The sequence below is a fragment of the Calliphora vicina genome, chromosome 4 (assembly GCF_958450345.1).
Source record: "Calliphora vicina chromosome 4, idCalVici1.1, whole genome shotgun sequence".
Lineage (NCBI taxonomy): Eukaryota > Metazoa > Arthropoda > Insecta > Diptera > Calliphoridae > Calliphora > Calliphora vicina.
In genome coordinates this window covers 49,605,096-49,677,184 of record NC_088783.1, presented here as the reverse complement: position 1 = coordinate 49,677,184, position 72,089 = coordinate 49,605,096, and the positions used below count along the sequence as shown (strand labels likewise).

General features: G+C 30.2%; 1 protein-coding gene across 1 annotated transcript; it reads left to right on the top strand.

Moving 5' to 3' along the window:
* Nucleotides 1-13,857: 13,857 nt before the first annotated feature.
* Nucleotides 13,858-54,153, top strand: fz3 (frizzled 3). Its single transcript, XM_065507727.1, has 2 exons — nucleotides 13,858-14,256; nucleotides 51,920-54,153. Exons 1-2 carry the CDS (start codon nucleotides 14,032-14,034, stop codon nucleotides 53,519-53,521), a joined length of 1,827 nt encoding a protein of 608 aa, XP_065363799.1. The 5' UTR covers nucleotides 13,858-14,031; the 3' UTR covers nucleotides 53,522-54,153.
* The last annotated feature ends 17,936 nt before the right edge of the window (nucleotides 54,154-72,089 follow it).

The window sequence follows — 72,089 nt, the reverse complement described above, 5'->3', positions numbered from 1 at the left end:
TAGTAAAACAAAATTTGCCTATTAGCTAACTTATTTGATCAAAAATAGGTTGAATCGTTAAAAAGTTTTGGATCAAAATCAATTGTCTTCGTAAATTGACTTAGATTCTTAGTCAATTGGCACACATTAAGGATTTTTACTTTTAAGCTTTACAAATTTCAAAACTAAGGATTAAGCCAATTTCCATTTAACTTTAACAATTCTATATACCCAGGCAAATGGTGTAATAACACACTTTTTTATTTTATTTATGTTTTTTTTTTCATTTTGCAAATCAACGGTTCAGCGATCAAATTTCCCAACGGTATGTACGATCACAGTGAGTTAAAGTCAGATTTAACAGATATAACAGAACTTTTTTTTCGTACTTTTTTAATGTTTTTATTTCGTATGATGTGTTTTTTTTTGTTTCTTCATACGTACGTTGTGTACCTTTTTTTGTTGTTGAAGTTTTGGTTTTAAATGCGGCGGTTTTTTCACTTTGAAAATCATACATTCATCTACCATCCAACCAACCGTCCATCCATCCATCTACCAGACGTCAGCCGTTGTTTGTTAAAGGAATTTTATAGTCTCTAGAGTTTTTAAAATGTTTGTTCATGGTTTAAGGCAATTGCATGTTGTTTACTTTTTTGATTTGTTGTGCGAGTGCAAACTCTATACTCCACTCCACTCTACACTAAAACACCACTTCAAAAGCAATACACCACACTAAACTGCATACGAGCGAGTACTTATTACCCCAAACACTGCAGTGAACAAACACTGTGTGTAAGTAAGTACACATGTGTCGACTGGATTTGGAATGAAATGGATGGTAGGTTGGTTGGCTTTTTGGTTTTGTTCCCTGGATATGTCAAGGTATACAATTTGTTTAATTCTCTCGTCGTACTCCATTCGTACAGCGAAATGAGCACTTTGTTTAGATTATATATTATTTTGCGTTTAATAATTACTATAATGTGTAATTAGTTAAAGACTATAGTTAAATTGTTATTATTTGTTGTTGCTGTCGTGGTATGTGGCATTTTATTTTTTGTTTGTACTTGTTGTTTTAGTAAAAGAACTCTCAAAAATTCAACCAAAAGTTAATGATCGCAATTTAAATATTTCTCTCAAATTTAAAATTTTGTTATTCATTTGTAATTTAGGGGTTTGAGGAAAATAATAATAAAATAATATTTAGGAGCAATAATTTTTATAAAATGTTTTCAAGGCATCCATGTCAAAAAGTCAGAGCGAAACTTACAGAAACTTATTTTCAAAGATTTGTCTGGATGTAGATCTCCTATTTATTAAACATTAATTATATCTTATTTTACTCATAAAAGATGGGAGTTATACTGATTTTGTCATTCCGTTTGTAGCACATCAAAATATTTGTCGCGGACTCACATAAGACAGAGCATTTGTGGAAAATTTCAGCCAGCTAGCTCTATTCGTATTTTCAACAGACATTCGGACGTATATAGCTAGATCGTCTTAAAATCTCAATACTCTGGGACCGTCCATCCGCCTGACTGTCTGCTGAAAACGCGATAGAGCCCAAACGAAAGGAACTAGCCGCCTTTCCACAAATAAGATTTGTATGATATTGAAAATGGGCAATATCGGTCAATACAAATGTCCCCACGGAACAGTGTTTGAGCAGTCATAAATATATAACTATGCGGCAATTCTGATTTCCCGATACCTACGATGAAGTCGCTAGAAGAATTCGAGAATTAAATATCGGGAACTCGACCATTGGTATCTACACATACAGCATTAGGGAGAATCCATATCAAAACGGACAGAAAACTGCTATTTTCGGATTTTACATCTTCGATTTTAATGAATTTTACCATACATATTATGGTTCCAAAGGGTTCCTCAAATCAATGACTATTTCATCGGAGAACCTTTCCATTTCAAGACAAGTAAGAAAGTATGATCGGTCAAGCCGGACCATATAATACCCTACACTAAGTAAAAGAGCAAAAACATTTTTCTTTTAAAATTTCAATAATTTATATTTTTGAGTGATTTTCGGAAGTGGGCCTTATATGGGGGATATGACCAATTATGGACCGATCACCATGAAATTAGGTCGTGTGATTTATGTCTATATTAAAGTTAACTATGTTGAATTTTGTGAGTATACCAAAATTTTTAAGCGATTTATGCACGTTAAAGTGATTTTCGGAAGCGGGTCTATATGGGAGCTAGGACTATTTGGTGACATGAATTTTGTGTATACAAAACTTATTTGGAGCGGAATTTCTGGAGATACATTTATAAATTAAACATTTATGACCGATAAAGTCCATTTTCGGGTGGACATTTGTATGGGGGCTAGGTGAAATAATGGACCGATTTCAACCAGTTTCAATAGGCTTGGTCCTTGAGCCGAAAAAATAATATGTACCAAATTTCATCGAAATATCTTCAAAATTGCGACCTGTACTCTGCGCACAAGGTTTACATGGACAGCCAGCCAGCCGACCAGACGGACGGACGGACATCGTTTAATCGACTCAGAAAGTGATTCTAAGTCGATCGGTATACTTTAAGGTGGGTGTTAGACTAATATTTTTGGGCGTTACAAACATCTGCACAAACGCATTATACCCTCCCCACTATGGTGGTGTAGGGTATAAATATCGCGATGTGAGATCGCGGTGTTATAAATTCAAAAAGAAAATGGTATGAGGACACCTACACTTTCTACTATATTCGTGCAAAAAAAAATTCGATGGAGATTCGATTAGTTCAGGAGTTATAAAGAAAAACGTTATTAAAAGTACGTTTCATATAAATTCTTATAAAAATGTATGCTTTGAAATTTGACCTTTAACCTTTTGGAAGTAAACAATTTTATTCACGACATTTTAAGGACAATATCTGTACCTTTAAAATGGAATCAAAAATTATGTTGGACTTTGAGTAGCTTCGATGTTATGGGCAATTATGTGTATATAATTTTAGAGAATTTAAACAAATTTTTAAGTTTTCAAATCGCGATATTTTTACATCGGTATGAGTTTCCATTGAAAAAGTCACTGATATGAGAATCATATTGGATATATTCAATTTCATTAAAATCTTCCCATTATGTAAATCAAGGCTCTTAACTCCAACGTAATAATGCTTTCGCAATTGCATTGATTCCCTGGCCAAGCTTGGCCAGCAATATCCACTTTTTTGAATCTGGCCCCTTTAGCACGGCAAAGAATCAGGACTTTTTAGACTTAACAACAACTAATTCAGAAATTGCCTGGAGGAAGACAAGCTCATACTAAGGTATCTTGATACATGATTTTTGTGTGATCTTTAATATTTGCTACTGACTGATCAACTAAAATTTGGCAGAAGTGCTATTTGGTTTTCGCAGGTTCTACCATGTGTCCAAAGTCGGCCGGATTAAGAGCCTTCTAGTGCACTTTCTAATCGTACGCGACCTATGTAACCTAACATAGATCACGGCTACACCGTAAAATATCTTAGAATTCCAAAAACACGAGACAGAATCCAATGCATTCTATACAGAGAAAACTGATTCGTAGTAGCACTGAATTTGTTGCTACAAAATATTAGAAGGTGTAACAAAAGTTTAGTTGCTTCAACCGAAATTCTTCTTTATCAACTGACTTTCTGTTTATAGAACCGAAAAATTCTATGTGTGCAACGAAATCATTTCATTTGCAACAAATCATTCGGTTGCTACTAGGAATCTGTTTTCTCTGTGTAGTTATTATGAATTCATTAAGTTTTTGAGGAATGAAAAAAAGTCCAGAAAATTAAAAACTCTAATATTCATAATGCTCTATACTTATATGTATTAAATTATCTGAGATAGACTCATTGCTAAATTTGATGTGTTTGAACTGTGGAAATGAGAATAAAGTATATTTTCCATGACTCTGTCTTACATTATATAGACAAAAAGGGAGGTAATCATCATTCCTACATAATCTTTCGATTTATTAGATGCAAGTGTGGAACATATTGAAATCTACTTATATTATGAGCTCAATTTTCTTTCCATTCTTCTACTTCCATTTATTTGTATTCATTAACATGGGCCCATGAGTGTAAGTCTCTCCGATTCCTTTTCGTTTTATTCGAGTACTAGTTTGGCAGAAATGAAACAGAATTCTTCATGTTGAACGTCGTTGAATTTTAACCGATTGCTCACCGAAGCTTATGGTAAATGTGTTCCATCGGTTTCAACGTGCGAGAGATGATTTGCGCGGTTCAGAAGTGTTGATTTTGACACGGAAGACAAATATCGCCCTTTCCAGCCAAAAAGAGAGACACTTTGAAAGACGATTTTGCATGTCGGAAATCCTACGAATTGAAGCCGAGAGACCTTGAAAGAATTTATGTTTGAACGCTAAAAAAGAAAATCAATTTTGCACCGAATCAAAGAGTAAGAGAATGTATGTAAAGGCCGGCCAACAAGCTGAATCGACACCAAAGCCAAATATACATTGCTGTTAGATAATTCTCTGGTGGGACAAAAGGGTCATAACTATTATGAGCTGCTGAAATCTGACCAGACATGAAACCGTAATAATCCACCATGATAACGTTCTACATATTGCGATACCTGTTAAAATGTATTTAGAATGAAGTGGTTAGGACGTTTTGCTTCATTCGCTTTATAGTCCAGACCGTGGCCCATCCGACTGCTTTTTATTACGATCGCGGAACGCTGGGATACGCATCACTTTGGCTTCAAAAGATGATATTTTGGCTCGGAATCCATCGGAATCGAGATATACCGTTATTTCGAAAATGGAGAGGTTGCGCAACATATATTCGCGTAACTCAAAAACGGTTTATTTTATTGAACAAACTGAAAAAACCGAAATTCCGCAACAAAATTACCTTTAAGCTAATCTTGACATGTTTTTAATCTTCGCAGTTATTTTACATTTTTAAATTTTTGGTTTTTAAAACGGCATTAAAAATTGGAAAATGCGTATACGCTCTTAATTTTTAAATTCAAATGCATATAACTTTGGAGTCAGTGACGATTTGTAAACAATTCTTTTTTTGTTCGACATATACATTTGTAGTTAGTCCAATAAAAGAAAAAAGGAGCAAATCGGGAAATATTCTGTATCCGCTGTTATCAAAAAACTGGAGTATGGTGGGTAAAAATGTTGATAATTTAATTTTCAAAAGCGAATATCTCCTAAGCTGTAAGAGATAGTTGATATCCACAACGAGGTTTTTTGTAGTGCTCGGAACACAAACGAAGAAATAGGATCGTTTTAAAAATTTTTGATAAAATATTAGTGGATATTTGTATAATTTTTTGTGTATAAAATTAAAAGTTGTGGACAGATTTTATTTATTTAGAGCTTGTTTTATTTTATAAATGTGTAAAAAAAAATTAAGAGCGTATATGCATTTTTAAATTTTTAATGCCGTTTTAAAAACCAAAAATTCTAAATTTTTCTAAAAAATTATTTTTTTTGACCAAAATTATATTTCTAAAACGACTGCGAATATTATAAACATGTTAAGATTAGCTTGAAGGTCATTTCGTTGGGGAATTTCGGTTTTTTCAGTTTATTCAATAAACTAAACCGTTTTTGAGTTACGCGAATATATGTTGTGCAACCTCCTCCATTTTCGAAATAACGGTATATCTCGAAAATACGAGCTAACCTAAAAAAACGGTTAGCACCACTGAATTCAGCCCCTCTTGACAGAAAAAAAAGTGTCAAATTCGTGCATAGTGTAATTTTTTAAAGTAAAAATACATATTTTCTATATTAATGATCTATAATCCAGATATATGTAGATAAAAAATAGGTCAAAAATTTCAGCCATTCGTGGGACGATTTTCTCGATTTTAAATAGCAACCGTACCGGGACTTAGGGGATATATTTATGAACTACGTACGTAAGTTATTTGGGGGTTACGGAAAGTTGATTTCAACATACATGGTTATATCGACTCCCCTATCAATAACGATCCAGTATATATATATATATGTATAATCTTTATGGGGTCGCAAATGGAAAATGTAGACATTACAAACTTATATATAACTTTGCCACTCATGGTGAAGGGTATAAAAATTCGATTTAAATTATACTTCACACATCATCATTTCTCCCATGATGAATTGTAAAAATCCATTTTAATGAAACCAAAAAATATTTAAAGAAAAAATCTTATAATAAACTTTTTGAATAACATTTTAATTTCCTGCTGTTTCTAAATGTTATTAAAGCAAGTTTTTGTTTGTAACGAAACATCATTTAATTAATGATTTTAATCCCACAATTGTGCTGGCTATATAAAAAATACCATTTTATATATGAAAGTACCTACATACACAATATAAATTTTCAATTAATGAACAATTTACTTAATATCAAAAGGAGATGCAATACATTTTTATAGCTAATTTTCATAATACAACATAAAGCGTGTAAGTCATCATCATCATCAGCTGCAGCAGCAGCATCGATACACTGGTACTTACAACATGAGAGCGCGTACTGAAAAAAAGTACACAAAAACACACTTAAATACAAATGTACAACAAAACGATCGGAATAGTAGGACCTAAATAAACTAAAGCAACAAATACATCAGATCCCTGCATAACTATATCCATACATACTTACGTACACCTTTAAGATGCAAAAGCTGGCCAACAAAAAATGAACACACATAAGATTACAAATGAAGAGAAAAAAAGAAAAACATTTAAAACGTAGCGCCAATGATGTTTCACATCGATGATGTTAAAGATGATCTTAAGCGTTGAGGAAAAAACAAATCGAAATAAAAACGAACAAGAAAAAAATATATAAGGTGACTGCCTGCCTCATCACATCATACAGCCAGAGAAGCAACCAAAACATTCAAAGAAGACAACCAAGACGTTGGCTTTTTGTTGTTGTTTACTGTTGATGCAACTTAAACGACAGCCCTTCCTTACTACTGTTGTTTGGTTGCATTGAATTGCTGCATTTGCCGCATTTCAACATTTGCTTGATCCAATGCATGCAATACGAAAATTAAACGAATGTAAAAAAATATTACGGCAAAAAAAAAAAATAAAGAAACTCCATAACAGCCACAAGGGACCCTCAAACTAAAAACAAAACACAGCAACTTTGGCAAAAAAAAGTATTCAGTCATCATCGATTGGCTATAGAGCAGATGTTTTAATCAATTGATTCAATTGGTAAATTATATTTGCTATCATAAACAAATTTTAAGAACTACCCTCAATCTTAGAAGGTAGCAGATTGCATTTACGAAGCCTTTGTGATTTTGATTTTTTAACATCACTTATATTTTTTACCCACTTTCTTCGAATCCTTCTTTAACAATGGCTTAATTATATACCATGGTGATTCCGTCATGGATGTACAAATTTTTGATTGGGTCCTCTATTAAAGATCAATATTGGTAAAGTAGCTTGTTCCCTACAATTGGATTCCACATTGGTATCAAAATGGTTTTCTACTGGATGAATTCATAGTCGTGGATTAATTGGTCAATAATTGACTAGTGAAAGTTAAAGGATTTTAGCTTCATGTTGGTTTTTATATGAAGACGCCAAGTAAGTCCTCTATCTGAATAAATACCAAGGTGTGTGACATAATCGGATTGCGGTATATTTTAACATTATTGAGTGTGACGATTTTCAACTTATTAATTTTAGTACTCCAGTTTTCAATAACCTGTAATAGGACTGAACGCAAGACCGACGAAAACTCAAATTTGTCTATGCCCAAGGAAGTAAAAATATCCAATTACGTTGAACCCTGTTTCTTGGGTGAGACTAAAGTGGTAACAGACCGGGTGTAATCCGATGTTGGGAACTATGTAGGAGAATCATAGACTCAAAATGGGGCCAAAGCTCCAAGATGACACACTGATTACCCCAATTCTAATGTGGACCACATTTGCCAAGGCATTGGAAACTCCCAACAAAAATTCATGGCAAATAAGAGGTGCGACTCACTTCAAATCGCCTAATGGCCTTGAGTGAACTGGCCAGCTACAGATCACGCCATCAGTGCAAACACGATACCTCGGATAGAAATTCACCGCATACTTGAGGCACACCTAACAGGCAACTAGGAGACACTACTTCCAGATACATCCTGTGGGAATTCATTGTTACACGGACGAATTTAAATTAAAAACGATCTGGCTAAAACTATCTTAATCGATATCCCAGAGACCAATATCTCTTTCCGCCTTCGGGACCACAATACCAACTCCTTGAAGTTCTTGACATCACGGAATGTATAAATTGGATCAATGCAAATGACACAAGCGAACATATTTATCGATTGACTGACGGCAATTAAGGCGATAACGACAGATAAGTTTAAATCGGGAACAATATTGAACTGTAAAAATGCAGACTATTCAGCTAGTGCTAGGTTACGCTTCATCTGGGTGTTGGTCACTATGGGAATGAAAGAGCTAACGACCTCACCATCAGAGGAAGGGAACTCGTTGAGACAAACTTCGGCAATGCGAAACTGTCCGAGCCAACAAAAGTGGATTTGAAAAAGCAAAATAGTAGGCAGGACCACACGAATCCTATCGGAAAATCCGAACGATATTGGGATGAAGGACCTGCTAAAAATTAATAAGTTCGATATTTTGAAGGTTCACTCTGGATTAAGAGTACAGCTTTATCAAATGAGCTGCGTAGAATCCAATAAATGTAGGGCATTTGGAAATTTTGAAAACCTAATAACAATTTCGGCAACATTAGCTCTTTTGAAAGTATATAGTTCATAACTCAAACACATTTCTACAGTTCTACTGCCGTCGAAAGTTCTTCTTTGCGGAAAAAACTTTCGGTTACTACAGCAGTCGTTGAGTTGACAATCTTTGACCGAGTGAGACTCGGGTAGTTCCGAAATTTGTTAAAAATGCCTTACTTAGATGTTCAGCAAATACAGGACTAATAGAGATTTAGGAGCATTAGTTGAAACAGGGAGTTTTTAAATCGAACATATTTGTAGGGAAATTTGGTTAAAATACCTTACTTAAATGATCAGAATACTGTAGCATTTTCAATAGCATTTAGTGCCCAGACATGACCAACATTTCTGGTCCATTCGAAATGTTAAATTTTCGTAGCATTGCTACCGGTTTAAGTCTAATTTTGCGTTCCGGACCAATAAACTGGTCACATGGATTGTGTGCATCACACCTCTGGGATTTTTGATAATTTAGTCGATAATACTTGGAAGCCATCATTAGTAAACAAAACTAATGGATTGGTAAGATGGGTCTCCGAAATTACTATCACATCTGTGTTTTTATTTAACATAAGATGGGGTATTTCAGATTTATGCTTTACAGAAATATGTCTTTAGACAACGAATTTTCTCGTTAATAGCATCTATTTATAAGGTATGACAGTTTTTAGACAGGTAAATTTGCTTATTCTCTGTCTTCAACTTAAACTAACCAGTCCTTAAAAGCTCTGCTCCTTCAAAGCAACACAGAACATTCAAACAACATATGTTTGCATGAATATTATTGCATTTTCCTTCTGCCTGACTCCTCAATCTCCTTCATCATATTTTGTCCATGTTGCTGTTTTGTCTTCCTTAGCTAATTCATACCGTAACGAATACGGAACAGTGGAAGTTTAATACAGCACTCGATGACGATGTACATACGAGTATACCGGCATCGATACCAAACCCAAACCTAACTACAACAAACAGAAAATAATAAAATTATTCGAACGACCGGCTTTTATGGAGTATCGTCGTCGTCGTCGCAAGTATCCCCACCAATCTGACATCGTAACAGAAACAACAGCAACAATAACAACAACAAAAAACAACTTCACTTCACAGAACTTATGCCGGCAATTATGATGAGAGTGCGCATTCATAATCAAATGGTGTATGAATGTTGAGGGGACATACTCGTAAAGTGAAATGAATAAGAACAACAAAAAATAAAATAAAAAAACAACAGGAACAACAACTGCAATATTATTCTACAATTTTAGCACTTTAGTCATATCAGATAGTATAGTGAGTGTTTGGTGGAGGATGAAGCATTTACAGTGCAAAAGGAGACAACGAGGGAGCATCGAGAATGTGAAATTGGTATGATAATCATCATACATATAAAACTGGGTGAAGTTTGATAGAGCTGTTGGTCGGCTGAAGTCGACTTAATAATAGTTTACTTTATTTAGGTTCCTACCTGTAAGAAATAACGACATTTATATTTTGAGATCAATTCAGAGTTAATAAAAAAACGCGCAACTTGCTTTTGTCCTCAGCAACTACTTTCACCATTTAGACAAATAAAGTAATGCACAGTAATGTTTTCGTAGTGAATTGAGCATAAATTCAAACAGTAAATTACACAAACAGTTTGAGTATCACGTTTGCCATGCTATTGTTATCACACACATATTTTTAATTATAATGAATGTTTTCAAAGCTCGAACTCGTAGCATTTGGGATATGAATAAAGATACCTTAAACCTGAAGCCTACATATAATCTCGTAAAACAATCTATTGATGAAATGAGGATCCATGGTATGCCGTCAACAAACCGTAGTTTGTCGATTTAGAGCTAAAATTTTCATTAAGTCAGATTGACTAATCGTTTATAAATCTTGACTAAGAATTGACAGACAGTATTTGAAGTACAAACTCATTGAGGACTACAGAACCCAACACTGAGAAAATATCCAATCTACAACATCAAACAGTTCGACTCTAACCGGACATGAGGAGAGCTTGCAGACACATTTCCATCAATATCCAGGAGAGTATTACATTCATTAGAGAATCTCCTGCGAATTTTGTGTTTTTTACTGACAGTCTTCCGCCAATATTTCAACCTTTCAACTCGTTCTTTTAGCTCACTTTTGTACATCCGGAAGAATTTAGTGTTACCTACGTAAAAGGCCTTCCCAAAAGTACTATTTTATATTTGCACTGGACACTAATTCAACCCATTATGTAGAAGTAGCCCGAAATCTTAATCCTAACCTTAATGAAGAAAAAATACTGGTTATTGTCCCAGCTATAACTTTAAGCTGTGTCAATAATCAGTCTCTTAATTATGACTTCTCTTCTAGATACTTCCATTCAGAGATAATAAATTTCAAATAGTCGTACTTTTAGAGATTTGTCCAGATCTTTTGAATTATAGCTACTACTCAAGCATGAAGGACATTTTAAAGTATTATTAGTTACCATGGGAGAAGCACAACTGAGTATTTTCACCTGCAGAACCTTCAGCGAATAAAGATGTTTCTGGATTGCAGAACAAATACTAAAAAAAATCGTTCGAACTATAAGAAATAATCCTAAGTTATTCTTTCCGTACTTGTCCCACGTTTTCGTAGCATTGTTTTAAGATAATGGTTTCAAAATAGCGCTAGTAAAGAGTGGGTCAGAAAAAACTTATACACACTATTCCAGCCAAAACCTTTTCTTTTTATTTTTTTAATCTCGTTGTCAGATTGTTATCTTTTCGAAATCATTAATTTTCAACTGTTATTTCGGTCAAAATAGACAGCAAAAAAAAAAGTACTTGAAAAATAAATAAAACTTTTGAAAAAAATCCAATACGGACTTTCAAAAAAATAGCAAAAGAAGTCGAACAACTCTTTCGAAGAGCACCGAACACTTCTATCAGAAAAGCAGCTCGTAAAGTTAAATGCTCTGATTCTTTTGTACGCAGAGCGAAAGCTAATGCTGTGTTGAAGTCGTATGAAGTAAAGAAAGTTCAAGATCGCAATGTCTGTAACGAACTTAGGCAAAAGAACGAGCGAAAAAAAGAACAAATTTTATAAAAAAAACTTCCGGCTCAAGATTTTTATGTGGCTGATGAACGAGGAATTGTTCAAGAACAATAACTGACAAGAAGTTTCTTGTGTTGCAAGCCATTTGCAGTTGTGGCAATTCAATTGTGACATCAGGAACGATAAACACAGAAATATATATTACGGAATGTCTACAAAAACGCCTTTGGCTTTCTTAAAATAGCACAGATTGCCTTCATATTTCTGGCCCGATTTGGAATCATGCCACTATGATACAAAATTTCCAACAACATTGTTGAAATTTGAGCAGTTTGGAAGTCGGCCGCACAGTAGTATAGAAAAATATAGATGAAAATAAATCTCAAACTTCTAAACACTACAATTTGAACGAAATTTGACATGTTTAAGTTTTGAGTTTGGATCTCATGGACCTACCAGGGGATCCCAAATAGGTCACTTTGGGTCCGATTTCCAAAAAGAAATATATAAAAAAAGAATCTCCTCGTCAAGCACTATAAAAAATCGTATCTATCAAATAACTATTTCTTATAGCCTAGGAGATATTAGTATTAGAAAATTAAATTTTAAAAATTTAAAAATTTCTAACATATATATTTTGGTTCTCAAAATAAAACCCCGTCCCGAAAGGGTTAAGCGTAAGTTTACCACCTCGTTCAAAAATGTAACGGAAGCAACTATAAAATCTTTAGAAGAATGATTTCGGAAAAAGTGGATAAATTTACCAATATGTACAATATTTGAATAAATTTATGTATTTTTGAGAATTTTTATATTGAATCGTTTATGTTTTATTTAACGTAATACAAGTATAAGTTTATTCTGGCTCACTCTTTAATTTAACATTTTTTCAAATATTAGAATTTAAATTGTTCATTCGTACTCATGTAACGAGACTAATGACTTATCGGAATCGGAATAAAATACTTATTTACTAAAAATTCAAAAAAAATGCAATATTTGAGACAAAAGTGATTTATAATATAGATTCTATATGATCTAAATGATAAATAGCCGAATTGCTAAATATTTTTGTAGCAGCCTAAATACTGAAATTTCATAAAGACCAAAGGTTTTGGAAGTTCACTGAGTTCACAAACCTTCGATCCAGTTAGAAGGGAAGATCTAGTACAATTTAGACTTGACATTACATATCATTAATACCTAAAAATTCTACATGCTTTTTAAAATATAGGGTACTTTTCGTAACCAAATTGAATCACACTTTACTGCCACAAACACTCAATTAGTATGATCCAACTAAGAAAACAGTTGGATCGAACTGAACAGTTCGAACAAAAGCTAAACAATAAAACATAACACAACACAACTAAAAACCAACATGCACATCAGACAACCACAACAGTTTGCCAGTAAAACTCAAAGTGTTCACAACGTACACACGGAGTAGTAAACGTGCGCATACTGAAATTTTTCAATCAAAAAATATTATAACGAAAAACTAACGTGTGTTTTTAACAATATCTAACAAATGCATTTTATAAACTAATAGATACTCGTACGGTAGAGAAGATTCATTGTTTTGAATGCGTGCGTATTTTTATTTAAAGAGAAAACATACATTTTATGACTTGTAGCGACTACCTGTAAAAGAAAGATCATTTTCAATCAAATGATATGCTTGAGGTATTTAAAGAATATCAAAAGTGTGTAGTAGTAGTTTTCGTATTAAACTGAAAACTAAGAAGAAAAAAAATCAAAGTAAACCAAAATAAAAAAATGACGCTGATAAAGATGATGTATACAAAAAGTCTTTGATGTTTTTTACTTGTTCCGTTTTTAATGGATGAAACAGAAAAAAATCGAGAAAAAATAGATTTTAGTGGTAGAAAAATACAAATAAAGAAATAATAACACGCAGAGTTCAAAGTGAAATTCGATTGTTTATCTATGAAATTAAACAACTTAAATGAGAAGAAGAAAATATAGAAAATCTTCTTTTAACAGCGGGTTTAATGTGTTTACTTTAATAAAATAACAGCAAGATCGTGTAGAAAAAAAATTGTTGTTTTAAAAGAAAATCTATTTTGATTTAAGAAGTTTAATGATAATGAAGATGATCTTCAAAGTGAAATTTTTATAAAATAAATAAATACTTAATTTAACAAAAAAAGATTTTAATTAAACAGCTGTTTAAGTTTATTTGTTATTGATATAAATAGATCTATAAAACAGCTGTTTTTGCCAAATAACATAAATATGGCGTTTGTACGTGCTTTAATGGTGGCCCTTGCGGCTTTAACATTTCCAAGCAGATCTCAAGGATTAATAGCTGGCTCCTCTGCTGGTGCCCTCAATTCACAAACTTCAAATGGATTACAATGTCAGCTGATAACTGTTACCGCCTGCCAGGGTTTGGGCTATAACATGACCGCCTTACCCAACTTGGCCGGACATACCAATCAATTGGAAGCAGAACTTAGGGTGGGTATTTTTTAATTAACTAGTTTTATTTCTTGTTTTATTTTTTTGGAAATTTCACACCATAAATTATTTGTGATAGGTAAATGATCTCATTTTTTGGAGTTTTTTATGTTTGAGAACTTTTTTTCTTCTATTTAATTGTCTGCTTAAAAATGATCTCATGAAATTGTTTAAAAATTAGCACGCTTGCGTGCACGCACATAAAAATTTTCCCATTCCAATTTATGTTTTCGAAATTTTTGTTCTAAATAAAATAAAAAAAACTGTCAGTTTTATAACCTCCTCCTTTTTTGAGTAAGAAAACAGTTTTTGCTTGAATAATTCTCTTGTATAGCTAATTTTATGACTATTCCTAGTCAAGTTCGTATCAAATAAATGCGGCTTTTAATGAGAAAACCAACCACACATTAGTATTGTTGGATAGATGAATGAATGAATGGTTGGTTGTTGGTTAACTAGTGAGTGGCCTCAAAACTTTTTTTATTTTGTATTTTTTTGAAATTTAGATCTCTGGCTTTAAGATAAGCCTCTGTTTAGTTGTACAAGTTTGCGTTTTTTTGTATCTGCTATGGCAATAAAAATAATTCTTAGAAGTTACGTGTTTTGTGATGTTTATTACACAGTGTTTTTTTTGTATATTTCGCACATCACTGTACGCCACTCATCATAATGTTAGATTTTTAGAGCCCTCGGTGTTGGCAGGGTATGGAGGAGGAAGGTTTAAGTTGAGAATCGAGGTTTTGTTGCTTTGTTTAGTGGTAGGTATGTGTTGAAAGTGTTTCATGTAAGAAACGTGTGTGGTTTTTTGAAGATGTTGTGGAAATTTGAAGAAAAAAAAATTAAATTTTTGGAAAAAGAGTTCAAAAAGTAAAGTTATGTTATTTAAAATAATATAGTAAAGTGGTAGATTATTTCTGATTTTAAAGAATCATAAATGACCTTTTGGAGACTAAACACTCCTTATAATGTCTTCTGTAGAAATTTTCATGTTTTTGCCCTGCTCTATCGGGGACACGGAGTACGACAATAGATAGTCCTTTCATGCACTGCCTAGCGGATCTATCGGGAGTGTATGTTAAAGAGATGGATTCGTTTTTTCGTGAGTCAGGTTGGTTCGGCATCGAACCCCCTTCCGTCATGCGAAGCACCTCTTGAAGACCTGAACATGATTTTTGACTTCAGGCTATTATGGGTTTAAGTTTAATTTTTTAATAGTCAAAGAATCCAAACATTGATCTCAACAAACAAATTTCATCTATTTTTTATTTTTAATAATTTTTAGTAAAGATATCCTTAAACATTTTTGACAACATAAATACAAGGGTTAACACTGTTAAAGCAATTTAAAATTACAAAATTCATAAATTAGCCACCAAGAGTAATAATCTGAATTTAAATATTGAAAAATTTAATACAAAATGTTATTTAAAGAAATAAATTTAATAAATTTGTTACGAAAACAAAAATTGTTTCAAAATCCATAAATATTTCGAACCATTAAAACTTTTATTTTCAATATCTATTCAGTGTTTAATAGAGTCTAGGAAATTATTTAAATTTTTTTTTTAAATTTCTTAAAAAAAAAAGTTTTGAAAATTTAAAATTTGGGGTTTAAAAAATGCCTGAAGTTTTATGAGAAAGTTCAATAATAAAATTGAAATCAAAGAAATTTAAAATTACAAAATTCATAAATTAGCCACCAAGAGTAACGATCTGAATTTAAATATTGAAAAAATTTACTACAAAATGTTATTTAAAGAAATAAATTTAAGAAATTGTTTCAAAATCAATAAATAAATCGAACCGTTAAAACTTTTGTTTTCAATATCCATTTAGTGTTTAATAGAGTCGAGGAAATTATTTCAAATTTTTTTTTAAATTTTTTAAAAAAAAATTTTGAAAATTTAAAATTTGGGTTTTGAAAAATGCCTGACATTTTATGAGAAACACTTTATTGGACAATTTTGTTGAAATCGAAGAAAAATTAAGGGTTTTATGAGAAACACACTATTGACAATTTCATTAAAATCAAAGAAATTTAAAATTACAAAATTCGTAAATTGCCACCAATCGATCTGAATTTAAATATTGAAAAATTTACTATTAAAGAAATTAATTTAAGAAATTGTTTCAAAATCCATAAATATTTCAAACCGTTGCCATTTTAAAAAATGGACACCATCAACAAAATGGACAATTTTATTGAAATCGAAGAAAAATTAAGGGTTTTAGTTGAATGTTGGTTTAACTTAAACTAACTTGAATTTGAAATATAAATAAACCGAGTTTAACGGGTTTAAATTTTGTTTAATAGTTGAACTTAGAAATGCAAATATGCTTAGTTTAACCTATCGTTTTACATATCAAATAAAATGGTTTAAACTTGAACTTGAAAGATAAATAAACCGAGTTTAACTAAGCTTAGTTTACTATTCATCACCCAGGAAAAGATTATTTTTCATATTAGTTAAACTTAAAAGGCAAATAAGCTTAGTTTAACTAATATTTCTTACTAATAAAATAAAATGTTTTAAAAGTTAGTGCAAAAGTCTGGTTTAAACTGAAGCTTAAAAGTAAATAAACCCAGTTTAACTAAACTTTTTATAATAACACCTGGATATGTTGTTTTTTCCTAGGTTAGGTTTTGTCTTAACTGAAGAATATAACCAATTTAAATAATAACTTAAACCATTCATTCTGAACTATATTTTTCTTGCTTATATAAATAATAAAGTCTCATATCGAAGATTCAAAACAAATAAAAAAAATTAACTGTTTTAAAAGTTGAAGGAAAATGCTAGTTTAACTTAAACTTGAAAGACAAATAAACCGAGTTTAATTAAGTTTAAATTAAATAAACTTTATTATTCATCAAAAAGAAGAGTTTTAAGTTATCTTTATTACTAATCATATAAAAGGGTTTAAACGTTTAAGCAAAAGACGGGTTCAAGCTTGAACTTGAAAGATAAATAAACCTAGTTTAGCTAAGCTCAGTTTAGTTTATTATTCATCAAATATCATAGATTATTATTCATCACCCGATAAAAGATTATTTTTTATAACAGTTAAACTTAAAAGGCAAATAAGCTTATTTTAACTAAACTTTGTTACTAATCAAATAAAAGGTTTTAAATGTTAGTTAAACTGGGTTTAAATTGAAACTCAAAATCAAAATAAACCCAGTTAAAACTAACCTTTTTTTAATAAACTTTATTGTTTTTCAAATAACACCTGGGTATGGAGTTTTTTCCAAACTAATTTAAATAATAACTTAAACCATGCATTCTGAACTATATTTTTCATGATTATATAAATAATAACGTCTCATAGTGAGTAATAATATTGAAAATATGATACACTTACCCCAATCAAGATACCATTTGTAGGGAAAAAGATCTAAAAGAAAGCAAAATATATAATTACTTAATTTATCTTAAAAAAAGAAAAAAATTATCATCTAAAAATAATAGGCGTATTTTTAATTGTTTTTCCCCGGAAATACTTTGCATATTTATCAGTTACCAAAAAATTTACTAATAACATTAACAAAAAATATGTTTAATCTTCCCCTATCCTTTTGTTTCAAAACTCCCTAAAATATAATTTCAACTCTAAAATAAGGGTTCATTGTACTTGTGTTATTTAGGAGAATTTCTTGTTTAGTTTTAAGCAAGAAATTCCTTATCAACTCATAATTTACACAAAAAAATAAGCAAATAAACAATGGAAAAAGAAGACAACATTTTTGTTTGAAAAACTAATAGAAAGAAAAGTATTTTTTAATTACAAAAATGCAAACAATTGATAGGTTTTGATGACAACAAGTACCCACTTCAATTCAAATAACTACATACTTTTCTACGAGTACCAAGTTATTTTAAATAAACTCGTTATCAATGTACTCGTAACGCAGAACAAATTAATTGATTTTCAATGTAACGGGGAACAAATAGAAAAAAATTTTATATTTTTCTGTTTATTTTACCAAGATAAAAGAAAACATATGGGGAGTAGGGAGAGGAGTATAAGAAATATAATTAGATAATGGGTTTGACTTTGGTTAAATAAATATTTGCTGACAAGCAAGAACTTCTGGGGAATGTGTTGGGGCAATGGAATTTGTACGGTTTTGAAATTATAATTATGTATTTGTCAATTAAAAGTTTAAATTTTAATTGACATAAAAATATGTTTAATTTATAGGCAAAACTGTCTGTTGCTACAACTGAAAATATTTGATTCGAAATTTTTCAAATATTGTATTTATTTAAAATAAAGTGGCCAATTTTCTTATTAAAATTTTAAATACTAAGGTTGTAGCTATCATTTATAGAGATAATTTTCTTATATAAAACTATATATTTAAACATAAATACTTTAACACACAAATCACAAATTTTTAATTTGTTTATTTTTTGTAATGATAAGAAAATTATGATTATTATTTTATAATATTTAATATTTCGTTTTTATATTTTTTTCTTTCATATTTATAAATTTTTATCTTGAGGCGGTTTTTAGTTATTTTCATTTTATTATGTTTAAATGTGTTTATAATACCTCCACTCGCCTGTAAAAGATTGATGATGGTTTTAGTTAAGAAACTAAAACGAAAAAAAATCACCTAATAGACACCCGTACATTTTTACACCTTTCCAACATACATATAGTTGAAACTTCAAAGTAATTCTTTTGTTATCAGTTGTCTTACAGCAGTTGTTGGCATTTTAACAGACATTTTCAACATTTATTTTCATTTTTATATGAATTTTGATTGTCATTAATTTTTGGGGGATTATGATTTATCATTTCACGCTTTAAAACAAATTTTCAATGAAGTTTTTTTCATTGGAATTTTAGACAACAATAGCAAAGCGACCATAAAGGGAAATTTTCATAATTTTTCATAGTTTATGATTAAACGTTATTAAAAGCATTAGTTTGTTTTATTTCGTTATGATTTTTATAGAAAAAATATAGGTTTTTTTAAATATAAATAAACCTAGTTTAACTAAGCTTAATTGAGCATTAGGTTTTAATTGATATTAAGCTTTTGGTTTTATAGTAGTTTTATTAAATTAGTAGTTATTTAAATAAATGTTTAAATCTAAAGAATTATTTGTTGAAATTGTTAAACTTTAAGTTTAAGTAAACTTTATTATATAAAAATGTCTGTTTAAAATCTAATGATTATTGGTTTCAATTGTTAAAATTTAAAGACAAATAAGCTTAGTTTAAGTAAACTTTATTATATAACAAAGAAAACTCAACAATAGAAAGCATAAGGCTGAATTTTACTTAAGTTTGAAAGAAAAATAAACCTAGTTTATGTAATCTAGCTTACTAAACAAATAGATTACATAAACTAGGTTTATTTTTCTTTTAAATTAAAGTAAAATTCATTCTATTATTGAGTTTTATTTGTTATACATATGATACTATTTACTTAAACTAAGTTTATTTCTTTGAAAAGTTTATCAATTCAAACAAATAATCTTTAGATTTTAAACAGACATTTTATGGTAAAATATACATTTTTATATTTAGAGTTTAAAGGTACAGAGTAGAAGGCAGGTTTAAACATAAATTACAGATAAATCTAGTTTAACTAAGCTTTAAGGTACAAATGATTTAAAATAAAAACTAGCAATAAGTCATTTCTCAAAAGTGAGTAAACACCAGTGAATTAAATAATGAAAATCATTAAATTGTTCATTGATTAAAATCCAAAATTTTCAGTTGGTTGCAGATTATGTCGAATATTAGGTTCGGTTATGAAAAAATAGGTTTAGGTCGGATACTAATGGTTTTCATTATTTAAAAAAAATAATATAATTCACTGGAGTTTACTCGCTTTTGAAGCTGTATGTAAATTTTTAAACCTGGAAAGAATACATACATTTACTTATTGTTGACATAGTTTAAATAATGTAAAATATGGAAATTATCATAATTTCTGGCAGATTGCAAAATTTTTACATATTTTACATTTTTAAGTAAAATTTAAAAAATTTTACCTCATGTAAACAATCTAAAAATTTTATATTCTTACATTTTGCTAATTTAACATGGTTTTCTAGGAAATTAAAAGCAATAGCTCATTAATTTTCTGTGTTTACATGATGTCAAAAATTAAAGCAATTGAATTCAATTAGATTTTCAAAACATTTCTTGAGAATTAATCTTTGTTTACCTATTCTTGACATGATGTAAATAATACAAAGTCTGCAGATTAATATAATTTCTAACAGTTTACCTAATTTTGTGTAAATAAATATAAATTTTTATCTTTTTTTACATTATTTACCTATTGTTGACATGAAGTAAATAATGTAAAAATTTAAGTTTCAAGTAATTTTATTAAACTTTTAGTAATTGAAATGAAATTCTACATTATTTACCTTTTGTTGACATGGTGTAAGTAATGTAAAGAATTAGTATTTACTTTATTTTAATCATTTACCATTATTTGAAAACAACTTAAAGTTAATTAAACATAATTTTTTTTTAAATTGCATGATGTCAATAATGTAAACAATTAATATTAAATAATTTTTAAAACGTTTTTAGATTTGGAATACAATTTTACATTATTTAACATAATTTGAAAACAATTGCACATGTCAACAATGTAAACAATTGATATTGAATATATTTTAATTAATTTCTTAAACGTTTTTAGATTTGGAATGAAATTTTACATTATTTACCTACATGTAAAGATAAATATAATTGCTCTCAATATACCAAATTTGTAACGTAAACAATTATTTTTAATGTGTTTCAGAATTTTTATTGAATTTTTAGTTATTTAAATGAAATTCTACATTATTTACCCATTGTTGACATCATGTAAACAATGTAAACAAATTTTTTTATCTCCATTTTATTAATTTAACATGGTTTTATAACAATATAAGATGAATTACACTTTAATTTCTGTTGTTTACACGATGTCAAAAATGTAAAAAAAATAAAGTTTAAATAGTATTAAACACTTTTCATAATTATTTAAGTTTTATAAAGATATTTTGATATTATTTACCTATTGTTGACATCATGTAAACAATATAAAAAATATTATCTCTATTTTTATAATTTATTATGGATTTATTACAATTTAAGGTGAATTACATGTAAAAAATATAAAAAATTCAAGTTTAAATACATTGTTGTAAACACTTTTCATAAGGATTTAAGTTTTGTAAAGATATTTTTACATTATTTACCTATTGTTTACATCATGTAAATTAGTTAAAGTCAGCAGGTTAATATAATTTCTAGAAATTTAACTTAATTTTAGCAAATAAATACTAATTACACATATTTTACATGATGAATATAAAATGTAAATTATGTAAACAATTATATTTAATATGTTTCAGGGTATATTTTTTTGAGATTTTCGTTATTGAAATGAAGTGTGTTTAAATTAATTTGATTGAATTTTTAGTTATTTAAATGAAATTCTATATTATTTACATATTGTTGACATCATGTAAACAATGTAAAAATTGTAGTATCTCCATTTTATTAATTTAACATGGTTTTATAACAATTTAAGGTTTTTTGTTTTTTACACCATGTCAAAAATGTAAAAAAATTAAAGTTTTAAAAAAATGTAAAGTTTTGTAAAGATATTTTACATTATTCACCTGTTTTTGACATCATGTAAATTAGGTAAAGCCAGCAGTTTAATATACTTTCTAGCCATTTAACAAATAAATTGTAATTATACATATTTGACATGATGTATATAAAATGTAAAATGTGTAAACATTTGTATTTAATATAATTCAAGTGAGTTTTTTTGAGATTTTCGTTATTAAAATTAAACTTTACATATTTTACCTAAAGTAAATAATTTGTTTTCTCTCTATTTTATTAATTTAACCTGGTTTTAGCCATTAAAAGTGAATTACAAATCAATTCACATTTTTTACATAATGTCAAAATGTAAACAAACGAAAATAAGTTTGTTTTTTAATCGGTTTCTTCATGTATTATGTACATTGTTTACCTATTTATAGCTGTTTAATGAGAAATAACAGAATCTTACATTCTTTACAAGGTGTAATTAATATGCAAGGTAATTAATTGCTTAGTAATTTAAAGTTTTTACATAATAAAATCAAGTTAAGTTTGATTTTGATCCATTTCTTCATGTATTACTATTTTGAGAATGAAGTTTTACATTGTTTTCATATTTATAGCTTTTTACCGCATTTAGCCAAATAATAAAAACTTTACATTCTTTACATGGTGTAAATTGCTTATTAATTTAATGTTTTTACATAATGTAAACCCAAATTCAATTGTACTTACAATCAGTTTATTAGTTATTTGAATTCAAGAATTTCTGTAAAAAGGTGCCTCAAAATTACCAGCGTTACCTAAATTCCTTTCATCTATATAATTATTGTAATAATTTCCTGAAATAAAATCTTTCAATAACCCAAAACTCCTAAATTAAAACAAAAAATATATCAAAGAAAACACCATTAACACCTTAAATTTACCAAAAAGACATGTTTTTTCTTTAGTCCCTGCTGCTGCTGCCGTTTCATTACATTCTTACAACTTCACACTCATCATTGCGGGTTTCAGTCAGTCATTCATTATGGCATGAGAGACCTCCTCCCGTTAGGAATTAAAGGTTTCATTACGTATTTAAAAGGAAAATACAAGTAATAAATATAAAAAGAAAGACTATCATTTTTATATTGTCAAAAAACATGATTTTCCTCTTTTTTTGTTGTTGTTTCTCTCATCTGCTTCTAAAAGAATCTTAATACAAATTTCAGAAAATTGAGTATCTTGAGTTTTATAATGGATATTTTGCATTTGCTGTGTTGTGTGTCTGACGATCGGTTGTTTTTCTTTTATTCTATTTTGTATCTTTTGTCCATGTTAGATGTGCTGCCGCTGCTGTTGCAGTGGCTGCTGCTTTTAACCATAAAAATGCATTTCAGGAATGCCCTTTTTCAGCATTTTAGTTTTTGAGTTCTTTCTTTAAAGTGTTTGCTGGCTGCTTTTTATAATACATAGTTTTTTTCTTTATGTTGTTTGTAACATTGTTCACATTAAAAATTTACAAAAGCCATTAATTCTTTGACTTGAAAGAAATGGAAAAAGAAAAAAAAGAACACAGTCAGTCAGTGAGTCGATCGGTCGTTCGGTTTAGTTTCTTAGTTGTTGTTGTTTTTATTGTAATTTCTTAGCTCTTTTTTAGTGGTGTTAACGCCTTTTATTTCACATTATCTGTGTGTTTTTTTGTTTTTGGGGTTTATTTCACTCGGTCTCTTCTTCTGTGTTCTGGTGTAAAGTCAATGGCGTCTGCTTTACATTTAGGGGTGACCAGGGGTATATTTGGAATATTTTGTTTCGAAAATAATGTCGCGAATCCGAAATGTTCAATTTTCCACGACTCTAGCTCAAAAATTAGGCAGAATTTAACCGATGACATAGGTTATGTTGGCTATAGGACCGCTGTAGTTTTTGCCTTATTCACCTAGACCTGCGACTTAAGAAACCCCATTAGAAAAAATCAAATCGCAAATCTCGGTGGCCAGTTCACATTACCTCCACTAGAGGTGACCATGCCCTCAAATCGCTCGTGAGCATGAGCTGTGTGGCACGTAGCGCCGTCCTATTGAAACCCCATGTCCATATCTTCCAATGCAGAACAAAAGAAGTCGGTAATCATCGGCCTATAGCGCTCGCTGTTGAGAGTGATGGCTTGGCAAATGTCGTTCTCAAAGAAATATGGACCGATGACGTCTCCAGCCCAAAATCAGTATCAAACAGTGACTTTTTCGGGATGCATTGGATGCTCCAGGATCTTATGTGGATTGGTATCGTAGATGTACCCATTCATACAGAAATCGTTGCCGTTACCTTTTAAGCGAATCGTTACACAACCTGGAAAACATATCTTTAGATAAAACCCTAATTAATTTCCCTGTATTTGGCCACCCCAATCCCTTTTTGAGCCGGTCTTATTTTAGTAGTAAAAGTAGTATTTAATTTCTGTTTTAAACCATCTACTTTAAAACCCATTGACTGACTGTTTTTTGTTGTTATTTTTTTTTTAAATATAATTTCTTCGTTTTTTTTTGTCAGAACTCATATTTAGTTTATAGTTTCAGTTTTTTTCTTGGTTTAATTTTTTCTAAATTAGTGTTTTTGTGTCGTCTCTTTCCACTTTGATGATTTTAGCTGTGTGCACTTTAATAAAGGCCTTGGCCTTTTTTGAAATATATATTTTTTTCAGGTATTTTGGTGCGTTACGTTTATTTTCAGTTTTTTGTTTCTTGTTTTGTTTTCGTTTCTTAATTTCTGTTGAATTTGGTTAAACAAAAAACTAATTTTTTTTTGTTAAAAAGCATTTTTACGTTATTTTAATGATGTTTGATTATGGAGTTTTAACATTTATTTCTGTTTTGTTCGTTCATCATTCCTTGGGTTCTTTAGATTTTGTTTTTTTGGATTACTTCTGTCCATGTTAATTGAGATATAGGTTTTTTTTACTACTTCCTGGTATTTTTTTTAAGTGTTTTCTTAGGAATATAATTAGTTTAGTTGTTATTTACGAAAAGTTTTAATTTTATTACACAAAAATTATAAGAATTAAATCTGTGTGAAGATCCGGCTTAAGAGAGGCGAAAGTCTTAGACTTTTACCTTATTTCTACTTAATTGTTAATGGATTTACACAAAGTTTGACTGGAATGCATGTGTTGTAGTAGTTTTGTTTGAACTGTAGTGCTTTTATGTTAGAATTCTACATATAGGCATTTCCACGGTCCCGAACGCGACATTTATATGCATTTATAGTGAACAAAATTAAGAAATCTGAATTATTTTGTTTTCTAATTTACATTTTACAATAGTTTAGTGCAAAATAGAGGTTTTGTCGATTAGTTATTTCCAATATATTAACAATAACCATGGTATCCCGAACGTGACAAAATAAATAGTACTCATTTTAGGCTGTCTCTAGAAAAATGCAAAAATCAGCTAATTGGCATATAATTTATTAAAAATCGTATTAAAACATAATCAATATTAAAAACATCCTAAAAATTCCCTACAAATCTTAGCAAAATTTTATAAAAATTATTAAAACACATATTTTCGTACAAAAAAACAAAATCATTTAAATTGAAATCTTGCCATTAACAAATAAAAAATTCAAATATCAATCTCTTTAACATTCATTATCTAAAGATCAAATATTTAAATATCAATAATCTTAAAAGTTGAGCAAATATTGAAAAGTACTACATACAAAACCTTAAATAGCAGCAGACACCAAAAGAAAGATACCAGCCACCATGAAAATAAAACCTTAAATCACTTTAGCACACGAAACTCTAAATTTATTTGTGTTGTGTTGTTGTTTTTTTTTTGTTTAAATAAAGAATAAATAATTTTTTTACTATTTTACACACATCATATTTAAGTTGGTTTTGTTAAGCAAATACAAAAAAAAAAACTCGTAACCAAGTATTTTATCAGGCCTACAAAAAGAGATACGAGTATGACAGACAGACATACAGACATTACTTGTCATGTCTCGGCGGTGCACAGAGCACAAGTATCTAAAAAATTACACACAACAACAATAAGCTGTGCAATAACAATAACAACAACAACTACATCACAATAATACGTATGTATGTTCAGCGGCGTTTGACACTTTTCATATGAAATGACAATCGACAAATAAAGCCGCAAAAAGTTGGAAGAAGAAATACAACAAAAAAAAACCGAACTGAAATAACAGAAATAAAAACAAGTACAAGTCATGAGTCCTCTTTGTGCCCCTCCACACCCCACCATTCTTTACAGCAACACCCCCTCTCTCTCCTTATATAGCCAGCAAAACGTTTAAATGTGCTGCGTCGAGTGTGTAAAGAGGTAGAGGGAAGGAAAGCAGAACAAGAAAAATTACAAACAAAATAATAACATGCCAACCATTCATTAAACACTTGAGGCTTGTTGTACGTGGCAAAGAAAGAAAGAAATATTGACATGGAAAATTATTGTTTATAAACTTTATAAACTTCTGCTAAAAAAAATGTAAACTTTCTGCCAATAGAGAGGAATACAGGCTGAATAATAGATAAATATTTTCAATGTAAAGCTTTCTTGAAGAATAAGTATCTGACATTTTTTACTATATTTTTCTAACCTCTTAAACTTTCTTGCATAAATTTATTTATTATTTATTTCCAAATTTAGCTCCATGACTTACTCATCTCATTCTATCACTTTACTGTGCCTTTGTAGTGCAGATAGTAATCAATTCAGGCCACTATCTTCATGGACATTCGAATCTAACCTACACAAAAGTTAGCTTTTTTCAATCTGTCCGTAGACCGGCTGCTTCTTAGCAAATATTGTCATATTTTTCTAAAAGGAAAGTGTTGTAATGCATTTTTCCATTATGCAGTTGAACTCTATGATATCTTTCATGAGGTTAATTGATATTTTACTGTTCCTTGGTAGTCAGAAGAGTGCTTAGTGCACAAGGTCAACGATGTACTCATCCCCAGTTATCTTTCGGACAGTTAATTGACACTATATTGTATCTGGGTAATGCAGAGAGTAATCATTGCAGGTCCATATCTTTATTGATGCTGCTATTTGAGGAGCCGCAGAAATAAGAAATAATACTTTTTCATACTCTGACCTATTTTCATGTATTCTTGTTTATGGTCTAGATACATTTTTAACTATATATAATCTATCAAGGGGTTTACAATTAAATTACAAACAAGTGATTTGGTAATTTAATTTTCCATGACTTATTCAGCCCAAGTTATACATAAGAAATTCAATTGACATTGTTACTTGGTAGTGCAGAGAATAATCAATGCAAGCCCCACGAATAATATCTATGCAGGACTCTGTCTTATTGGACTTTAGAATCTAACCTACACCAGAGCAAAAATCTTTTCAATCTTATCAAATATTGTCATATAATATCATCCCATTTATTCTGTTCTACAGTCTAGATATTTTACTGACTCTATATTAACTATCGTGCGCTCAATTCAATCGTTTATTTCAAAAACCTGTCAAGCGACTAATAATTGATTTTAAGTAAATCAAAGAAAACTTCCTAGCAACCTAAAAATTACTATTACAAAATTGTTATTTTTTCCTATGAAAGTTATCCATCCAGCAAAAACTTTGCTTACAAATAAGCTGAAAAATAAGAGGAATTTGACGATAATACTACTTACTATTCTACTGATAAAAGTACTTATTTTTGTTCGCGATGTCCCGAAAGTAATTGATAAACATAAAACTTTTTTATCTATATTAATATATAATAAAAAAAATAATATAAAGTTTGCACTTGACTGGTTTCTGATATAATCAACCATCACTATTGTAAATTTCATACGAAATATTATAATTTGATTAGGAACTTTAAAAAGTAAAATGACAAATGAACTTTTTAAAGAGTCTGACTATTCGTCTTCGTACACTACAGTGCATTCCACTTCCGTTGTAGACCATTGAAAAATATTCCCATAAAACTCGGATTTCTCAGCTTTTCTTCACCATAATAGGGGGCAGTATTTAATTTTGTTTGCATTAAACGATGCATTTACCTTTACAAAACAGTAATCGCTCAATATCTCAATTTTGGATTTTTTGTTGCTTGGCTGGTTTTTGAAATAAACAACCATCACTATTGTAAATTTAATTCTAATTTAATTAGGAACTTTAAAAAGTAAAATTACAAATGAACTTTTTAATGAGTTTAACATAATATTCATACATAAATATTTGTTCTGAAATAACTATTCGTCATCATACACTACAGTGCATTCTGCTTTCGTTGTAAGGCCATTGAAAAATATTCCCATAAAACTCGTATTTCTCGGCTTTGCTTCATCATAATAGGGCCAGAATTTATTTGTTTTGCATTTAGCTATAGAAATCAGTAATCGCCCAATAACTCAATTTTGGATTTTTTGTTGCTTGACTGGTTTTTGAAATAAAGGATTCAATTGATGCTTAGTCTACAAATAGTTTACTTTTCCAACTTGCTTAATAAGATTATCGTTCCAATTTATCTTCCCCCAAATCAATAGACACTTCACTATACCTTGGTGGTACAAAGAGTAATCATGTGCTTTCTGCTATTAGGATAATTTTAAATTTTTAAATACTAAACAAGAAAATTTTGTATAATTATTTAAAATGGAAACAACCAGGCTTCGGAATTATTCAGCCCAATTATAAATAAAAATTCCCCGAGAGTTTTTCCCTTTTCCCATATTTCTTGGTCTACATAAAATTTCTCTAATAGACAATATAACATGATACTCTCTGCACTACCATGACACAATGATGTGCCAATTGACATTTAATAATAGCAAAAATGTGGAACTTCACATCCATATTTTTAACAAATCATACATACTAATTCTATAATATTTAATATTATAAACAATTGATGAAATCTACTTTTAAATTTTCGAAATATTGTTAAAAGTTTTACCTTAATTTGTCAGCCGTTGAAAGAGTATCCCATGTACACCCGTATACATATCTATCATTCCACCATGTAGCATTGAAAACCGTATGAAGATAGAAACTACAAAAAAAAATAATAAAACAGAAACTATAGTTAAATGCTGACAAAATGCCGCAACAAATAAAGTTTATGACCGCAAAATGCATTACCAGCAAACAAGATTATAATGTCATATATAAAGTTTCTTTTTTTATACTCTCGTTATTGTTTTCAACATTTTTTTTCTTACAAATAAAATAAAAAAAATTCAAACATATTGTTGATTTAACAGATTGTTTTTCATTAATATTAAATGTAGTTTTTTTTTCCAGAGGGCCTACATTTTCATGTAGATATAACAACTGTCAACTTTACATGATGTGAGGGAGTGGGTCTTGTTTGGAATTTTTTTTATTATTATTATAGTTGTGTCTATATCAGATCAGTGATATTTAACATTATAATTAATTATAGAAAATGTTTAAAAAAACAAATAAATGACATGTTAATTAGAGGAAAAAATCTGTTAATAATATTTACAAAATTATTCATGATTTATTTTAGAGTTTGTTTTGAAAATTGCCCTCATAAAAGTTTTATATATAGTCCAGAGGAATTTTTTGGATTTTTATGTCAAAATTTATTTATAAACAATACAGCAATTTTATGTGTTTTTTTTATATTTTGGTTTTCTGATCTTATTTAAAACAACTTGTTTAAAACGAAAAAAAAACCAAAACTTTATTATGAGTGTCATAAAACTAAAGTTTCTAGTCCAACTACAAACAGATGCTGTTTGGTTTAAACGTTTGTCATTCGATCATTTAAATGTCTCCATCGTTAAAATGTATTTTTCATGAAATTAAGTTGTATTGTCATGTTGATTGATCATCAGCCATATTTTTATATTTTTTATTGTTAATTTTTGTTTTTCGTCTTCTTTAGTTTATGGTTTTGGAACGTGTCTTATTTTTAATTTAGTCAAGCAATAATTTGTGCGTTGTTTTTAACAAAGATGTGTAAGTTGTTAATTAGTGTTTTAAATGGGGAAAAAGTTGTTTTATTTAGAGAATTAATATGATTTAGAAGATTGATTTTTAGTTTAATTGGTTTAGATTTTTGAAATGAAATGCGGTTTTGTAATTAAATTGAGATAGTTATAAAGATTAAATATTTGAGTTAATATGAAATAAATTTGGTTTGAGATTTAATTAAATAGAACAAAAGTTATTTAAAGTTGAACGAACAGACAGTCTGGCTAAAATTGAATTGATTTTATTTTATTTAAAAAATCATTTAATTTAATGATGCAGAAATATAGCTTTAATCAGACTGTTAGAAATTAGAATATATAAAAATATTATTTAAAATCTTTCTTATTTTATTAACTTTCTATTTTAAAATAAAACAATTAATAGTTTAACTCTTTGCGGTTTGGTGGTCACTTTACTAACCACCTTTTTCTATTTTTCTATAGTCTTTAAAACATAGTTTATTGTTATTTATTGGCATTTTGCTAAACAGTTATATTTTTTTGAAGTCATTATTTAATTTTGTTTGTATTGAACGATGCATTTACCTTTACAAAACAGTAATCGCCCAATAACTCAATTTTGGATTTATTGTTGCTTGGCTGGTTTTTGCAATAAATGATTCAATTGATGCTGAGTGTACAAGTGAATGTGTTAATAAGCTACTTATTCCATGTTATATTTCCCCAAAATCAGTTGACACTTCGCTATGCCTTGATGGTGCAGAGAGTAATCATGCGCTTTAGTCTGGTTAGTTAACTAACCACCCCCCACTCACAAAAAACCTTGGAATGGGGTGGTTGAAAGAGTTAAATGGACTTTGATTTGGTGTCAAAAAGTTTGTAAAGTTGGGATTAGAAGAGAAAGCTGGGATTTGAGAGAATCTCTCCCACTGAAACAGAAATTTCTCAACTTTATGAAACTTAATGGATACCAGTTCTATGAATATTTTTACCCTAAAAAAAACAAGATTTCATCATCCATCATTTTTGCAACATTTTCCACACTTCAAACAACAAATTTGCTATTTATACACAGCAAAATTTGTTACGTTCTGGCGTGAAAAATTTTGCACACACAATCACAACAACAATGAAATATCTTTCATTGTAATGGATAATTTATGTTTTAGCAATAAAATAAAAAAAAACAAAATGCGATTTTAATGTTGGCTGTTTTAAGTCAGTCGGTGTATCATTATTATAGAGTTTTTCTTCTTTTATTTGGGGCTCACTACATACATTGTCTTAGGCTTTTGCAGACACCTTTTTGATTCCATTTATTTACGCACCTGCAACATTGTGTTGCAAGCTATTCGCATACAAGTACGTTTATTCTTTTAAAAATCCTGTTTTTGCCCAGGAAAAAAAGAATCTTTTTGCATATACTCTGGTACATTTGAAAGCACATTTTGCCTGAAATCGAAAACTAAAAACAAAACAAAAAAAATACTCAATGTTGTTATTTTGTTGAAAACTAAAGTTTTTGAAGCACGCGCAAGCGCACAAGTTCATTGTTCTCTGGCCGTATTTCCTTTTTAGTATTTTTTTTACGTTGTGTTTAGCATTATTTACGAGTTGAATTTATTCGAATTTCAGGAAAAAAAAAGAATATAAAATGGGATATTAAGTTAATATATCAAAATATACGTCTAAATGTAAGAGAAAAAAAGGAAAACAAAAGTTTTGTTGTAGCAGTTACGAGTACAACTTGCTGCACCATGTAAAATTTTTCAGAAAAATATGGATATAAATAAATGGATTTATATTAAGAGGGCTTTGACGAATTATTTATACCCTTTGAAGCAAAAATTTCCAAATTAAAACCCAGTACAAAAGGTCAGCTAGTGTTTAAATGAAGTAAACAGAAATTGATTAATATCCTCCATTTGTTTAACATAAAATTATCACTTCAGCATTGCAACTACTCATTTACCCAATACTACATATTTTTTATCAATTACCAACATTGAAAACAATGTTTAACACAAATAGTTAAAACATTTATCATAATTAAAGCCATTTGTTTATTTGTTTGATTAAAGAGGGAAAATATTTTGATAAAACAATTTTTTTGTAAACAACTACTGGTATTACCAAAATAAAAAAAATAAACACTACAAAACAAATAGCTAAAACAGCAAAAAAAAGCTTTACTTTTAATACTCATTTAATCCTAAAAATTTTGTTTTTTTCATTCAAACCAATAATAAAACAAACCGCCAAAGGCCTACAAAACATTTAAACACGGTGACAAAAGAGATAACAACTTTTTTTTCTTTTTGAAGGCATTTAACTGTATAAATGTTTTTGCTTGTTGCTAGAAAATAACATGTACATATGTATAGAAAAAGCTTAAATAGTACTGGTAGTAAAATAAACTTAAATGTTTGTTAAATGTTGAAAACTAAAGCGAGAAAACGTGTCGAACGCACTTTACTATCAAAATGCCATTAAATGAAAATGAAATATAACGTTTGTACCACAATTCACACACTATAAATATACAATAGTTGAACAAAAAAAGTACTATTCGATACGATTGAATGGAAGACAACATGAAATCGTTATAAATATTTGAAATAAATAATAGGGAGGGTAAATTAAAGTTTTTTGGCAAAAGGTACTTTTTTATTTAAAAAGTACTTTTTTTATTTAGTACCTAGATTTTCTTTAAAGTAATAAATGAAATATTTTTCCTTTTTAAAAAAAGTGTACTGTACGAAATACTACTACTAATCGTATATGAAATTTGTTTGTCAAAAAGTACTTTTCTAATGGAAATTATAATTTTTAGTACTTTTTTAATTATAGGTGTCTTTTTCTAATTTTTTTTTTATATTTTTAATACTTTTCTCAAAAAGCAGTAATTTAAATTTACCACTATTTTCCGAAGGTACTTTTTTTAATTAAGTATCTTTTCCAGTTGACAAAAAATATTAAAAGTATGTAGTTCCAACATTTGTTGTCAAAAAATACTTTTCTAAAAAATGAGATATTTCAAAAAAGTTGTATTTCTCATTAAATATTTTTCTTAAAAATATTTTTGTTATTTAATACTATTTTGACTTTAAGATTTCTAAATAAAGTTATTGATTTTTTTAGTCAAAAAGTCCCTGTTTTCAATTAGTACCTTTTTTTGTACTTATTTCAGAAAGTATTTTTTTATTAAATAATGTTTTCGAAATTTATGGCAGTTTTTGTTAAAAAGTACTTCTTTAAAGGAAATTATTAATTTGAGTACTTTTTTAATTGAGGTAGTATTAATTTATATTTAGTAATATTTTCCAAAGGTATTTTTTAAATAAGTATTTTTCCAAATAGAAAAAAAAATCTTAAAAGTAGTTCGAAAAGAAAAGAGATATTTCAAAAAAGGACTTTTTCAATTTAATAATTTTTTCAAAATGTACTATTTTTCATACAACATTTTTCTTAAAAATATATTGTTTCTATTTCATACAATTTTGATTTTAATATTTCAAAATATAGTTATTGATTTTTCAGTCAAAAAGTCCCTTTTTAAAATTTAGTACTTATTTCAAAAAGTATTTTTTTATTAAATAATTTCTTCGAAAATTATGGACTTTTTTGGTCAAAAAGTACTTTATTTAAAGAAATTGTTAATTTTAGGAATTTTTTAATTTGTGGTACCTTTTTCTCCAATTTTTTTTTATATTTTTAATACTTTTCTCAAAAAGTAGTAATTAGTTCCAAAGGTACTCATTTTTTAAATAATAATCTTTTCCAATTGACAAAGACTATTAAAAGTTATTCTAACATTTGTCGTCATAAACTACTTTTATAAAAAGGAGATATTTCAAAAAAGTACTTTTCAATTTAACAACTTTTTCAAAAAGTACTATTTCTCATGATTTTTTAGTCAAAAAGTCCCTGTTTTCAAATTTAGTACCTTCTTTTGTACTTATTTCAAAAAGTAACTTTTTATTAAATATTTTTTTCGAAAGTTATGGCATTTTTTGTCGAAAAGTACTTTTTTAAAGTAAATTATTAATTTTAGAACTTTTTTAATTTGAGGTACCTTTTTCTCTATTTTTTTGTATTTTGAATACTTTCCACAAAAAGTAGTAATTTTAGTTTAGTGCTATTTTCCAAATGTACTTTTTTTTAATTAAGTATTTCTTCCAATTAAAAAAAATATTAAAATTAATTCTAACATTTGTTGTCATAAAGTACTTTTATAAAAAAGAGATAATTCAAAAAAGTACTTTTTCAATGTAATAATTATTTCAAAAAGTACTACTTCTAAAAGAACTATTTTGATTTTTTAATTTTCTAAATGTAGTTAAGGAATTTTTGGTCAAAAAATACATTTTTTAAAAAGACCTTAAATTATGTACTAATTTCAAAAAGTACCTTTTTATTAAATAAGCTAATTCAAATTGTTCTTTGTTTAATTTAATACTATTTTCATAAAGTAATATTTTTTGGTACTTTTATCAAAAAGTCCTGTTTTAATTTAGTATGTTTTAATTATTTCAAAAAATGTATGGAATAATTCATCATCAATTTATGAATTAGTTCATTAAATTTATGAATTTTCATAATATTTCCAATGAAATCGTTCATCATACTAACGATTTAAAATCATTTTTATAATGAAAATAACTCGTTGAAATTATGAATTGTTTCATTAAACTAATTAAATAATTTCATATAAAATTTGATAATTCTGTATTATTTCAATGACAAATATTTATATTTCCATTGAATAATATTTCATTTAGTCAATGTAAAACATTCATTGATTTCATGAAACACTACATAGCTATAGGTTTAATGAAACATGTTTCATTAATTCAATGAAGCGCTATAATGATTGAATTGTAATGTAAATTAATGTCAAAATACATTAGATTCATGCTGAAAATTATTTCCGAAATACTAGTTAGCCAAGCAAAAGTACCATAATACCTAAATAAATTTAGTACCAGCTTATTTAGTACAAGTTAAATAAATACATATTTTCATTGCTTGTGATAAAACCCACATTTTATTCCAGATAAAACCTAACATATCTCTCTATTAAGATCACTTAGAAAATCCCTTTAAAAGTACTATTTGCTTTGTACTTTTTTTGTATTTTAAACTAATACTCCTACCAACACGCTTGACCACAGCTTATATTATTTACTATTCTGTGGTGTTCTCCATCGTAGCTACGTTTTATAGTTTACTTTAATTTGTTATTTATTTAGTATTTTTGGTAATTACCACAAAACGTGAAAAATGTCAATAGATATTTAAAAGAAAAAACAAATAGACAAAGAAATTTGACAAAAAACGAAATGCCGCCAAATGATAAAAGACTTGTTAATTGTTGAAATACATTTTTAGTTGGCAGCCGTTGAGGCAAAAGCAGCAGACGTTGGTAACAAGTGTTTGAGTTTCAGTTTGTGTTGTTTTGGATTTAAATTTTGAAGAGGATTTTTGTTGGGTTTCAAGAGGTAAATGTGTGAGATATGTTAATTTTTTTTAAGTGCATTTTTTGTTTAGTTTGATTTTTGGTTTAAAATATATTGAAAGAGTTTTCTTTTGGTGGGATATTGATAACAAAACCGTGGGATTTTTCTTTGTAATTGGATAATTGTTTTAAAATTAAAAGTTGGATTGTTCTGGGAAATGATACCAACATGACAAAAAAGACATTAGAAGTTTAGTATTTTAAACAAATAGTGGAATTGTTTAAGTTTCTCAAACTTTGTTAAAAACGAACAATTTCAATAAAATTAGCAAAATAGTGTGAGGTTGTTTGCTTTTCAATTTGAATATAAAATTTTGAAAATATTTGGGTTTTTCGTTATAAATATTTCACCCAAAATTAAAATAATTTAAACAATATGAAGTTTTTATGCAAACTATTTTTTATATAAATTTTAGCTTTATTTTATGACCTCCTTTACCATATTTTTAATTAGCTCATTCATTCTACTTTGCATAAATTTCCTTATTTTCCATTAAAATTTGAAACCCACCCTCTTTTTTTGAAACCAAAACCCAAAAGCCTTAACTTTTTTTGCCAACACACCCATTTTTATTTGTTTTGAAACAGGAATACTTCAAAGAAAAATCTACTTAACTATAATTAAGCTATTAAATCTATCTATGAAACGAAAAACCAATAAATTCAACAATTTTATAACCCCATTTAGATAAGAAACCACAAATCGGAAAAAAAATCAAACAAAACATAAAATGGATTTTTGATTAAAAATCAATTCTTATCTTAAACTAATAATTCAAGCACATTAGAAACAACTTAAACCAAATTTTATTGTATTTAAAAATGAATTTTTCAAACAAAATTTTTGTTTATTAATAATGTTTAGGGGTCTTTAGTTAAGATGATGTCATCTTGATTTTTAAACAAAATATCTAATAAATCTCATGAATATTTATAACATCAGTTTTATCTATATATTTGTTTAAATCATTTACTACTAATTATGCAAAATATTTGTAACATTTGGTTTGTGATTTTTGGTTTTCATTTTAAAACAAAATCAATAATCAAATTTTTAAACCTTTAAAACCTACAATGCGTAGGTTGAGAAAAAACTCATGAGAAGTTTTTATTGTATATTTTAATCATCAATGAATTAAAACTTTATTTATTTAAATACCTTAATTTATTAGTTGATTTTGTATATACGTTTTAGTTTTATTTTATAAAAACTTAAAGCTACTGTCCTTTCTTTTGATTTCCCCTCCTGCTGCTGCTACTGCTGTTGTAGTAGTTTTGTATTGCATCATCTGACAAAATGTCAACATTTCAAAGTTTATGTTGTTTGTGTGTGCCACATCCTCATCCTCCAGGGATTTCTTTGCAGCTTAACAAAATTGCATTCCTTACCATCTATAATAACAATAAGAGCAACAACAGCAAAAATATCTTTTACAAAAACTACAAATATAAGACAACAATCCGCTTTGAATCCCAGCGAAAAATATCTCTTCAATTTATTTCCCTTCCTGACAGCTTCTCACTTTATTCAGATTCCTAAAATGGTGAAAAATGCAGTAAAGTAAGGAAGCACTAGCCTACTGCTAACTGGAAGCACTAGAAGACAGAGCCTCTAGGCCAGGAATCACAAACTACTACTGAAATATTGCATGATCACATATAATATTTCAGTATACCCAGAGCAATAATGTTGTACATGTTGACTGTAACCATTACAGGATTTTTACTATTTTTTTAACAATATTATGATCAGGAATCACAAACAATGATCATACTACTGAAATAATGCATGATCACTAACGTGATCACATATAATATTTCAGTATACCATGAGCAAAAATGTTGTACATATAACCATACAGGATTTTTACTATTTTTTTAACAATATTATGATCAGTGCAATTATTTTTATGATTGAGGTAACCATAATATGGTAAAGTTATAATTAAGATGATTATAACAATCATATATGTGATTGTAGTAAATAAATATATGTTTATGACAAATGATTTATCATGTTCATGATATCTGAATCTTAAGTTTAACATATTATGGTTACCACAATCATATACATAATTACAATGACCATAATATTGTTAAAAAACTTGTAAAAATTTTGAAATAGTTACAATAAACATGTACAACTATATTTTTGCTCTGCGTGAACAATGGGGAGAAGTCTAAGCACTTCAAGAAGCACTACCCATTATACTCAAATAGTGTTGGTGATTCCTCACTTAGAGGCTCGGCCTTAGTGCCTCCAAATCAATTTTTTGCTGGGTTGTCTCTTGATTGTATTTATTATTGTGTAAGAAGGGTTTCGCTTAAAACCGGTTCTTACCTTTAAAGACCAATTTATAAAATGATCGGGTTTCCTTTTTTTTACTTTTTGTTTTCTTTATTTTTTTATTATTTTCTACAACTGCATCTTCTTTTTTTTAATCTTTTGTAGTAAATATATTTTTTTTGCCAACTACCACATTTGTAAGTAGCTTCTTTACAAATGTCAATTGATCATTGTAGTAAGTAGTGCTGGGGCATTACTTATGACCGACAATTTATTATACACTCGAAATATAACTAAATATTTGATTAAATACACTCAAAAGAAAAAAGCAAATTAAAAAGCAAACTAGAGAAGGCCATAGTTTTCGAATTATAATAAAACTGAAAATTTGAAATGGAAATTGTCATTAAAAGTATTTTTGTTATAATTTAATCATTGCCATAAAGTGCAGAATACGAGGATAAATTGTAATATTTGGCTCACAAATTGACTTTTAGTGCCCATTTGCTGTTTGTACTGTTGGGATTAGTTTCATTACCTACTATTGACATTTTATTGTTTTTTATTAGACCAAGATGCAAACAGTTTAAAACTTTAAATGTTCGACTTAAAAATTCGGGATTTACAATAGATCGCTTAATTTTTGAACGCGGTTTTTGTTTTTAATAATTTATCTATCATTTATTCTCACTTAGTTATTGAACATTATAGTGTAAACAACAAGTTTTTTTTTCTGCTTCGAAATTGTCGAATTTTGTACCAACAAAGCATCATATGCGGGAAGTTTTACTTGAATTTGAAAAGCTTATGGTGAATGTGTTCCATCGGTTTCAATGTGCGAGAGATGGTTTGAAGTGGTGATTGAGGAGTTTTATTATTTCACTTGAGGAGTTTTATTTTTTCCGCCAGAAAAAAAAAATCATTTCAGGAGTTTTATTTTTTTTCGTTATAAAATAAAAGTTATTTGAGGAGTTTTATTTTTCCCGTCAACAAATAAAACTCTTTTCGTTTATTTTCTACTTTTTTCAGTATCTTTCTTTATTGAGTCTATCTGATATAATGTTTGAAAAAAAAACAACAATTTGAAAATAGGAATCAAACAATAACAAATTAAAATCTCACTTGATTTTATTTTAATAACAATTTATTCAATTGCAATGCAAGGTGCTTTACAAATTGTAATGTTGCTGACCAGTGTCGTGCTTTATGTGTCAATTTACATAAAATCAGTTTTATTTTCTAACGGGAAAAATAAAACTCCTTAAATTAGTTTTATTTTATGACGGAAAAAATAAAACTCCTCAATTGATTTTGTTTCTGACGGGAAAAAATAAAACTCCTCAAATGAGTACAATACGAATAGAAGCTGAGAGATCTTGAAATACGATTTTGCATGCCCGAACTGATGCTTGAACGTTATAAAAGAAAATCTTTTTTGCACCAAATCATTACTTGGGAAGAAAAATGGATCCATTACAATAACCCTAAGTGTAAGAGATCGTACATGAAGCCCGGCCAACCAGCCGAACCGACACCAAATACAAATATCCATTGCGCTAAGGTAATGCTCTGTATTTGGCAAGAGCAAGAGGGTTCTATTTATTATGAGCAGCTGAAATCTGACCAGACCATCACAGGGAACCTGTACCGAATGCAACTGATTCGTTTGAAGCGCTCATTGGCCGAAAAAATGCCCAGACATGAAATTGTAATATTCCATCATGACAATACTCTGCGACATGTTGCAATACATGTTAAAAACTATTTAGAAAGAAGTGATTGGGAAATTTTGCCTCACCCGCTTTATAGTCTAGACCTTATCCCGGACGATTACTATGTGTTTCGATCGCAGCAGAACGCTCCCTCTGGTATACGCTTTATTTTGGAATAGAGAATCCGATTTTGGCTTGATTCGTTCTTGGCCTGATAAGCAGTTCTTTTGTCTCGGAATCCATATGTTGTCATAAAGAAAGGGAAAAGTTCATAGCTAACAATGGCCAATACTTTGGAAAAATTTATGTTGTACAAATGTTTCAAAATAAAAGCTAAAAGTTTTAAAAAATTCTGCATCCCCAGATATTATTTAGTTTAATATTGAATATTAATAAAACAGTCCAATTATGAATAAAAATTCCCAGGGAGTTTTTTCCCTTTTCACATTTTTCCTATTCAAATTCAGTGGGAAAAAAACTACCAGGGAACAAACTCCCGGCGACTTTTTTATTCACAATTGGGCTGATAGTTTACACATTTTTATTGCTTAAAAACTTTCCGTTTTAAATTAAAATTTCTGTAAAAAAAATTATCTTTAATTGTTTAATAATTATGCTGCTACTTGCACTTGCAGAATAAAAAAAAGCTAAGAAAACATCTGTTATTTTCTTCATTTTATAGCAAATCATTTCAACTTCAAGTTTTAAGTTCAGCACCAAGATAATGCTGACTACGGTGGAGAAGCTTTAGGTCAATTAAGTTAATTGTCTGGTAATTACACAAAATTAAAAAACAGAGAATTATAAAGAACTTGAAAGAAAAAAGAAAACAGAAACCATACGCCTGAAAATGTTAACAACTGCTGCTGGTAGTTGGTCATCCAGCCATCCATCCTTGTAGGCATTTAGTATTTTTTTTTATTCAGTTTGGCTCAACTCAGCTAATGCCTGAACAGCGAATGTAGTGTTTAAAACGAAAGATTTAAGTCACATACACAAAGAATCTGTGTGTTTTTTCATAATTTTGAAAATTTGTTAAAATTTTTAAAAGAAATATTTTTGTGTTTAAATAAAAATTAAATTTTTTTTAAACTAAAATTTAAATTGTATTTTTTTTAAAGATAATTGTGGCATAATAATGATGAGGTGCGTAGCTGTTGCTACTTTTTTTAAAATTTAAAAAAAAAAAATAGTTTGTTAAAGGTTTGTGAAACATTGTTTTGTTGTTGACGCTAAGTTTCTTGGTTGGTTTGTTATAGATGTGTGTATCTGTGTAGCTTTTCTTAAAATACCAAAGGTTTGAAGATACCTTAAATTCCAAATTCCAAACATAATGACGTTCCGCGTATTGCAGAGTTCAGTTGGTTTTCTTTATTTTTTAAGCTAAAATGCTCGATCGCTTTTGTGTGTCTGCTGGCTTTGTTATTATTATTGTTGTTTGTATTGTAATGGGCTTGTATTACCAGAGCTGTTATTATTATTATTTCTGTTGCCGGTTTCCAGTTGTATTGCCATTGTTATTGTGAAGTTGTCTGTGCGTTTATCCATCCGTCTGTCTATCATTCAGTTCGTCATTTGAGTTGTTTTTTTTTTGTCTTATTCTCAGCAGTTTCTTCAACTTCATTGTATATGTTTTGTTGAAATTGACTGAGTTACTGTTGCCATTGTCCCATTCGTCTTGACTTTTTTTTTATTTTGGTTTGGTTTTTTTGTATAACATATTTTCCTCATACTGTGATGTAGTTTTTGCTGCTATTTTTTGTGGAATCTCTTTGCAGATAAATCGTTTTTAATGTGTTTACTGTTCTTACTGTTGCTCAATGTTGGCTTTTATTTTTTGTTTTTTTTTTTTGATGATGACGATTAATGTGACGACGTCTGATATATGTTCATACAATGTCCTGGTTTCTTTATAGAGTTTTGCTTGAAACTTTCAACAAAAAAAAACTAAACTAAAGTTGTGTTCATGCTGTTTTGTTGTCTTCAAACTATGACCATCATTATTCCTTATAATGTATAATTTTTTGCGGAATTTTTTGCCTTATTGAAACTATTCGTCAAATTGAAAAACTTTTTTCTTTTTTGCTCAAGAATTATTATGAAATATTTAAGCTGCTGGTTAGTTTTTTTTTTAACTTTATAAAAATAAGCCGCCATCATTATTTTTTTTTGTCCAAAAAAAATTTTGAAATTAATTGTTTTGTTGTGTAAAATTTCACTTTTCTGTATGAGTTTCTGCAGTAATTATCATACAATTTGTTTTCATTTTTAAATCTGTCTCATTTAATATCATAAAATTAATCTGCCAACAAATTACTGCATTACCAAAACTGTGTGCTTCATAAATTGTGATAAAATTTGCTTATTTAAGCTGTTGACATTTTACAATACCTTTGCCTTTTTTTCTTAATAATGTCTGTTGCCTCGTCCTCTTTTTTGAAATTTTCGTTTTACTTTAGCTTGAAACCTTTAAAGCTTAAACATTTATAAATGTTTTGCCGCTCTTAAGGAGAAACTTTTTTGAACTAATGAAAAATTAATCCATTTGTTAAGTGATGATTATAATCATGGTCTTTTGGAATTCAATAGTGTTTTTTTTTAACCCTTATCCTGTACTAATGGTTCAGAAGGGTCTAAATAGTTTTTAATGTTTACAGTATTCCATTCGTTACAGGTTCTCTGTGATGGTCTGGCCAGATTTCAGCAGCTCATGAAATATAGAACCCTTTTGCTCCCACTAAATACAGAGCATTACCTTAGCGCCATGGATATTTGGCTTTGGAGTCGATTTGGCTGGTTGGCCGGGCTTCACATACGATCTCTTATACTTCGGGTTATCGTAGTGGCTCCATTTATCATTGCAAGTAATGATTCGGAGCAAAAATGCTGTTCTTTTATAACGTTCAAGCAGCATTTCGGACATGCAAAATCTGGGTTACTCCGCTTCAATGGTACTAAATTTCATTGAATTTGTATGAATCCTGCTGCTCACAAACGTTTTGAAATCGCTGATTAAGTAGTTCACCTTCGTGAGAAGGGTATATATAAGTTTGTCATTACGTTTGTAATTTCTACATTTTTCATTTCCGACCGTATAAAGTTTATATATTCTGGATCCTTATAGATAGCGGAGTCGATTAAGCCATGTCCGTCTGTCTGTTGAAATCAATGAATACCCCAGATATCTTCGGGATCCATGGCTGAGATATGAGGAAAAAACCAGGACAACCTCGATTTTTGAAAAAATTTTAACCCGAATTTGTTTTTCACCAAAAAAAAAAAAAAAAAATTTAAAAAAAAATTTTAAATAACAATTAGAAATTTTTTTTCAAAAAAATTAAAAAAAACAACTTTGGAAAAAAAATAAATTTTGTTTACCTAAAAATATTTCAAATGGCTGAGATATGAGGAAAAAAGCAGGACAACCTCGATTTTTGACCTTTTTTTTACTTATATCTGGATTACTAAGACATTAATATAGACAATATGGATTTTCGAAGACATTTGCCATGACGTATATAAGACCATAGTAAGTTGGACCTACAATGGGTCAAAATCGGAAAAAAAAATTTTAAACCGAATTTTTTTTTCACCAAAAAAAAAATTTAAATAACAATTAGAAATTTTTTTTTCCAAAAAATGAAAAAACAACTTTGGAAAAAAAAATAAATTTTGTTTACCTAAAAATATTTAAAATTTTTATTTTGAAGTATAATTTGGTGAAGGGTATATAAGATTCGGCACAGCCGAATATAGCACTCTTACTTGTTTTCAATTAAAGAAGTAAAGCAAAACTTCCCGCATATGACGCATTGTTGCCACAAAATTCGACATTTCCGAAGGAAACAAAAAACATTGTTGGTTCAATAACTAACTGAGAATAAATGACAGATATGTCAAAATGACAGATAAGTTATTAAAAACAAAAACTGCGTTAAAAAAATACGACATCTATTATAAATCCCGCATTTTTAAGTCATACAGCCTATACAAAATTGTATTTCTTTTCCACTTACAACCCAAAACATAACACAATTAATTTTTTTCTTTTTTAAAGAAAAAATTTCTTGTTTTCCATCAAAAACTATTTCAGACATATCCGCTTAATAATTATAATGATGAATCTTCAAAAATAAAACAAAATGAAATAACTAAAATTCAATAAAAATAAAATCCAAAACGTTTTTTGTAAATCAAATCAAATCGAAAAAACAGGGATAGTTTCACAAATATAAAAACTAAAGCAGACAACAAAAGAATGTTGACTTTATTTCTTGCAGAAAAAAAAAATGGAATATCAAATATTGTTCCTAAGAAAAACCTGAAAAAAAACTTAAATAAAAACCCACAAAATTTTGGGGATAAGGATAAACTTTAAAAACAAAGATTTCATAGTTCAGCAGACAGGCAAAAAACAAAAGATTGATATTTTGACTGATGCAGACTGACATTTGATTATTTGCTTCTTTTTTATTTAGAAGGATGAAACACAAAATCAAATTCATCATTTTAAAATGCTAAGAAATCACTAAAAAAAAGTTAAACGAAAAATTTTAACAAAAAAACTCGTTAAATATTAAACAACATTGTTGCTTTTAATAAAACCGCCTTAAAATTGAAAATGATCATCATAAAATATTTCATGTTTGGCTTAATAAGAAAACAACTTTTATTAAAGTTATTTTTCATGATGGAAAATCTAAAACAAAAAAAAAAACTTGCTGAAATGAAAAACCAGTAGTTAAATAAAGTTTATCTTTAAGCCCGGCCAGGCTTGAAGAATTTATGCATTAAATGTTCATGTGTATCTTTCAGATTCAATGTTTTGTTCATGTTTTTCTTCTTCATTTAAGTTTTGCGTTTGTGTTTAGGAGATAAAGAAAACTTTCAAGTATTTAATTAATGTTATTAAAACGTATAAAACTAGCAGCAGTATTCGCAAATGATTTCCTTTTTATTTTTCTCTTAAGTTTAAAACCGCATTTAATTACCATTTTATAGGCAGATAGATACAGGCAGGTTTAGAACTGAACAAAAAAAAATAATTGTTATAAAAAGTAATAAAAAAAAATATTTAATTAAGAATTTTATTAACATTAGAGCTAATTCTTATAAAATAATAAAATTACATAAATTATAATTATCTAAAATCACAAAATGTATTATCTTCATAGCATATATTTCAAAAGTTTAACATGATATTATTGAAACCTTTCACCACAATAAATTGAATTTCGTAATTTCTTTAGAATGATCACATGTTAGGTGTATTCCATTCATTCTAATTCTAGTTTTCTTATTTGTTTTATGCACTTCAATAAATTTCTATTTGAAAGGTGCGAAAAAAAACGTTGTATGCTTACATTTTTTCGTTTGATGTTATTCTATGCCGTGTTTTTTTATTATTATTATTTTGTGTTTGGTTCAATACCTTTTATTATTCTTCTTTTTTTTATGAATCACAATTAAATTAACACTTAACTGCTAAAATGTTTAAATAAAACAAATCAAATTCTATACAATAAAACCATAAAAATATAAAGACAGTCGAGTCGAGTCGGTTGAAATCAAACAATTTATATTTTTGTTCAAGATAACAATTTTATAAAAACTTGGTTTTATAACTGTGGTTGATTGAAAAAATTTATTAGAAAAAAAAGTTGTTAATCAAAAGATGAAATTTTTTTTGTTGTTATTAATTAATATCCGGGTTAAGTGAAACAATAATTATTTTTAGTTGCAGATAAAAGGAAGTAACATATAACCTTTAATTATCAAGATAACTTAAATAAATTAAATATTCTAATGTTTCTGACCCACTGTGCATTCCCAAATTTACCTAGTTAATCTATTAAGTAGTGAGCAATTCCTTAATAAACCCAAGTAATCAAGGTTTTGACCGGAAATATTTGTTTTTAGTATCATCGCAAAGGTAAATAAATGCAAAATACTGTGAAATTCTAAGACATTTAAATAACTTGACCTGGGAATAATTTGGCTGATCAGAAAAGCTAGCCAAAAATGGTATTTTTTGGAGATAAAATAGGTCGTTTGTTATTAGGTGTATGACTGGATTTTTTCAAATGTTTAGCTTTTATTTTGAAACATTTGTACAATATAAATTTATATAAAGTATTGGCCATTGTTAACTGTGACATTTTCCCGAGACAAACTATCTGCTCATCTTTTGAGGCCAAAACAAATCAAGCCAATATCGAATACTCTGTTCCAAAATGAAGCGCATCCCAGAGAGAGCCTTCTGCATAGATCGAAACAAATAGTAGTGGGACGAGGCCAGGTCTGGACTATGAGGCAAAACTTCCCAACCATTTCATTCTAAATAGTTTTTAACAGGTATTGCATAATGTGGCCGAGCTTTTTCATGATGGAATATTACAGTTTCATGGCTGGCCGCATATTCTGGGCGTTCTTCGGCCAATGCTCGCTTCAAACGAATCTGTTGCGTTCGGTAAAGGATCCCCGTGTTGGTCTGGCCAGATTTCACCAGCTCATAACAAATACAGAGAATTACCTTAAAGCCATGAACATTTGTCTTTTGTGTCTATTCGGCTGGTTGGCCGAAGATCACGTATGATCTCTTACGCTTCGTGTTATTGTAATATATCAATTTTTCACCGCAAGTAGTGGAAAATTGATTTTCTTTTATACCGTTCAAACATCATTTCAGACATGCAGCATCGTCTTTCAAGATCTCTTCAATTCGTATGGCACTCAATTTGCTTTTGGATGAATCCTGCGGCTAGTAAACGTTTAGAAATTTCTGCTTGAGTAGCTCCCAATGATTTTGCAAACTTTTGTTGAGTTTAACAACAATCTTCATGGGGAAATGCCTCCAATTTTTGGACTTCAAACTTTTTTGGTTGGCCTGGGCGATTTTTGTCTTCCGTGTCAAAATAAACACTTCTGAAATCTATCGCATATTAAATCCGATGAAACACATTCACCATAAGCTTTGGTGAGCAATCGGTGTGCTTCAGCGGCACTTTTTCATATTAAAGAAGTAAAGCAAAACTTCTCGCACATGAGATAAAATAGGTCGTTTGTTATTAGGTGTATGACTGGATTTTTTCAAATGTTTAGCTTTTATTTTGAAACATTTGTACAATATAAATTTATATAAAGTATTGGCCATTGTTAACTGTGACATTTTCCCGAGACAAACTATCTGCTCATCTTTTGAGGCCAAAACAAATCAAGCCAATATCGAATACTCTGTTCCAAAATGAAGCGCATCCCAGAGAGAGCCTTCTGCATAGATCGAAACAAATAGTAGTGGGACGAGGCCAGGTCTGGACTATGAGGCAAAACTTCCCAACCATTTCATTCTAAATAGTTTTTAACAGGTATTGCATAATGTGGCCGAGCTTTTTCATGATGGAATATTACAGTTTCATGGCTGGCCGCATATTCTGGGCGTTCTTCGGCCAATGCTCGCTTCAAACGAATCTGTTGCGTTCGGTAAAGGATCCCCGTGTTGGTCTGGCCAGATTTCACCAGCTCATAACAAATACAGAGAATTACCTTAAAGCCATGAACATTTGTCTTTTGTGTCTATTCGGCTGGTTGGCCGAAGATCACGTATGATCTCTTACGCTTCGTGTTATTGTAATATATCAATTTTTCACCGCAAGTAGTGGAAAATTGATTTTCTTTTATACCGTTCAAACATCATTTCAGACATGCAGCATCGTCTTTCAAGATCTCTTCAATTCGTATGGCACTCAATTTGCTTTTGGATGAATCCTGCGGCTAGTAAACGTTTAGAAATTTCTGCTTGAGTAGCTCCCAATGATTTTGCAAACTTTTGTTGAGTTTAACAACAATCTTCATGGGGAAATGCCTCCAATTTTTGGACTTCAAACTTTTTTGGTTGGCCTGGGCGATTTTTGTCTTCCGTGTCAAAATAAACACTTCTGAAATCTATCGCATATTAAATCCGATGAAACACATTCACCATAAGCTTTGGTGAGCAATCGGTGTGCTTCAGCGGCACTTTTTCATATTAAAGAAGTAAAGCAAAACTTCTCGCACATGACGCTTTGTTGGCACAAAATTGTATATGAGTTTTGGACTAAAAATTAATGAAACTCAAAATTTTTCAATAATCGATACTTATTTTTGATACCAAATGTAAAGTTGGAAACAAAGATACGAAAATCGAATCCCACAATTCCTAAAAAAAACAAACAAAAAATTCTAATTTTTTTATTTTTTGGAAATCCACCCACAAGTTCCACATTTGGTCCGGGGTTGAGAAATGAATAATATGAATAATTTAGAATACATCATATTATTTTAGTCTGTTGCCCATTTTGGAATTCCAGCTTTAGGATTTTAGAACACTTATCGTAAATTCAAAATTTCGATTCAAAAAGAGGTCAAATTCGGAAGCTCCTAGGGAAACCTGTATTAGCATATTTACACGTTTTCTACAATATATTAAAGGTCTTTAAGAGGGGAGTGTAAGATATATGTTTTTCTAAGCCTAATCAAGGGCATAATTTTAGACAAACCACAAATAATTCGCAAAACGTTTAAAAATTTACCATGTGTGAGGTGTACAAATTGGAGACCCCATAGTGTCGCTCCTGAGAGGTTTTTGGATTCTGTAGTTAACAAATAAACTCAAATACTCCTCTGCTATAACTATGATAAATTTCATGTCAATCGGATCATTAAGTTAGAAATGTCAGATTTATTTACAAAATATTTTGTCGCAGCATTACCTGAAAGCTTCTTTCTAGATTATTTTAGACATTTCCTTTAAAAGTTTGAATTCTTTTACATTATTTATCTATGAAAGCAATTTATTTTGTTTTTTTCATATGAAGAAGTTCGTTTTTTCAAATATATTTCTGCAAATTTACCATCTTTAGAAAACAAAACCAACAGCGTTACTAAAACAAAAATATTAACGAAACTTTTTTTAAAAATTAAAGCTTGAAGCGTTAAATATTTAAAATTTTTTACAGCATAAAAAAAGTAAAAAGAAAAACTGAAAACTAAAACTCAGGTACATGCAATGTTTTAACAACATAATGTTTCAAACAGGGGAAATAATTTGAAAAATTTATTTCTCATTTATTTTATAAAGACAAGAAACTTGAAAGATTGGTGAAATCAAAGTTTATCACTACGAACAAAAGCAAACATTAAAACGATAACTATAAAATTAAAAAAAATATCAGTAGTAGTTCAGGCGCGGTGGTGAAGGGAAATTTTCTCCCCCAAAACCGAAAAGTTTTAATATAAAATAGGAACAAAAATTTACTTTGTTTCCCCCACCCCATATGGGTGGCATGGTATGCTCTAGTTCAACATGTTTTTGTAATACAATCAAGTTTTAGGAAAGGAAACAGTGACTTTAAATAATATCTTAGAGAAGTACATAACAAACGGAGCATTTTACATAATTACATTCAATGAATAATTTCGTTAAATCAACGGAATTGTTAATTAAATTTTAATTGCGTTTACAATAAACAAATTCATTGAGGCAACGTAAAAAAACATTAAATCAATGAATTTATTCATAGAATTTAATAACAAAACATTTTTTTAAATGTGTTAGTTCATTGTTTCAATGTCCATAAATGAACGAATGATTAAAGTCATTGAAAAAATTATTGAAACAATGAATTAAAATCTGCCAGTCTCACTTACATTACATTACTGTAATCTTTAAAAAAGTGTAGATATAATTGAAGCTGTTGCTTTGCTTTTAAACAGATTTCCTTTTATTTCGTTGGGTTAATGAACAGTGTCATAGTCAGTGGACCACTAGCAAAACCCAAACAAACTGTAAAACTTTCGTAGGAATTTAAATACTCTCCAAACTACTGGCAGACATAAAAAGACATAAAGACATATAGCTAGGTAGATACAGAAAAATTTTGGTAAGCAAGTATACAACAGATTTACCATCAAAGTAAGACTCTTAAGATAATTGCTTTGGAAAGAATTCTTAAACAAAACTGAAAAAAACAATATGTTTATAATGATTTTAGACCATAATGATGTTTAGTGAACATAATGATGAACAGGTTTTTTTCTTAACTAAACATCTTCTGTACACCAAAAATAAAAAAAAGACTAAAAAACACATTAATAATACATTTTGAGGTTGGCATCTAATAGTGTTAATAATGTAAAAATGTAGAAGAAAAAAATCTCAGACACACACTTTACTTACATACATTAGAAAAAACTTTTAATCAATCTTATATTTTTTTTTTTTTTGAAATTTAAACATATGTATAGTTTGGTATATAGAGCACTCAATCAGTCCGTCCGTAAGTCTGTCCTTACCTCAATCATTTGAACATTTCTGAGTTTTGGCTTCATTAAAAATGTTTCTTTTTTTGTGGTTTGGGTGTAAAAGACCTCAGGCCATTTGAAAGTGTTTATTATCATTAATATTTTTCTTTCATTCCTCTGCAGTATTTTTTTTTTGTTAAACAATTGTTTGCACCTCTGGTGGTTTTATTTTCTTGAGTATTGGTATTTTAGTTTGGTTTAAAACTCTACTACTCTGTGGCTTTTGATATAAAGAATTCACCTTAACAAAAGTACCTGTTTCCGATTAGTTGCGCCGTATGGTTATTAAGAGGAATGAATTTTATTTATTATGTTTTGTATGTAGCGGTCTCTCTAAATATCTAACTTTAAAAATTTATGTTTTAAGTTTGAATTTTTTTAGTTTTCATATAAACAATTGAAGTATTGAGTAGTTTTTGGAAAAAATGTGATTTATTTCAGAAAAGAGAAAATCTTAAATATTAAATAATAAGGAAAAGGAATTTTCATTAAATTTTTATAAATACTTGTAAATTAATAATAAAAAAACAATTTTAAAACAAACTTTCATTTAATAAATAAAATAAACTTTAAAGCAACTTAAATATTTCGAATTTAAATTCGAATTTTCTAACATTTCCTAAAAAGCTTAAATATCATAGAAAATTCTTTGAAATTATTGAAATTTTTAATTTTTTAAGTTCGAACTTGGAAAATGTATGAAAAATAAAACTAAAATTGTGTTTTTAAGAATCCTCACAATTTTGAGATCATTTTAACAGCTTTCGAAAATTTTCGAACATAAGTTCTATTTTTCGAAATTAGTTTCGAATTTTCGAAAATAATATTCCACTGTCATCAGACTCATGCATGAGCTAGAAATAATTTTAACAGCTTTAAAAAAAATGTTCGAACATAACATCGAATTTTTGAACATAATATTCCATTAATGCCAAATTTTAAACTATTCGGGCTACCAGAACTAATGCAAAAGTTAGTAAAAAATATTGACATTTACAAACACGCAAACATTGCTAGTTAATGGAAATTCATCAAATTCATGAAAATTTAAAAAAAAAAAAAATTCAATATTTTTAAGTTCGAAATTGGAAAATGTAAGAAATTGGCCACAAATAAAACTAAAATTGTTTTTTAAGAATCCTCATACTTTCTAAATTAATTTAACAGCTTATAAAAATTTTCGAACATAAGTTCGATTTTTCGAAATAAATTTCGAATTTTCGAACATGATATTTCATTGTAATCAGACTCGTGTCTGAGCCCGAAGTTATTTTAATAGCATTAAAAAATGTTCGAACATAACTTCGAATTTTCGAACATAATACAGCATGAAAGACAAATTTAAAAACTAATGGGACTACAGAACTAGTCCAAAATTTAGTAAAAAATATTGACATTTAAATTAAATTCATGAAAATTTGAAATTCTTTTTCAATATTTTTAAGTTCGAAATTGGAAAATGTAAGAAATTGGATACAAATAAAACTAAAGTTGTGTTTTTAAGAATCCTAATAATTTTGTGATCATTTTAACAGCATTCGAAAATTTTCGAACATAACTTCTATTTTTCGAAATTAGTTTCGAATTTTCGAACATACTATTTCATTGTAATCAGACTCACGCAAAAGCTACAAATTATTTTAACAGCAGTAAAAGATATTCGAACATAACTTCGAATTTTCGAGCATAATATTCCATGAATGCCAAATTTCAAGCTATTCGGGCTACCAGCGCTGGTTCAAAATTTAGTAACAAATTTTGAACTTTACAAACATACCAACATTGCTAGTTAAATAAAAGATTAAAAAGTGTTAAAAATTCTTTGAAATTCAAAACTTTTTTGAATATTTTTAAGTTCGAAATTGGAAAATGTAAGAAATTGGCTACAAATAAAACTTTCAAAAATATTCATATTCATAAATAAGTTCGATTTTTCGAACATACTATTTCATTGTACTCAGACTCATGCTTGAGCTAGAAATTATTTTAACAGCTTTAAAAAATGTTCGAACATAACTTCGAATTTGATTTCGAATTTTCGAACATAATAATGTCAAATTTCAAACTATACGGGCTACCAAAACTAGTGCAAAATTCAATTACAATTTTTGACCTAAACAAACTCACAAACATTGTTAATTAAATAAAAGCCTTCATAAAGAAGTTTTTTTTTAAATTTGATTCCAATTTGATTTGATTCCTAATTCCAAAACCATTTTTATCCTCCACTATTTACAACTTAAACTAATAAATCTACATTTCTTTCTCTTTTACAGATCACCAAACTATTACCCCTGATCGAATCTCACTGCTCCAATCGCATACGATTCTTACTGTGCTCAGCTCTCTTTCCTCTCTGCACACCCGATGTCCCACGGCCAGTTACAGCCTGTACCTCACTGTGTGATCATGTGAAAAGTGAGTGCTCCTCACATACGGATTTAATGCAATTATGGCCAGAATTTTTGAAATGTGAAAATCTACCCAGTCCGGAAAGGCAAGAACTATGCATGCAAATACCCACCCTAATGGAGACTGCCAAATTATCAGCCGAAGTTGGTAAAACAGAAATGCCGGTGAAAACTCAGCAAGATCAACAACAGCAACCCAGGCAATTACAGATACCACAGCAGGTGCAACAAGCTCAAGCTGGCGGCAATGCAGGAGGACATCATTTCTATTGGCCCTGGTTCAATCCACACATCAGCAAAGCCATTAAACCCTCGGCCATATGTCCTCTCAACTTCACCGTCAATCCTCTAGACAATGATGAATGTGTGCCGCAATGTAATCGTGATGGTTTTCACTCGACTCAGCAAAAGAAGGTGGCTGAAAGCTTAATATTGGGCTTGTCGGCGGTATGCTTTGTTTTGACTTTGTTCTCCTTGGTAACCTTCTGGGCTGAACCCACACGTTTTGGTTATCCCGAGAGACCTGTATTGTTTTTGTGCCTGTGCTACAACTTGTTCTCCGTCTGCTATTTGGAGCGCATAGTATTCCATAATTCCTCCCGGGCTTTTGCTGTTCACGAAGATCCTTTGGGTAAAACACAATTGCTGCCTTGTTCCCTGACTCCGCCCTGTTTGGCTTCCTACATCACCACCAGCTATTTAAGTTTGTGTGCTGCCACCTGGTGGCTGATATTTGCCTTGTGCTTTTATTTGTCTTCCCACAAGAAATGGTCCTCCGAGGCCTTGGAAAAGAAGTCCGGATTGTTTCATGTATTGGCCTGGGTGCCACCCTTGGCTCCTCCCATAGCAGCCCTTTTAATGGAAAAAGTTAAACCCAATGAATTGACTGGCATGTGCTCGGCTCCTGGTTTTGTGGAAATCCCTGCCATAGTTCTGCTACTCCTAGGATTATTCTTCACCCTAAGAGCCTCTCGTTCTCTACATGCCCTGCAACAACAAATGCTGCCCACTTTTGGTCATCAGAGATTTTCACAAATACGCAAGAGATTTTTGATATTCTCCCTGGTATTCTTTGTGCCCACTTTGGCGGGTGTGGTGTCGAATTTTTTCGAGCCCCATCTAGAAACCGTGCCCACATGTTCGACTCGTGAGGATTGTGCCTCGCCCAATCAAATGCCCGCTTGGCCTTCATTAATCAGACTGTTCTTTCAATTGGCTGGTGGTACTTTAACCGGCATGTGGGTGTGGTCTCGCAAAACTTGCGAGTCCTACAGAAGTCGTTTGGTGCCCACACCCACCTCCTCCATGACAAATACCACCACCAAATCGGCCAATTCATTGCCTAAAAAACATTTACACACTTCGGGTAAATCAACAATAGGCGCTCCTCTCTACAGTGGCATTAATTTCCACAATGTGCCCGTTTATACCACAACAGCGATGCCGCCACCACAACCTCGTGTGTAGCCCATTACATTTCACAAGACTACAACAACTCATTTAAGGGCGGGTGTATATAAAATTGGGGATTTCTAACGTAAAATATTTAAGCCACTTATTTCAACGAAATATTTTAAAAATCTATAAAAATAAAATTGTACAGTTTTTTCTATCTATTATTTATCGTTTTATCATTAAAATTAATTAGTACTTAAGACTCGAATGTTGTTTTTTTTTTATTTTTTCAATAAATAATTATTTACTTGACAAATATTTCCCAGTTATTAATTGCTTTTGTAATCAACTTTTAATTAGTTTGTTACAAAATTAAGTGTGAAAAAAGTATAAAGATTAAAGCAGTTTATTGTTAAATAATTTCATCATTTATTTTTTTCATTGCATTTTTGTGTTATTAGTTTTTAATTTATTTAATTTATTTTATGTTTTATTTTTTGTTTTACGATTTTCTCTCTGTATTATATATATATTTTTATTATTACTGTCTAAGTATTTGTTAATAATTTAGCAATGTAAGTTAAACACTTGTAAATATAATTGAAATAATTTACACAAAAGTATTTAGTTTTGTAATTGAACATAAAAGAAATATTTTTAAAAAAATATACAAAAATCATTATTTAATAAAAGAAAAAACCAAATTGCATTTTATTTGAAAAGGAATTCATGGGGAAAAATGTTTAGGTGTTTTCAGTCGTTATATAGAAATCTAAAAAGTTTATTTATTCAGACAAATTTTTATACTTATCGCAAACATTAGTTGGGGTAAGGCTAAGCTGGAATTCAAAAATTGCGGAAAAACACAGGGAATGCAGGAAGTTGTTGGGCTGATCGAAGTGGCGACTAGTCCACACAAAAATCGACATCGGTTTAAAAATCTAGTTAGGAAGGGTAAAAGGCAATCCTCGAAAACTTCTGGAGCTCTTCGAGAATATGTCAGATACTTCGAATATGTCAGATTATATTTTTCAGCCTAGATGATATTAATGAATATAACCAGAGATAATCCCATGCGATAGGCATGCCTTTAAATCTCCAGGTCCTGATGGTACCATTCCAGTGGAGTTACTTGTCTCTTCTTCTTCTTCTTTATTTGCATATTCGATTTTCAAATGTTAGCGACCATACAATTACAAAATTTACATTTCAAAAATTTAATGGTTATTCTATATTAGATTCGATTTCATACATCATTTACAATTTGACCAAAGACTGCTCTATTTCTCGCCGCATTTATGAGATTCTCCACATTATGAGATCTGGTCCATTGTTGTATATTTTCAAGCCATGACATCTCCTTTCTGCCCCTACTACGTTTTCCTTCCACTTTGGCTTGGAGGATTGTTTGAAGTACCATATATTTAGGGTTCCTCATAACATGTCCTAAATATGTTTTCTTATGTGAGATAAGAGTTCACGTTCTCGATTCATTCTCCTTAAAACTTCGTTGTTAGATATATAAGATGTCCAGGGTATTTTTAGTACTCGTCGGTAAGTCCATATTACAAATGCTTCCAGTCTCTTAATATCTGCAGCTTTTATAATCCATACTTCCACAGCAATACTGACCATATATAATTTTTTATAAATCTCGATTTTGTCTCCATGTTTATATCATGATTGGTTAAAACTTTCTTGTATTTAAAAAAGGCATCTCTTGCCATCTCTATTCGGCATCTAATTTCCTTCGATACGTCCCATTGATCATTAATTAGAACACCAAGATATTTAAAATTCTGCACTCTCTCGACGTATGAATATTAATTTTGAGCCCATAATTTTCGCTGCATGAAGTGAGCCTTGTAACCAAGTTCTGTCAGCCAATAAGGTAGTGTCATCGGCGTATCTGATGTTGTTGATATAAGCCCTGTTTACTTTTATACCTTCTTGGATGCTATTAATAGATTCTTGGAAAATTCTCTCCGAGTATACGTTGAATAATAGTGGAGATAAAATGCAACCTTGTCTGACACTTCTAAATATAGCTATTTCATCTGTGACATCTCCATTAATAGCAATTTGTGCAGTTTGATGCCAGTATAAGATTCTAATACATCTGATCTCCTTATCACTTATTCCAAGGGACATGAGAATTTCCATCAGCTTATCATGTCGTACTGTATCAAAAGCTTTCTCATAGTCAATAAAACATATAAAAACTTCCTTTTTAACATTTTCACAGTTCTGTACTAAAATCTGAACACAGAAAAGTGCCTCACGTGTGCCCTTCCCTTCCTTGAATCCGAATTGAGTCTTTCCCATAGCACATTCGCATTTTTCATAAATCCTATTATGAAATGAGTGCGTGACTCATTAAACTGATAAGTCGATATTCATTACATTGCTTAGCGTGACTTTGCTTTGGAATTGTAATAAAGGTGGATTTAAGCCAATCTTGTGGATATTGACCCGTGTCAAATATGTGGTTAAACAGTTTCGTAAAAAGTTGGATGTTATTTTCATTTATGAGTTTAAGTATCTCGGAAGGGACTTCGTCTGGGCCGGTGGCCTTCGTATCTTTGAGGGATCATATCGCACCCTCCACTTCACTGTCCGTGATACAAGTTCCTGACATTTGTTGTGATGTTTGGTTGTCATAACATGATCTACTGTCATCGTTAAATAATTGTTGAATGTATTCTTCCCAAATCATCTTCTTCTCTCTAATATCAAACACTGCTTCATTATCGTTGTTGTAGAGAACTGATGGATTTGTTTTGCGGTATACTCCAGAAGTTTCCTTCAATTTCTTGTGTAGATTGAAATCGTCTCATGTCTATACAATATAGCCTTCATCCGCAGAGGAGGGACAATACCTCATACAAAAATTAAGGTGTTCAGACGTATCAGCATCTGCTATTTTTATACTCTTCACCATGAGTGACAAGGGGCTGTAAGGTGGGTGAGGAAAAACTTCCCAACCACTTCATTGAAAATACTTTTTAACAGATATTGCAATACATGGCCTAGTGTTGCCACGATGGAATATTACGGTTTCAGCATATTTGCTCGCTTCAAACGAATCAATTGCGTTCGGTACAGGTTCCCTGTGATGGTCTGGTCAGATTTCAACAGCTCATAATAGGTAGGACCCTTTTGCCCAACAAATACAGAACATTACCTTAGCGCCATGGATATCACATACAATCTCTTACACTTCGGTTATCATAATGGATCCGTTTTTCATCGCAAGTAATGATTCGGTACAAAAACTATTTTCTTTTATAGCGTTAAGCTGCATTTCAGACATACAAAATCCTCTTTCCCTGAATTTGGATGAATTCAGAATTTGGATGAATTCAGCTGCTTGCAAACGTTTTGAAATTACTGATTGAGTAGCTTCCAAGTTTGACAAAAATCTTCATGGAGCAATGCCTCCAAATCTTGAAGGTATATAAGATTCGGCACAGCTGAATATAGCACTCTTACACTTTTATTTAAAACTTGGAAATAATCATTGATTTCAACGTTAGATCATCTCTTGGAACTGGTACCCTATAAATGTCTTAGCAGCCTACACAAAGGGAATATCTAAGGAAAATCGATACAGTCATTAGATAGCAATAGAGAAATATCCCTAAACTAAAAGTATTACACTTAAGATCGCTTTGATTGTTGAAAGCACACTCTACATCTAGTGTGTGCTTTCAACAATGTGAAACCACAGCGATCGGTAGACTCTTAAAATACAGGTGCATTGCATCTACTCTAGGTGCCTTGAACATTTCCAAAGTGATTGTAACTATAAGAATATTGTTATTTCGCTTGTTCTTTATTTGCATATTCGATTTTCGAATGTTAGCGGCCATACCAAAAGTTTAATGGTTATTTTAAATTAGATTTCATATATTGTTCACAATTTGAGCAAAGTCATCTCTATTTCTCGCCGAATTTATCAGATTGTCCACATTCTGAGATCTGGTTCATTGCTGACATTTGCTTATAAAAAAGTACTAAATGAAGTGATCGAGAAAATTAAATGGTCATCCGAGCTTTGACAGTTGATAGCGCCCATATCTAATATAATTGGCTGTCATTTATTCATTTTGTTTTGCTAAATCACCATGGAAGCGTTCAACAACACGTGCAATTTTTAAACAAATTTTTGACAAAAAAAATATATTTCTAAAACGACTACGCAGATTTAAAAAAGTTTCGGTCTTTCTTAAAGGTGATTTTATTCCATTTCTAAAGCGTTTCTGCATTACGCTAATATATGTTGTGCAACTTCCTCCATTTAATAAATAACGGTATATCTCGAAAACAAGAGCTAACCTAAAAAAACGGTAAGCACTGGATTCAGCGTACTCGAATTACGATAACCCGCCGGTTGTTATATCTGCACGAGATATGTTTTTTATTGAAAAATGTTCTCCGTAAAGATACCTTATAGAAATATATAAAATTGTTATATGTTCTTAAAGAAAATTTATTTTTAATAAAAAAAGAGTTATGTTACCTTTTTGCCCAAAAAACAGAAAAAATCAACTATTTTTTTAATATTTAAATTTAAAATCGTTTGTTTTTGGATCCATAATCGATATTGCTCTGAAATCATTTGTATGTTATTCTTAATTTAGTGGCCTAACTAACAAACAAAATTCAAGTCCATTCGGTCCTAAAGTACGACCCATATTTTTAAAAAAGGCGGACCAAGGTATAGCAAAATTTTAAAATTTCAGTTTTGAAATATCTATAACTCGGTAATTATAAGAGATAAATAGCACAGCAAGACGTAGGCGAGCGCTTTCCAAAAATATAAAAGTCTTTGAAAGCGGATGGGAAACAAAAAATAGCACGTGTTTAAAATTTCTATATGTCGTGGGTACCATAATTTCGAAGGGTCCATTTTAATAACTTAAACTCGAATATTCCTTGACTACGCCCATGTCAAATTTTATCCCGATCGGACCAGCCGTTTAATTCTGATTATGCCCCTCTGTGTAACGGTAGCTTAGTTTTAACTTGATATTGACACTTTATGTAGGCTAGAAAACGAAAGACTCAAGACATATACTTTCGTGTACGTGTCTTGAATCTTTTGTTTTGTATGTACTGAATCTTGTATTCTCATTATTAATATGTGACTATAAATTTTTTTTCTGATATTGGGGTCAATTATGGACAATTCCTCACAATAGTTGGGACAAATATTGCACGATTTTCGGAATACTATAGTACTTACAACTAATTTGTGTAAAATTTTATTTGGATTGCCGCATAGTCAACATCTTTATCGCTCCTCAAACAGTATTCCGGGGGACATTTGTATAATTGACTGATTTTGCACATTTGTATAATTATTTTCTTCTAGTGTAAAAGCAAACCTTTTAAATTATCATTTGCTTAAAACTTCTTTACGGTTATATCAACTTATTCGCACAACTTATCGACTAATTACAGATTGAAAACAAGCTAAAAATAAGCAAAAGAAAAAATATTTCAAGAACAACATCTCTTTGCATCAGTTCTACACACAATCATTCAGTCGTTCGTTCGTTCATGTAACCAACAATGTATGTTATTCATTTGTATTGAAACACATCCAGAAGCCCTGTAGCCTTCATTAAACATAATTTCTTGCTACAAGTATTAATGTTGTGCTGTTACAACTTGCTGTTGGCGTTGATGGACACCTGGAGTGTTTTAAAAGTTTAACATCAACAGCCAGCGAAAAAAATAACAGCCATAGCTGCAAACGTTATAAAACAACAACAAGAAAAATAATAATTGCTACTTACAGCATGACAACAAGACAATACAGTGACATTGCATTTTGTTTTGAGTATAAATTATTTTCAAGTTTTTTTTTTATATTTTTTTTAATTTTATTGTATTTCAAGTATCATTACTGCGGCATCTTTGTTATTTTTAGTTGTTGCTTAAGTATGAGAATTTTATATGAGTTTTGATAATAATGTATCTTATGGATCATAAAATTCTTTGTTATAGATGTGTGAAATGTTTGTTGTGTTAAGATTTCGCATTAAAAATACTTTGTTGTACATTGTTGTATTTGAATAGTGTCTACTAATGATTTATTAAATATAGAACTGTAGCTTCTGTTCGAATGTTGGAACATCAACAGAGAAGTAAGCTATGCCGAATTTTGATTGTTGAAAAGTAAAGTTTTAAATACAGGAGTCATGAGAAATTCTGAGGAAGATTGCAGTGATTGGAATGAAAATCTCACTGCTGATGTTAAAAATTACTATGTATACAAAAGATTGAAAGAAAAAGCATAAACAAATTATGTCATGTTAAAAAAAGAATTTTCAATAAAAAAAATCTCATTAATATTCATTAGATCGATTCACACGAAAAGGTGATTTTGTTACACCCTTAAAATAAACCTTGAAGTGATAACCTGCTTTTCCGTTTTTATACCCTTCACCTTCGTGAGAAGGGTATATATAAGCTTGTCATTCCGTTTGTAATTTCCACAATATAATTTTCCGACCCTATAAAGTATATATATTCTGGATCCTTATCCTTATAGATGTCCGCCTGTCTGTTGAAATCAATTTTCTGAAGACCCCAGATATCTTCGGGATCCAAATGTTCAATAATTCTGTCAGACATGCTTTCGAGAAGTTTCCTATTTAAAATCAGCAAAATCGGTCCACAAATGGCTGAATTATGAGGAAAAAACCAGGACAACCTCGATTTTTGACATAATTTTGACCTATATCTGGATTACTATGTCATTAATATAGACAATATGGATATCTAATGATAGATATTTCAAAGACCTTTGCAAGTTGAACCTACAATGGGTCAAAATCGGAAAAAAAATTTTAACCCGAATTTTTTTTCACCAAAAAAAATTTTAAATTTAAAAAATTTAAAAAAAAAAATTTAATAATTCCAAAAAAAAATTCCAAAAAATTAAAAAAACAACTTTGGAAAAAAAATATACGTCATGTCGAATATGAATTCTGAAATATATTGTAAGATTTTTCAAGAATTTTTTATGAAACTGTTTTTTTTTATAGAAATTGGTGTTAAAATTTAAAATCTTAAGAGCTGCAGCAATACATTTTTTAACGCGTTTTTAATAAAAAATATTTTTTATTGAGTGTAGGACTTAAAAATGTGTAATTTTTTAAAATTGCTTTTATTTTGAAATAATTTTACAATATAAATTTATTCAAAGTACTGGCCATTGTTAACTATGACCTTTTCCAATCATTATTTCAACATATGGATTCCGAACCAATATTCTGAGGCCAAGAACGAATCAAGCCAATATCGGATACTCTGTTCCAAAGTGAAGCGTATCAGTATCGATCGAAACAAATAGTAGTCGGACGGGGCACGATCTGGACTATAAAGCAACATGTGGCCCAGCATTTTCATGATGGAATATTACGGTTTCATGTCTGGCCGCATATTCTGGGTGTTTTTCGGCCAATGCTAGCTTCAAACGAATCAGTTGCGTTAAGTACAGGTTCCCTGTGATAGTCTGGCCAGATTTCAGCAGCTTATAATAGATAGGATCCTTTTGCTCCCACCAAATACAGGAAAATATTTTAGCGCCATGGATATTTGACTTTGGATATTCGGCTGGTTGACCAGATCACATACGATCTCTTACACTTCGGGTTATTGTAATGAATCCATTTTTTATCACAAGTAATGATGCGGTGCAAAAATTTTTTTCTTTTATGGCTTTCAAACATCATTTCGGACATGTAAAATCGTCTTTCAAGGTCTATCGTTTTTCAAGGTCAAGGTCTATCGTATCGAGTAGCTCCCAATAAATTTGAAAGCTCTTGTTGAGTTTTACAACAATCTTCATGGAATAATGCCTCCAATTCTTGGTCTTCAAACTTTTTCAGCTGGGCTGGGCGATTTTTGACTTCCCTGACAAAATTACTATTTCTGAACCGAACAAACCATCTGTCGCACGTTGAAACCGATGGAACACATTCACTATAAGCTTTGGTGAGTAATCGGTGTGATTCAGCGGCAATTTTTTTCGAAGTAAAGCAAAACTTATGACGATTCGTTGATACAAAATTCAAAATTTTCGAAGCAAAAAAAACTTTGTTGTTTAAACTAAGTATAATGTTCAATAACTAAGTGAGAATAATGGACAGATATGTACCCCTCAAAATGACATATGATCCCCAGCAAAAAATGGAGCTTCCTCGGAAGCAGGTTTGTAAGGCAGAGAGCACTTGTATACTGCTACCAGTTCGCATGAAAGATTACATGATTTTTATATGGGAGTCCTCGCGTAGAGGCTCTGCATAAGGAATCCAAAATAAGCATATTTCACAGCTTTAAAGTTAACCGGATTTCATCGAATTAAATATGTGCAAATAATTGTGCACATAGATTTTAGAGCTGCTGAGAAGCAATAAAATCTTATAGACCAAGTGATTGCCTAACAAGAAGAGCTGATTTTTCTAAGTTCTTCACCACCTATACGAATAGCTTAATGTATGCCTTCCAAAATCATTTTTGTAAGGTAATAATTTTAGGATGCAATTAATGTAGCAGTAGAAGATGCAGTAATCATATTTATTGCTTCCAAATCCAGAATATTTTTTGCTGGGGAGCCATTCAAAAAATACGCCATCAATTGTTAATCCCGATATTTTCTATCAAACTAGAAATATTCTTCGGTGTGTACAAAATGGTATATGGGCATTTCCATTATGGTGTGACGTGATATTTGTAAGAAAATTTGTAAAAAGTTTCTTTTATATTTGCTTAGTAATAAACAAGGCAAGGATTTGCATGCACTAAAAAAATTAAAAATATGCGCTTATAATATGCATTATAAAGAGAGAAAATATGCACTTAAAGTTACAAAAATATGCAATAAAAACAAGTTTTTCATTTGAAATATATTTATTAATAAAATAAAAATATAAAATTCACTATTTTCAGATAGGACAATACTATGGTGGCTAGGAGAAATAATGGACCGATTCTAACCAAATTCAATTGACTTAGTCCTTGGAACAATAGAAAAAATTGTATCAAATTTTGACGAATTATCTTTGAGAAAAAGACACGATTTCTTTACATCATATGTATACATCCGGCTGTAAATGAAGACTGTTCTGCAGGTATTATCGAATTACTTGGTTAGCAAGAGTTTAATGATTTCTTGCAAACATTAATTTACTGACATTAGGGTGGTAGGAAGAAAGATCTGGTAGATAAATACTAGAACGGGTTACTTAAGGTCTATGGCCCTTAGAGCAATACATTGGTCTTCCCGTAAATGGCAAAGATATAGAGGGTGTACGGGGAATTTTTTTGAGGTACGGACTATATAAAACTATATCCAAAAGAAAACAAGTAAGAAAGTATGGTCGGTCAAGCCCGACCATATAATACCCTACACTAAGTAAAAGAGCAAAAAAAATGTTTCTTTTAAAATTTCAATAATTTATATTTTTGAGTGATTTTCGGGAGCTATGACTAATTATGGACCGATCGTAACAAAATTTGGTGACATGAATTTTGTGTATATAAAACTTATTTGGAGCGGAATTTGTGGAGATACATTTATAAATTAAACATTTATGACCGATAAAGTCCAATTTCGGGAGGACATTTGTATGGGGGCTAGGTGAAATGGTGGACCGATTTCAGCCAGTTTCAATAGGCTTTGTCCTTGGGCCGAAAAAATAATATGTACCAAATTTGATCGAAATATCTTCAAAATTGCGACCTGTACTCTGCGCACAAGGTTTACATGGACAGCCAGCCAGCCAGCCAGCCGACCAGACGGACGGACATCGCTTAATCGACTCAGAAAGTGATTCTAAGTCGATCGGTATACTTTAAGGTGGGTGTTAGACTAATATTTTTGGGCGTTACAAACATCTGCACAAATGCATAATACCCTCCCCACTATGGTGGTGTAGGGTATAATTAAATATTCAATAAAATGGAAAAATATGCCCAATTAGTACATGTATTTAAAAGAAAAATATGCAAAATATACATTTATAACAAAATATGCAAAAATATGCAATAACAAATCGATGCCATTTTGTTGCAAATTCTTCGATTCGGAAAGATAATTTGTCAAAAGTGATTTTGAGTTACTGACTACAAACATGCATTTGCATAGAAATCCTTGCTCTGGTAATAAAGTATACATATGTTTATTTAGGAAAAATATTGACCTTAAGGAGTAGAAGATATTAGCAAAAATATGCGATTGCGTGACTTTTCCAAAAACACAAGTGCGGTTTGACTTGCATTACAAAATTGCCTAACTCTGCGAATTGGGCAAGACTTTGGCAAAACCTTTTGTATTAGGATTAGGAATAATATAAATTTATTTGCCAAATTATAAAATTTAAAAATCTTTCATCGTTTTTTATTTGTTATTCTTAGTGTATGGCGTTACATGATGTTACCTTATTTGGTTTTCCATTTCAAATATTTTTTGGTTAAGAAATATGAAGAAGAAAACAAGTAAGAAAGTATGGTGAGAAACATATTTTTTTTTTAATTTCAATAATTTATTTTAGTAAATGATTTTCGGAAGTTGGCGTTATATGGGAGCTATGACCAATTATGAACCGATCGCCATGAAATTAGGTCGCGTAATTTATGTCTACATATATGAAACTTATTTCTGTTGAATTTTATGCTCGTTAAAATGATTTTCGGAAGCGGCGTTATATGGGAACTATGACGAATTATGGACCGATCATCATAAAATTAGGTGCCATTATTACCGTATATATAAAACTAATTTGGAGCGAAATTTGATTTGAATTGATTAACTTTTAATTTTTCGGTAAGGGTTCAAAAATTATTTTTTTAGATCGAAATTTTTCGTTTCGTCCCTATGTTCTTTGATGATAAAAGTTATTGCTGGGAAATTCAAATGAGTTTTATCAATTGTTTCAGAAAATACATCTCTAATTAAATTTCTTTTGAAAAAACTAACTATTTTACAAGAAATCGTTGTAAAATCTCCAGTACTGACTGACCTGTTGGTAAATAAAATTGTGTACAAAATTGAAAGCTAATTTTTTAACGACTTTTTCATTTAAGTATGTAATTTTCTAAAAACAAGAAATAAAAAATATTTTAAAAAAAAACATACAATTTATGGAAAAACACAATTTCATGTGAACCATGACGAAATTTTTCCTGTCTTTGTTTATTTATGCCTTAAAAATTAAACTCTTGAATTGTACATAGTTTCTTTGTTTTCAAGTGAATTTTACGCGACCCCTTTTTCCAAAACAACAACAACATGTAAAAAACGCAATTAATTTGATTGAACTTGCCACCGAGACGAACAATTAGCTTTCCGTGAACACACATTAAATCCACAAACAAAAGACAGACATGAAACAAACAAAAAACACCGCTTTTGAAAATCCCCTCAAAAATGAACGAAAAAAACACTGGCAGTATGTATTTGTAACAAACAGCAAAAACAACAACTGCTCGGTGTTAAAACAACAATTTATATAAAATAAACTCAAGTCAAGAAGCCCCTTCCAGCAAACTAAGAGAAAAAATTATTGCAAAAAATTATTTTAAACAAAAAAAAAAAAACGCCAACAAAATCATTCTTTAATTCTTCACACAACAACTTTGTACATGGTTGTGAGTGAACGTACAAACCAACGAGTGAGTGAGGCGAGGCGGTCATACTTGATCCATGGCGTAGAAAAAAAATTATCCAACGACAACAACTACAACCTCAAAACGTATAAAATCTACAAAAAACAATGAAAATAAGTACGAAAAAAAACCGTAAATACAACAAACATACCAAAACTTAAATGCGGCAATCGTGCAATTAACGATTTACGTTTGCGCAAAAAGATCAAAGCGATACCGATTAAAACCGCTCGATAGCTCGCTCGCCTCATGTTCTTCATATGCGAACATCATCTACAACTACTGTAACTACTAAAATATGTACTAAAAAAAATAAGTAACCACCACCACCACTGCTGCCATCATCAAATGTCGTATGAAATGCATGAGGTTTGAACACGAGTTTATATCTTCTCTATGTTAAAATAGTGACAGTTAATCGGTTATAGAAATTGTAATTTAATCGATGAATTTAGTAAACCCTCGGAATTAAGATGGGACAAGAAGAAATTTCATTTTTGAAACTTTACCATGAATCGAATGCCAATGGAATGCTGGTAATGAGGGCTCTGTTTTAGAAAACCTAGCTGCGTCTCAAATCCATATAAGAAAATTAGTAGGTTCCACTGTGGGCGAATAGAAAATTTAGTGGGAAATGCTATCATTTAAGTCCTTCAGGAGCGGATGTAATATTTCAAGCATTATTACAACGATCGATATTAGCCATCATGCCATGGTTTACTAGAATTTGTATGAGTATCCTGGAATGGTGTTTGTTTCCAAAGCGTGAAATTACATCTCAATTCCGCAAATACCTATATACAATCAGTATGTCCTTATACAAACATCATTATTTTGGGTAACTTTCGGGAACAACACCAGGAAATACTTGAGATCGAGAAAAAATTTTCTGGATATAAAGGGCATACAAAATCGAAAAAATGTTGGAGGCTTTTTAAACCACTACACACTTTTGATGTATTGTGGTTCCAGTAGTACAAAAATGGTAAAATTTTTGAATTCTATGGATAGATTTTTTTAAAATTTTTTTCTAAAATTGTGAATTTTTCAAATGTTTCTCCCCATAATTTATGATAACTCAAAAACGGTTAGTCCGATGTTATTGAAGTAAACTTAAGAAAGTTCAAATTTACATAACCTTTAATCCGGTTATATATTGCGTTTTAATCGGCTCAGTAGTTTCGGAGTTATAATAACAAATTGAAGCAAAAAATATATTTTTTACGTGAAAATAGCAAATTTTTCTGTTTTAAAAAACTCAGGAAAAATCGAAAACGGCAGAAATTGTTCAGGTTTATTACTTTGTCGCAAAGCTTGTACTTTGAGTGTACATTTTACATGAGTTTTGTTTTTGTTACAATAACAAAACACATCTAAAATTTACACTCAAAGTACACGCTTGTACGTACATACAATTTTCGGAAAATAAGCGAATTCACTTAATTGTGAATAAATTCGAAAATAATCCATCGATTTTTATGATCGATATCTCATTTTTTTCCTAGTACATGTGGCTTTGCGATAAAGAAATAAATCTAAACAATTTCTGCCGTTTTCGATTTTTCATGATTTTTTTAAAACCAAAAAATTGGATATTTTTATATAAAAAATATATTTTTTGCTTCAATTTGTTATTATAATGCCGAAACTACTGAAACGATTAAAACGCAATATATATGTAAAAATTTGTACATAGCATGGGGAAAATGTTTTCAACATTCAATCAATCGAAAGAAGAACATTAACTACTCAATTTTATGTATGTATATCAAATAAAAAAGTTAAATTTTGTGAAATTGAGCGAATTCACTTAATTGTGAATAAATTTGAAAATAATCAATCGATTTTTATCTTCGATATCTCATTTTGTTCATATTATAAGCAGCTTTGCGACAAAGTAATAAACCTGATTTTACATGAGTTTTTTAAAACACAAAAATTTGCTATTTTCACGTACAAAATATATTTTTTTTTTGCTTCAATTTGTTATTATACTCCGAAACTACTGAGACGATTAAAACGCAATATATAACCGTATTAAAGATTATGTAAATTTGAACGTTTCTATGTTTACTTCAATAATATCGGACTAACCCTTTTTGAGTTATCATAAACTATGTGGAGAAACATCTAAAAAAATTCACAATTTTAGAAAAAAATCTGTCCATATAATTTAAACATTTTACCATTTTTGTACTTAGGTAACCATGATGCATCAAATCTGTATAGTGGTTAGTGAAGTCTTTTTGTGCTGTGTAATTTGAAAGGCTTCAATAGTAGAGGCACAAAGTGACCTTGTGGTAAACTAAAAAATAACGAAGTAGCCGAGGAGTATGCGGAAGTGCATGGCCAATCCAGTTTGAAATGGGGTAGAACGAGAAAAGAGGCACGCCGCATGGAGAAGTAATAAAACCCTTTGTTCACAGTAGAACGCATACAAAAATAGTACACATATTTATGAGTTGCTGCTACTTATTAAATTATATTGTAAAGTGATGAGTGATCTCATGGGATCAGTCCTTAGCATACTACTATCATGGGTCAGAGCAAATATAATGGGAGTCAACCAGGAGAACACCGCATTACAGTGTTTTACCAGAAGATGTAAAATCCCCGAATTTGAAGCACCACAGTTGGATCTTTCTGGAATTTTCGTGGGAAGCCAAGTATCTTGGCGTAATTCTGCACTCTAAGCTCTCATGGAAACGCAATGTTGAGAATGAAATTCGACAGGCACTATGTCTGATTTATGGTGCTTTAATTTGGTGAAAAGCTGAAACTCATCTCTCTATTCGTAACTAGCTAGAGTCTTGCTATTACTAGCTCTATGAGTTCAGACCAGTCTGGACGAAATATCTACATTAAATGTATTTATGCTAAGACTCAAAGAATCAGGAGCACTGAAGGATGATCGTATTGGTACAGCATCATCCTAGGAGCGAACGGATTATATACTTAATATCGACAATAGATTTCTGGGCCATAAACTCTGTTCTCCGAAATCTCAGTCTACCTTGAATATTCAACAAATATTGAAATAGGCACTGACTTAGGAATTTCCTCTAATGAACTTGACCTCTTGGTGTCTCTCTGAATAACCGATACCCGTACCATTTTTCAAGCTGAAATGTTAGCAGCAAAAAGAATTTAGAGTATTTTATCTAGAGATTTTAAAATTATTGGGTGCATGACTTAAAAATGCGGTATTTTTTTTAAATGTTTAGCTTTTACTTTGAAACATTTCTACAATATAAATGTATTCAAAGTATTGGCCATTGTTATGGATTCTATGGCAAGAGAACTGCTCATCTTTTGATGCCAACAACGAATTAAGACAATTTCGGATACCCTGTTCTGTAATGAAGCGTATCCCAGAGAGAGCGTTCTGCATCGATCGAGGTCGGACGTGGCACGATCTGGACTAGACAAAACTTCCCAACCACTTCATTCTAAATACTTTTTAATAGGTATTGCAACATGTGGCCAAACGTATGCATGATGGAATATTACAGTTTCTTGTCTCGCCGCATATTCTTGGCGTTTTTCGTTCAGTACAGGTTCCACGTGATGGTCTGATTTCAGCAGCTCATAATAGATTGGACCCTTTTGCTCCCACCAAATACAGAGAATTATCTTAGTGCCATGGATATTTGGCTTTAGTGTCGTTTCGGCTGATTGACCGAGCTTCACATACGATCTCTTACGCATCGAGTTATTGTAATGGATCTATTTTACATCGCAAGTAATGATTCGGTGCATAAATGATTTTTTTTTATATCGTTCAAACATAATTTCGGACATGCAAAATCGTCTTTCAAGGTCTCTCGACTTCAATTCGTATGGTTCCTAATTTCCTTGCTTTTGTATGAATCTCAATGATTTTGCGAGCTCTTGTTGAGTTTTACAACAATATTCATGGAGTAATGCCTCAAGCTCTTGGTCTTAAAATTTTTTTGGCTGACCTGGGCGATCTTTGTTTTCCGTGTCAAAATCTCCACTTTTGATTCGCACAAACCATCTTTCGCTAGTTGAAACCGACATTCACCTTAAGCTTTGGTGAGCAATCAGTGTGATTCAGGGGCACTTTTTTTCAAATTGAAGCAAAACTTCCCGTATATGACGATTCGTTGATACATTTATTCCCTGATTCAACTTTGACATCACATTTTCGAGTTAAAATGGCATGTAAGACATGTGGGCATACGGGGAAAAGAAATCGCTGAAGAATGTGCAATAAACTGATCGTCCTTGATGGAAACTGTGGAGTAAAGGGACAATGAGTTTAAATTTTATTGATTGTAGAGATTACATTTATATCTTCTCGTAGTCTTCGATTACCACTTATAATATCCAAATATCTCAGGAAAGAAAAAGGACCAAAATTCACATGGCTATTGGTAAAAACTGGATTAGGCCTGTTATTATACAGATACTGGTGTCGGAACAACAGAAGTTGTCTAAACTAAGAAGATGAAGGATCGGAAAAATACGTTTTAAATGAATATATCCTTGCTCTGGCCTCTCCCAAAGATGTGTCACAGACGAATCAACTCAAATTTGTTAGAAGTGCCGGTTTGTTCTGGATTAGAGAGGATGATGTTTAGTTCTCATGCATAACTCACATTAATTATAAGTGAACATTTGAATTGGTATCATAATGGGCCTAAGAGCTTACCTAACCTTAAATGAGATAGTAAATGTTTTGAAGAGTTAGGTCATAAGGAGTTGGGTATAAATCTGATAAAGGTTGACATTTTTAAGACTTTGCAATGGCAATTCATTACTACATAACTAGGTACCACCAGGTACCAAGGACTCATAAGTGTAATTTAATCGAATAACCGATTAATCGCAATATACCACTAACCACACTGGACACTGCACACTAAAACCACAAAAAAAAACATTTTGCCAAGTAAAACAATAAATTGTATAAGTGTTTTTTAACAAAACAAACATACATATGCAGACACAATGCAGCTAAGAAAAAAAAAAAACGTTTTGTGAGCAAGTGTAAACATCACCAGCAGCAGCAAGCAAAGCAACAACAGCGCAACGACGTCAACGTCATCGAAAGCAATAACATCTTAAAGCTAATTGCTTTTTTTTGGAATCTTTCGGCAGACAAAGATTATAACGTACGACAGTTGTTGGCTATTGCTGCTGCTGTTGTTGGTATGATAGTGCAGCTAAAAAAAAAAATAAAAAAACTTTATGTTCAAGTGTTAAAAGTCCATCACTTGATATTAATGTTAAATATTTGGTACGACCATGTGCTAGAGTTTTTGTGAAAGTCTGTCGTCTACCTTTGTAGTAGCTGTGTGTGGTAATGGATTTTTGGCTATAAATTTTATTAAATGTTTGTTAATGTTAAATATTTCTTATTTTTTTTTATTTTTTTTTGTTAACGATATCTTTCTTTGATTTGTGTTAGATAGTGACGGTAATTATTTATTTTGACTTTTTTAAATGATTTTTATTTGGCGGATAATTTTGTTTATACTCAAGCGAGTATTTAACACATGTGTGACCATGTAAGTTTTAATTGGATATGAATGGCATCTGAAATTTAAATATATAACGTGTGATTATTAGATATAAGATACAAATTTAAGTATTTATCTTTACTAAATGATCGCTCTTTTATACACCTGTAGTTTCTTTATAAATTTTCAGCGTATCAGATATGATGACATATTCTGAGCAACATCTAAAATACAGTTTAAAATTGGGTTTGTCTCGCTATTGACCTCTACATGAGGAAACCCGAACTAGCCGTTTGTTTAATATTGAGAGGCACAGTAGAGCAGGATCAAAATGTTTTGGAAATAAATTTGTCATTTCTAACTGGCTGATCCGAGGAGTATTCCAGTTTGTGTGGTCTCAAAGTAAGACACCACAGACATGCAACATTTTGAAAATTTTATATCTCTTATATTTATTGAGATATACAGAAGAAATATATGATCGCTTCCACTAATTAAAAAAAAATCTTATGACTAATAATCAGTTTTGAATTTGAAAATTGAGAAAATGGTGAATTTTCATATCTTTTGGCCGAAAATCTGCCATTACTCTTTGCTGAAAAAAAGTTTCTTAATACACTTGTTATGCTTAAATATTTTTGCTGAAAGCCATATCAACTAGATTTTCTTTGAAATAGAAAATGCCTAAAATATGCCAAAAATATTAGCCATCTTTCTGGTAACGTGTGGAGTCCGAGCTAAAAGAACTGCTCATCTTTTGAGTGCAAGAACGAATCAAGCCAATTTGTTTCAAAGTGAAGCGTATCCCAGAGAGAGCGTTCTGCATCGATCGAAACCAATAGTAATCGGATGGGGCATGGTCACGATTATAAGGCGGATGAGACAAAACTTCCATTATGTGGCCCTGCGTTGTTATGATGGAATATTACGGCGTTTTTCGCTTCATCGCTTCAAACGAATCAGTTGCGTTCGGTACAGGTTCCCTGTGATGGTCTGGCCAGATTTCAGCACCTCATAATAGATAGGACCCTTTGGGCTCCACCAAGAATTACCATGGATATTCTATTTTGGTGTACATTCGGCTGGTTGGCAGGGCTTCGCATACGATCTCTCATGCTTCGGGTTATCGTAATGAATTCATTTTCCATCGTAAGTAATGATTCGGTGCAAAAATGATTTTCTTTTATAGCGTTCTAGCAGTATTTCGAACATGCATCTTGTCTAAACAAGATAATGATTCCAAACAATGTCGGTATGATGGAGGAATTATTCACAAGGTATCTCGGCTTCCCAATTTCCCTGTTTTTGGATGAATCCTGCTTCTCAAAAACGTTTTGAAATTGCTGCTAGAGTAGCTCCCAATGATTTTGCAAGCTCCTGTTGAGTTTTACAACAATATTGCTCTTTAAACTTTTTTTGCTTGCCTGGGCGATCTTTGTCTTCCCACTTCTGAACCGCACAAACCATATCTT

Coding starts and splice junctions, on each gene's coding strand:
- fz3 (XM_065507727.1), top strand. CDS start 14,032: ATGGCGTTTGTACGTGCTTTAATGGTGGCCCTTGCGGCTTTAACATTT. Junction 14,257..51,919: donor AATTGGAAGCAGAACTTAGG/GTGGGTATTTTT, acceptor TCTCTTTTACAG/ATCACCAAACTATTACCCCT.